At 44.1% G+C, this 57,474-nt stretch overlaps 1 protein-coding gene across 2 annotated transcripts; it reads left to right on the top strand.

Annotated features, from left to right (window-relative positions):
* The first annotated feature begins 16,941 nt into the window (after positions 1-16,941).
* Positions 16,942-39,134, top strand: FXN (frataxin). 2 transcript variants are annotated; one of them, XM_010860656.1, is made up of 5 exons: positions 16,942-17,131; positions 21,524-21,621; positions 26,406-26,526; positions 32,952-33,049; positions 38,145-39,134. In XM_010860656.1, exons 1-5 carry the CDS (start codon positions 16,964-16,966, stop codon positions 38,311-38,313), a joined length of 654 nt encoding a protein of 217 aa, XP_010858958.1. In that variant the 5' UTR covers positions 16,942-16,963; the 3' UTR covers positions 38,314-39,134. The 2 variants fall into 2 exon arrangements, with proteins under 2 accessions (XP_010858958.1, XP_010858957.1); XM_010860655.1 differs by lacking the exon at positions 38,145-39,134 and adding an exon at positions 35,125-35,738.
* The last annotated feature ends 18,340 nt before the right edge of the window (positions 39,135-57,474 follow it).

Below are 57,474 nucleotides of genomic sequence, written 5' to 3'. Positions count from 1 at the left end.
AGGGGACGACAGAGGATGGGATGGCTGGATGGCATCACTGACTCGATGGACGTGAGTCTTGGTGAACTCCGGGAGTTGGTGATGGACAGGGAGGCCTGGCGTGCTGTGATTCATGGGGTCGCAAAGAGTCAGACACCACTGAGCGACTGAACTGAACTGAAACATAATAATATTGCGCTATAAGTTGACAATCTGGTAAGTATTATTACAATGAAACCATATTACAATATGTAAATGCATCAAAGTAACATGATTAAATTTATATAATGTTACATGTTAAATTTATCCAATTAAAAAAATGATACAATGATCTAGAATAGACTCAGGATTTCATAAAAGTATTTTGATCAGTATCATTATTTTACACCTTAACAAAATATACTTTATAGAATTAGAAAAAAAATTTTGAAGTACATAAATTTTAAATAAACTTGTGATAGGAATAACAAAATTATTCTGATCATGAGAGAATATGGATAAAAAGAAAGAAAAAGGAATGCTTTTACACTGGTGGTGTGAATATAAATTGCTATAGGTACTAGGGAAAACAGAATGAAGATTTTTCAAAAATTAAAAATAAAACTACTATATGATCCAGCCATTTCATTTCTGGGTTTTTATCCAAAGGAAACAAAATCACTATTTTGACAAGATATCTGTACTGTTGTATTCATTGCATCATCATTGTAAGATATGGAAACAACCTACGTATCCACTGATGGATAAATGGGTACAGGAAATGTGGTACACACACACACAGAACATTATTCAGCCATGAAAAAGGAAACCCTGCCATTTGCAACAACATGGATGAAATCTGAGAGCATTATGCTAAGTGAAATAAGTCAGACACAGAAACACAAATAACTGTATGAGCTCACCTTATGTGGTATTTTAACAAATCATAGATAAGGAAGATTGGTGGTTGCTAGAGGATGGGGAAAAGAGGGGTGAGGGCAGGCTATTGGTGAAATGGGTAGAGGGTGTCAAATGGTATAAACTTCCTGTTATAAGACAAAAACTATCACACTATCTGAGGATGTAATGTGCAGCATGGTGACTGCAGTTTACAATACTATACAGTACATTTGAAAGTTGCAAAGAAATAAGATTTAAAACTTCTATCAAAAGGGAAAAAATGGTAACTCTGTGAGTGATAGGTATCTAATCAACATATAGTGGTAATTATTTCACAATATTAATATATATCAAACTATGTTGGATACCTAAAACAAAAATGCTACATGTTAATTACATCTCAATAAAAAATAAAAAATTTTAAAACGCATATTGTTTTTTCTGCTTGCTTTAGGTTTAATGTGCTCTTCTTTTGGTTTCTTAAGGTAGAAACTAAGGTCCTTGATTTGAAATTTTTTCTAATATAGACTCTTAGTACTATAAATTTTTTTCTAGATATTGCTTTAATAGCATCCCATAAATTTTGATATGGAGTGATTTCATTTTAATTCATTTCAAAATATTTTCTGTTCCCTTTTGATTTCTTCTTTGATCCATAATTTAAAATGTATTATTTAGTTTGCATATGTTTGAGGACTTTCAGAATTTTCCTGTAGTTGAATTCTAATTTAATTCCACTGTGATCAGAGAATATACTTTGTATAACATGAATTCTTTCAAATTTACTGGGACTCGTTTCATGGCCCAGAATATGGTCCATCTTGGTGGATGTTCCCTGTGCACTTGAGAATGTTTATTCTGCTGTTGTTGGGTAGAATGTTCTACAAATGTCAATTTGGTCTGGCTGGTTGATAGTATTGTTCAGGGCTTCAATATTCTTATTTTCTATATATTCTATGAATTATTAAAAAACATACAATAGAAATTTATGAGAAGTCAGTGTGTAAGTTATGGGCCCTTCAGGACTCCCTCAGGCCACCATGTCAGAACACCCACCAAAAGAGAGTCCTGACTGTCCGCCCCTCTCAATTCCTTACAACAGATTGTATCCCCCATCACAAATGCCTAGCTAGAGACATATGCATTTACCCTCCCGATTTCTCTTCATCCTGCCCTTAAGTTTGATGGTCAGTTCTGTGTACCTGCGGTTCTGATTTTACACCTTGGCTACATCACTTTGAGCTACTACAAGTAAACACAACACCCTTTCACCCAGCCCTGCAGGCTGGAACCAAACAAAATAAAGAGGAATTCCCAATTGCTTGACTCCAAGTAGAGGGTTTCTACCATTAACTGTGAATTCTTCTTAGTTAATTCAGCAAATGGTTAAGCAAGTGTATACTGTGTGCAACGCTTATGTTTTAATTGTGGGCCAATGAATGGGGATTTACCACATATACAGAGAGGGTCTGATTGGAAGGGAGGTGAAGGACGAAAGACCTAGTGTTGATAACAAGAGGAGCCCAACTTCCACAAAAGGGAAACCCAAATTCCCTCAAGAACAACATAGCAAGGGTATTTAGCTGTCCCAGAGCCAGCACAGAATAATTATACTCTTGGACTTCCCTGTTGGTGCAGTGGTTAAGAATCCACCTGCAGGGAATGAGGGTTTGATCCCTGGTCAGGGAACTAAGATCCTATACGCCAAGAGGCAACCCAGCCTGTGTGCCACAACTACTGAGCCTGTGCTCTAGAGCCTACATACCACAATGAAAGATGCTGCAAGCTGTGACTGCTGAAGCCCATGTGCTCCTCAACAAAAGAAGCCACTGCAGTGAGACGCCTGCGTGCCACAACTAGAGACAGTCTGTGCACAGCAATGGAGACCCAGCGCAGCCACAGATTAATTAAAGTTTTTAAAAGGATAATTACACTTTTTACTTCTCTCCACTTTCCTTCCGCTTCTCATGATCTCAGGAAGCAAAGGAGTTCTTAGCATGCCTAGGGGAATGGGGATCCCTCTGCATTCTCAGAATTCCTTTCGTTAGATTGAAAAAGATCCGAGAAGCAGGCCACAGTGTGTCCAGAATGTCCTGCGTGGAGCTCAGTGAAGAGGTAAGAACTGCCCTGCCTCGTGTGCCCAGCTGACGACAATCAACACAAGCTTTCGCTCCCAAAATTGCTTACCAGCCATCACACCAGCTGACGCTCCTCTTTACAGCTGATGTAGCTGTTTCCAAATGGTCGACGGTATAAGAAGGTTGTAGCAATCAAACCTAACGTCCCCTCTATCTGTAAAATATTTTATGAGAACAAAAAATTACCCCAGAATTCAAACAGAAAAAAACTTGCCAATGTCTTTCTCCCTAAGATATGTTCATGTAATACTGCATGTTCTGGTCCAAAGAGAGATACTTATCTACTTGGATTTTGACAAACAAGTTCTAGTTTATTTCCAGCAACCCACTCCAGTATTCTTGCCTGGAGAATCCCGGGAACAAGGGAGCCTGGTGGGCTGCCGTCTATGGGGTCGCACAGAGTCGGGCACGACTGAAGCGACTTAGCAGCAGCAGCAGCAGAATGAAGATCTTTGAACACTGGTTTCTATGTCAGATTTATAAGCAGCAAGGATATCTATAAAATGTTGATTTAAAAATTGGCATGGGCCCTGTTACACAAAAAAGATGTATTTGGGGAGTCAGGAAGTTAGAAGAGGGAGAAAGTTTACTGACAGTAACTTAACAAATACTACATTTTGTAACAAAAATGTTGGCAATCATCCATCCATTGATACTATTGATTTTGCTCTATTTATGGAAATGGGCTGATAATTGACATTATAACGTTGGTCTATAGCAAGGGAGCAGTCCTAGGAGGCCCTGCTTACTTGTTTACCTTACAGTATTTCTTCTGTTAGAAAAGAAACTTGCCAGTGGTAACTTCTGGGGAATAGCACTAGGAATTTATGAAAATGTGGATTCGAAGAAAGGAAATTTTTACTTTTCATTTTATTAACTTCTGAACTGTTTAAATTAACGTTAACCATGAATTACTTGTTAAAATAGATATTAGAGCTGTAAGTTTTAAAATGGTAAAGGTCTGTAAATTAAGTGAAGGCAGTACATCATATCAGAGAAGGCAATGGCACCCCACTCCAGAACTCTTGCCTGGAGAATCCCATGGATGGAGGAGCCTGGAAGGCTGCAGTCCATGGGGTTGCTGAGGGTCAGGCACGACTGAGCGACTTCACTTTGACTTTTCACTTTCATACATTGGAGCAGGAAATGGCAACCCACTCCAGTACTCTTGCCTGGAGAATCCCAGGGACAGGGGAGCCTGGTGGGCTTCCGTCTATGGGGTCACACAGAGTCGGACATGACTGAAGTGACTTAGCAGCAGCAGTACATCATATTCATTTTAAAATAGTTATATTATTGTGTATATACATGTAAGTTTACAGATAAATTTACAATCGCTAAATGTACCAAAAAAATCTATAAAGAGACACCATAAATTGATAGTACTTACCTCTGGGGGTGAGAGTAAGGTAAGAAGTAAGGTATTATTCTATACTCTTCATTATTTGGTTTTTCACAAATGCATTTGCTTACTTGCTACCTGCATAATGTTTAAATCAATAAGATGAAGACGATTTTTATAAAATCCTTTTTCTGCTCCTTGGAAGTTCTTCCCCTTCTAGTAACAGCACCCAGCCTGTTTTGTCTGATTCTGGTGGGTTTTCAACCACAGGGGTTAAAGTCAGGGGTGTCACATGACCAAAGAAACACCAATCAGTTCATCTTGCTCAGGAATCTGAATCTGAGCAGAAACACATGTGTACTGGAGGTGGCTGTGAATGAGTCATCCAAAGGCAGCTTCTTGAAAGGCTGTCCATGTGTATCTGAGGCTCTGAATCCACAAGTGTCCTGGGCTCCTCTCCTTAGTTCTGGTTTATCAGGTCTTCTCTTGTGTGTCCTTTCAGTAAATTCCTTTAGAAAAAAGCAAATGGAGAGAGAAAGAGTAACACATTTATTGAAAATAATAATAAATTCAGGATCGATCACCTTGAGTCCACAGTTCCTATAAGACATTCAGGTGAAACCGTCTAATAGACTGTTGAAATAAGGGCTTGGAACTCAGCAAAGACTAAGAATTGCTGGCACAGATTTAAGAGGTATGAGAGTGCAAGCCAAAGTGTGTGATCCAAGAGAGATGAGACAACAGAGTCAAGGATGTGACTGTGAGAACTACCACCACCCGAGAATGGGGAAGGAATATCAGACACTGCTATTTGCCCACCGTGGTTAACACCACTATCAGGCCATGGTACCTGGGGAGACCTGCTGTAGTCAGTCTTAAGACCTTGAAGATGATTTTGTGTGTATACCTACCCAAAGGGCATTGTCACATAGTTGCAAGGTGACGGAAGGTACATGATGTCTAGTCATTAACATATAACATAGAGACAATGTGGCCAGGTGACTGAATAAGAAATTGCACCCGTGAGACTTCTCCAGTAGTCCAGGAGTTAAGATGCTGCCTTCCAGTTCAGGAGGCAGTTGGATCCCTGGTCTGGGAACTAAGATCCCACATGCTACACAGTGTGGCCAAAAGAAAAAGAGCAAACAAAAAGAAAGCAATTCTATCTAGGTGTGTGTGTGTGCGTGTGTTAGACACTCAGTCATATTTGACTCTTTGTGACTCCATGGGCTGTAGCCCACAGGCTCCTCTGTCCATGGAATTCTCCAGGCAAGAATACTGAGTGGAGTGGGTTGCCATTCCCTTCTCCAGGGGACCTTCCCAAACCAGGAATTGAACCTGGATCTCAGTTGCAGGTGGATTCTTTACTGTCTGAGCCACCAGGGAAGCCCTTGTATCCAGGACAAGATGCTAAATCAGATAGTGTGCGCCATGAAACAAGCCTTTGCTACCATTTAAGGTGAAACAACATGTGAGTTTCTCAGGAACTGCCATCACCATGAAAACCCACATTTCATGACAGAGTTGGAGACCTCAAGAGAAACAGACAGGGAGAGCACTTGATGTCTTCCTTTGGCGGCCTCACCCAGGGTACCTGACACCTGGTGACCTGGCACCCCTGCCAATTAACATCAGAAAAAGCCCGGGTAGAGTAGAGAACCCACAGCTCCTGCTGAAACAGGCCCTTAGAAACCAGAGGTCACAGACCGATGGTCATCAGGCCTGGTAGCTCTGTCTTAACTGCACTTTGAAATCACCTGGGGCATTTTAAAACATACTGATGACTCATCCTGCCTCCCAAGAGGCTGACTTAATTGACTCAAGAGTGTGATTTGGTATCAGCACTTTTAAAGGCTCCCCACATGATCCTAATGTACAGCCAAGGTTTAAGACCCCAAATGAGCCCACAGATGTTTTGTTTGACTTGCACTATACCGGCCTGAAAAGTATTTTTTAATTATTTTTCAATAGTAAAAGATCAGTCAATTTTCATAGAAAACAAACCTGTGATTATCAAAGGAGAAAGGGCAGTGGGGATACATTAGGAGTATGGGATTAACAGATACACACTACTATACATAAACAACAAGGATTTACTGTATAGCACAGGGAACCATATTCAATATCTTGTAATAACCTATAATGGAAAACAATCTGAAAAACTACATATATAATTGAATCACTTTGCGGTACACCTGAAACTAACAACACAATATTGTAAATCAGCAATACTTCAAAACACAAGAAAGATAGTCAATTTCATACACCCAAATCACCCAGACTGCTGTCGTCTGTTGGAATATCTGTGCACAGTAGACCTGCACTCCATGGGACACTATTCAGTAGTTCTGAGTTGCAGCCATACCTCTTGCAAGCATTTTCTCAGCATTCCACAGCCCTCCCTGGCCCACCCCACTATCACCAAGGCACAGAGCCCATGACTGTTGCTGCTTATCATCCTGCTTGTATTGTGGGACTTTCACATCAGTGTTGAAAGACGTGAAATAGCGCTTATCTTTGTGTCTCCAGCAAAACAGGAAATAGAAAGGCAGTCCAAGTGGGCTGTGCGCTCCACGGGGCCTGCTGCTCGTTTCCAGTGACTGCCTGGCTCTTAACGGCATTTGGGTATGTGTCCTAGATTGAAATCTGTTTTCCCAACAGGAAGACCAATATGCCCCATAACCTGTGGATCAAAGACCTGAGACGTGAGAGATCCCACCTCTCGTTATCTTAATAATTAGTTACATCTCATACAAAAGAAAACTACATAAAAACAGTAAGAAATAAGAGGCAACCAATGGCACCAGAGATCGAGTTCCAGAATTAAGGCAATGCTGGAAGTTTGTGGGCTTCCCTGGTGGTTCAGCAGTAAAAGAATCTGCCTGTCAATGCAAGAGATTTGGTTTGATCCCTGGGTTGGGAAGACCCTCTGGAGAAGGAAATGGCAACCCACTCTAGTATTCTTGCTTGGGAAATCCACGGACAGAAGAGCCTGGTGGGCTACAGTCCACAGGGTCGCAAAACAATTGTACACGACTTAGAAATTAAACAACACAAAACAAGAAGTTTGTATCCTTTGTAGGGGACAAAGGAGGCTAGAGACAAACCTGACCTGTAAGGTGGAAGTGGGGAGTCACTATTCAACAGGTATATAGTGCCAGCTAAGCAAGATAAATAAGTTCTAGAGACCTGCTGTGATTGTAATTAACAATATTGTATCCTGCACTTCCCTGGTAGCTCAGTTGGTAAAGAATATGCCTGTACTTGAGGAGACCCGGGTTTGATCCCTGGGTTAGGAAAATCCTCTGGAGAAGGAAATGGCAACCCACTCCAGTATTCTTGCCTAGAAAATCCCAGGGACAGAGGAACCTTGCAGACTACAGTCCATGGAGTCCCAAGAGTCGGACACAACTTAGCGACTAAACCACCACCATCATGTACTTAAACTTTGTCAAGAGGGTACATCTCCAGTTAAATGTTCTTACAAGATTCCAGAACCATGAACCTGGAGTGGGATAGACTATCATCCTTGTGAATATTGGAGCTGCCTTTTATATTCCAGAGGTGAAATAGAGGGACAAGTATGGCCTGGGGATCACAGAGCTCAATAAATGTCAATATTTAGGAATGACTTGGAGGACAAGGGAGGGGAAAGTGCATCAGTGTTACATCACAAGCCTTGTCTGAAAAGAGCAAAGGAGGGGAGGGATATCATGGCAGCTTAGAGGCCCAAGTGTGAGTCCCAGCTCAAACATGTCTTAGCTGAAGGATTTGTGCACTAATGAATTAGCCTCTGAGCCTTGATCTGTAAAATGGATGTAATAATAGCATACCACATAAGCTGTTAGGAGAATTAGGTGTGATAATTATAAGTGCTAACAAAGCACTTAGCACAGGCCCTAGTGATGGTAGCCATGCAGAAAATACATCCTCAACTCCAGAACACTGAAGACAAGGCTTCCTCCAAGCTCTGGTTCAGAGTCTCTCATGAGGTTGCAGTCTGTTGGCAAGCCCCTTTCCTCACCAGCTTCTGACGGGGTACCTCAGCTCCTTACATGTGGACCTCATCATAGGCTGCCTGACTATCCCCACAGTATGGCAACCAGCTTCCCCTAGAGAGAGAGACCAGAAAGCAAGCCCAAGAAGGAAGCTACCATCTTCTAAAACCTAATCTCAGACATGACATTCCATCACCTTTACCATATCCTATTGGTCACACAGACTAATCCCTGGACAATGCGGTACACTGTGGAGGGAACCACACAAGAGTATGAATGCCTGAGGGGATTCTTGCGGGGCCTTTGGGCCTGGCCACTACATTTCCCCTCCTTCTTCCTTGCTTTATTTTTCTCCATACCACCTATCACCAACTAACACATCATTACCTTATCTCGCTTATCATCAGTCTCAACACAACAGAATACAAGATGATAGAGACTTCTGCTTGTTTTGCTCGCTGTTGTATCATCAGCCCCTAGAACAGTGCTGGCATACATTCAATGGTGAATAGTGGGGCTTCATTCAATGGTGTATAGTGGGCCACCCAGCTGCACCGTTTTTACAAGAAATGAGCCTGAATCCCCTGCTAGAAAATCACTGCTCATGTGGATTTTCACTTTTTTTATTTTTTATGGTATAGATGATTTTATTTGCAAAGCAGAAGTAGAGACACAGATGTAGAGAACAAATGTATGGATAGCAAAAGGGGAAGGGCAAGGTGGAGGGAATCGGGAGGTTCGGATGGACACATATACACTATAGATATGTATAAAATAGGTAACTAATGAGAACCTACTGTGTAATACAGGGAACTCTACTCAGAGCTCTGTGGTGACCCAACTTGGAAGAAAATCCAAAAAAGAGGGGAGATATATATATATCTAGCCAATTCACTTTGCTATACAGCAGAAACTAACACAACACTGTAAAGCAACTGCTGCTGCCATTTAGTAACGAAGTCACGTCCAACTCTTTGCGAGCCATGGACTGCCGCCCACCAGGCTCTTCTGTCCTTAGGATTTCCCAGGCAAGAATACTGGAGTGGGTGGCTATTTCCTACTCCCCACTCTCACTCCTTAAAAAAACATTCTAGTACATGATTCTTACCATTTTACTTGTGAGGAAAATGAAATCCAGGAAGATTAAGGGTCTTCTTGCCTGGGGTCAGCAAATGGTGCCATGGATCAAGGACTGGTCACTGTGCCCTTGACCTGCACACTTCATCTTCCAGGGCCTCCCTACAGACCTGTGCAGCATATAACCTTACGGATAAGTCAGTCCACACAGGGTGCTTCACTCATAATTCACAATACTTCCTATAATTAACAGCCTGTTTACATTATTAATAGTTTGTATGGCTTTCACCCAGGCAGCCAAGCATTGCGGAATGAAAGATGGAGCTGAAGGGCCTGGAGGAAAGGCACCACCCAAACACTCTGACTCAATTCTCCTTTCCTGGAGAGGCTGTTTCATTTCACTCCAAAGAGAGCCTCAGGCCCAGGCTGCCCCTGCTGGTGCTTCATACTCAGGTAATGGGGAGCAGTTGTCCCCACAGATGGGACACTTCAGGATGAACCAGTTCTGAAGCACTATCCCCTCCCCCACCAAAAAAATATTACCAAGCATTTAGCAGCTTGAAAAAGAAAAAAGAAACCCCATTGTAACCCCAGTCCCAGGGCTCCGAGCTCCCTGTGCTGGACAACAGAGTCCTAAGGTGTCCTGTAGAAGGAAATGGCAACCCACTCCAGTACTCTTGCCTGGAGAATGCCATGGACAGAGGAGCCTGGTGGGCTACAGTCCACGGGGTTGCAAAGAGTCAGACATGACTGAGTGACTGAGCACACAGCGTCCCACGGAGGGATCTGGGCTAATCTTAGAATGGCTTCCTAGGTAATCCTCTGTCTCTTCCTTCAGGCCTGGGACCATAAAAGCCCCTTTCCCCTCAACTCCTACCAAAGTATTAAAATATGTTAACAATACATACATATGCATGTGGGACTGGAAGACTGGGATTGACATGTATATGCCACTATATATAAAATAGATAACTAATAAGACCAACTATATAACACAGGGAACTCTACTTAATACTCCTTAATGGCCTAAATGGGAAAATAATCTAAAAAAGAGTGGATATATGTATAACTGATTTACTTTGCTATATGCCAGAAACACAACACTATAAATTAACTAGACTCCAATAAAAATTTTTAAAAATTAAAAAAAAAAACAACACACCAATACACACACATACGTTCAATTCAGTTGATCAACCACCTCACCTCTGAAAACCAATGGAAGGACAGCAACAAAGATGCCAGTTACAGGTCCATATGGAATTCCTACCCCCTACTCTAGTGAAAGTGAAAGTCACTCAATTGTGTCCGACTCTTTGCAACCCCATGGACTATACAGTCCATGGAACTCTCCAGGCCAGATTACTGGAGTGGGTAGCCTTTCCCTTCTCCAGGGGATCTTCCCAACCCAGGGATCGAACCCAGGTCTCCCACATTGCAGGCAGAATCTTTACCAGCTGAGTCACAAGGGAAACCCACGAATACTGGAGTGGGTAGCCTTTCCCTTCTCCAGGGGATCTTCCCAACCCAGGAATTGAACCAGGGTCTCCTGCATTGCAGACAAAATCTTTACCAACTGAGCTATGTACTCTTGACTGAAAAGGCAGAGGAGAGAGAGGAGTACAGCAGAGCTGAAGTCCTCACGGAAAGCAGTGAGGGGTTGACAACAGCATCGGGTTAGAGGGCAAACAGAGGGCAATATCATGATGGCCAAGGGTAAAGAAGGGTGGGTAGCCAGCTGCTCCCTGCCCCTCTCCAGCTAAGTCTTGTCAAGACCACCCACTCCTGGGGCCTCCCTGGTGGCTCAGCAGTAAAGAATCCATCTGCAGATGCGGGAGATACGGGTTTGATCCCTGATCCAGGAGGATCGCATGTGCTGCAGAGCAACTAAGCCTGTGCAGCAAAACTACTGAGCCTGTGCTTTAGAGCCCAGGAGATACAACTACTGAAGCCTACATGCCCGAGAGCCTGTGCCCCACAAGAGAAACCGCCACAGTGAGAAGCCTGTGCACCGCAACTAGAGAGTAGCCCCCCATAGCAACAAAGACCCAGCACAGCCAAAAATAAGTAAAATTATATAAAAAAAAAAAGAAAAAGAAAAGACAGCCCACTCCTCTGCCCTGCCTGCAGTTGTGAGGGGAGGCACCCAGATCAGCTGCTGGGCCCTGGTACTCTCATGGTCACTGATCATCTCTTTCACCCTCTTTGAAACCAGCTTTGCCTTCCTGCATGTTCTCTCTTATATTTCTCTAGGACTGCCATAACAGACCATACACTGGGTACTTAAATGACAGAAATTTATTTTCTCACAGTTCTAGAGGCCAGAAGTCCAAGATCACGGTGCCAGTGGGGTGGTTTCCTCCATGCCTTGTAGACAACAGTCCTCTTGCCACCTAACATGGTCTTTTCTCTGTGTGTATGTACCCCTGGTATTCCTTTCTCTTCTTATAAAGACATCAGTTATATTGCATTAGGACCCCACCTCTCTAATTAATCTTTAACAGATACTCAGCATATATTTGTATGAGAATTATGACTTTAGCTTTTTTTTAAATTATTCTTTGAAAACGTATCTAAGTCCACAGTTTACATGTTTCTACTATATTAGGAGTAGCCTTTAAGGGCTGTTGTTGCATGCATGCTCAATCGCTCAGTTGTGTCCGACTCTTTGTGACCCTGTAACTGTAGCCTGCCAGGGATGTAGCTCTGTCCATGGGATTCTCCAGGCAAGAATACTGAAGTAGGTTGCCCCTCTGCAGGGGATCCTCCTGACCCAGGGATCGAACCTCCATCTCCTGTGCCTCCTGCATTGCAGGCAGATTCTTTACCCATTGAGCTGCTTGGGAAGCCCTAACACAAATTCAACAAGAACAACTGTCTCAGAGTGATATTTCAGATCTATTCTATGCTTCTCTCCTCTCATCCTCTCAACCAGACTCCCTTAGGAATTTTTTGTAGAGTGAGAGTCCTCTGCCTGAGGCTTTCCACATGTCAGATCAAGGACCAAACACTATCACACTTGTCCCCGAGGGATCCTGCAGGGACTCTTCCTCAGCAAATAGATCCAACCTCTTTTGTTCTGTCCACTGGAAGTTTCACTATTTACCATATTACTTAAATAATTCCCATGTTTTGTGTTTATTGTCAAAAACACTTTAGAATTACTGATTGATATATTTGCTGAGTATCTTATGAACTCAATCTACATAATATACAAAGTCACGTATTAGATTGCATTCCAGACCTGGGATTAGGATTCTGACCCCATAATCAGTCTCCTGGGACAAACTGCTATTTCACATCCACCCACACACCCTACTTACATGAAACTTTGCTCCTGGCAAATGTCAAAGAAGAACATCCTCAGTAATTTCTCTTATCAATCGATCCAAGCAAACACAATGGGCTTGCTTTTCCCCAGAGCTGAAGTCACCTCCTAGCCAGAAGTTAAGTGTTAGGCTCTGGATCAGGGCACTGAGCTGAAACCAAAGGCCCAGCAAGAATGAGTGAGAATGTGGAGATATCAGTTTTTATCACCTGTGTGAACTGGGACAGCACTCATTTTTGGAAGGATAGAGATAGGTCTGCAAATCAGAAGAAACGCTGTCCCCAGGCAGGTGGGGCCCCTGGATGTTTTTTCCACCTGTGCTGCTCCCCTCCCCCCAGCCCCTCTCAAGGCCCTCTGGGCAGAAGGCTCTGCTGGAAGTCAGCCAACTCCTCCAGTTCTGTTGTGCTCTCAGAGGGGATAACTTCAGATCCTGTGCTGTAGCTAGCAAATTCACTTTCAAACATGCCCAGTTGGAGGAGATCTGCCAAACCATCAGGGAAAGCCAGTCCTCATCCCCTCCTCCAGGCAAAACCTAGCCAGGTAATTCCAGTTCCTAAGTGACACAGGATATCAGAGAAAGTGTTTAGACCATCAGACATCTTGGAATGTAAGTCCCAGGAGAGCAGGGATTTATATTTTGCTTATCACCATATTTCCAGCACTAGAACAGTGTGTAGGCACTCAACAAACTCTGACAGCCCAAGAGGTTCTGTGATTAGCTCAAGTTTGCCCAAGCAGGGTCAGAGTTAAGCCTAGAACTCAGAAACAAAGAAAGAAAAGAATAATTGTTGAGTCTTACTATGTGCAGATAACCATTTCTTTAAATGTATTCCTTACTTCATCTCTTACCACACATTATGTGGTGGCTACCACTGTCATCCTCATTCTACAGAAAGCTTATCCAACAGGTCACAGAGCAGCAGTGTTCATCCATCCATTTGGCAAACAGTTACTAAGTGTCTGCTATTTACCTGGCCCCATATCCAGCACAGGGGATACAGTAGTGAACAGGAGAGACATGGAGCTGATATTCTAGGGTGGGCGACATCCAATCAGCCAGCAAGACCCAGACTGACAATGTACTCGCCAGTTAGAATACATTCTACAAAGGAAGTCAATGGAGGGAGATGACAGAGAGAGACGGGGTAGAGGGAAAGGTCTCCGTTGGGTACAGTGGTCTGAGAAGGGCTTTTTAAGAAGGGAACATGTAGACTGAGGATTGAAGAATGAGAAGGGTACCCCTGCGATGAGCCTGAGGAATAGCATTCAGAAAGAAGAGCAAGTGCAAAGGCCTGAGGGACAGAAGGGCATGGCGAGTGGAAGGACCAGGAAGGGAGCAGACAGAATGGTGAAGAGGGGGCCTGGGCTGAGTTCCAGGGACAGCCAAAGGTCAGCTCCCTTTCCCCAGGAAAACCTAGGGATGCTTTCCCTCTCCCAACACTTTCTTAGGATGTTTCTGGAGCTTGTTCTCTATCCAAACAAGGAAATAACCCCAGAGAAAGGAAGGCATGGAATTCAGATGGGGAATTTCAGGATGGAATTGTGTGCCCCAGCCCCTTAAGCCTAAAGAGAATCATTCCAGGTTGAAGCAGGAGGGAGGAACCTCCCTGAGAGGGGTTTCTAGGAGACAGAATGTTCCAGGGATTTCACACAATGCTGGGGAAGCTGAGGAAGGGACGAATACAGTCAAAGCAGACAACACAAGTGAAGGGGAGGCAGTTAAAACTCCATGAAAAAACACACTTAACTCTCCATGAAATACAATGTATCAAATATAAAAACTGGTTGTGGGACTTGCCCTGTGGTAAAGTGGTTGAGAATCTACCTTGCGAAGTAGGAGATGTGGGCTCGATCCCTGATCAGGGAACTAAGCTCCCACATGCTACAGGGCAACTAAGTCCTTGTGCCACAAGTACTGAGCCTGTGCAGTCCGGAGCCTGGCCACCACGACCTAGAAAGTTGGTGTGCCCCCAGGAAAAGCTCCCACGTGACGTAACAAAGATCCAGTGTACTGCAACTGAGAGCTGATGCAGCCACACAAATAAGACAATGTAAACCTTAAAAAAAAAAAAAGATTGTGCCATGGATAATATTTGCATAGTAATAATTTATTCAACAAATATTTATTGAGGACCTTTTCTATGCCAGACCCTTATCTGGCTCTGGGGACATATCAGGGAACAAAGGCAAGCTGCTTCCTCTCATGTAACTCATGTTCTAGTTGGGAAGACTTGTGTATTTAAAAAAGAATGAGGTTAGTTTCATCTTGCATCCTTGTTCTACAGACCAAATAAATACACCTACTGCGTTGTCTGGAAGAATGCTCACTACAGGTTTACTGTGGTTATTCCAAGGGGTGATTTCTTGCTCTCTTTTGAGTGTATTTTTTCAAATCTCCTAACATTTTATAAAGTATATAGTATTTGTGCAAAACATTAAATCACTGCTTTGTAAAGAGAAATCACACTGCTTTCTGTGTAAAGCAGAAAGCACTAGCTGGGGTGGGAGCTTAAGTCATGTTTATGACTTAAACATGAAAATCATCTCTAACCTGGTGTGCCCAATTCTCTTTTACCACCTCCCAGGACCTGGAGAAGGACAAATTTCTGGGAGACCTTAGTATTTTCTGTTCTGCTATGCTGAGTCTGTTTCCTTGACTCAAAAGATAGGGCAGGGATACCAGCTTTGTTGGGAGTTGGAGCAGGCACCCTTCTATGCCGGAACACGCTAAGCACACTGGTTGATAAGGCTGCAGCTCTCTAAGTGTATAACTGCATTCTGAGTGTGTGAGGAAGGGCCTCACTGTCAGTGCAGCAGGGTCAGGGCAAAGGTCACCAACCAACACAATTCCCTTTGCCTCAAATGGATTCTTCCAGTGTGGCTTCATGAGTGCTTCTCAGATTTAGCATCACTGCCATTTTGGACTGGATGATTCTGCGTTGTGGGTGGCCTTCCTGTTCATAATAGGATGTCTAACAGCATTCCCCGACATATATGTAGCAGGTACTCTATAAATGGCTGCTTAGAATTAACTGAATGCAGGAGAACATCTCTCATCCAGAAAAACGCCCTGTCAGATAGCCAGTCAGATCCCATCTCCTCTACCCTATTTTTCCAGGTCCTGTGCAAATGCCACTTCCTCCACGAAGACTTCCTTGATTGCCCCCACTTCTAGTTATAAATACTCTCCCATGCAACTCTGCCACTCTTTAACATTTGTCATTGTCCTAAGTATTTATATATGTGTCTTATCCCCACTATTCACAAAGTACCAAGGTGGCCACTATCTTACCCATAAAAATGATATTCTCTAGCATGCATATTTGACATTTTCTGAAGCATATACAAAATTGAAAGAACTTTCACAATTTGTATTCCTTTGAAATATACTACCAAAGTAAAATTTTATTTTAAAATGTATTAACAATATTTCTTGTAGACTTAACAGGATCCAGGGCCTGTCCGAGAAAAAACTTTCCAGATTAACTCATTTTATCCTTACAACAACCCTGTGAAGTAGAAACATTTCTACCCCCATAGAGAAGGCACAGAGAGGTTAATTAACTTCCCGGCTGGCTCAACGGTAAAGAATTCGCTTGCAATGAAGGAGACCCAGCTTCAATCCCTGGGTGGGAAAGATCCCCTAGAGAAGGGAATGACAGCCCACTCCAGTATTCTTGCCCGAAGAATCCCATGGACAGAGAAACCTGGAGGGCTACACTCCAGCAGATCGCAAAGAGTCGGACATGAATGAAGCGACTTAGCACTCACTGGTCTATGAAGTGGGCAGAGGTCAGATTTTTAAACCAGGGAGGCAGTCTCCTGTCTGTACTCTCCTAGCTGCTTTAATCTATACTGGCTTTCAAGCAACCTCAAGACCTGTATCCCACTCAGTTCACAGCAGAACTGCAGCTCCCAAAGCCTTTCTGTATAGAATTCTCCACCAACGGGTCACTAAGCTGAAGTCTCCGATGTCAGGGACCTGGGTTATGCATTCACTACGTTGCCCAAGGGTTAAGCCTCGTGCTTTGCATTAAACAAGCTTTCTATTTCTGTTAAAAGCAGAGATAGAGCAATGCAGGGAAGTTCTTCCTAAAGTCTAACTTCTAGTCATTTCCCAAGCCAACAGAAAAGGGGAATCTGCGGCTGCAATCCGTGACCACCAGGTGGCGCTCGCCATTTCCCGAGCAGGAGGGCGGAGCCGCCGCAGATCACAAAGAGCATGTGGACGCTCGGGCGCCGCTCTGTTGCCAGTTTCCTGCCCCGCTCCGCGCTCCCGGGCTTTGCCCCTACCCGTGCCGGGGCCCCGCGGCCGGCGAAGGACCTCTCGCTCTCCGGCCTCCAGGGCCTGCGAATCGGAACCGCCAAGGCCCCGGCGCGTAGCCAGTCCGTAAGTATCCGCGCCGGCAGCTGCGCAGGCCGCACGCCGGGAGGGAGGCCGCGCACGCCGAGGACGCGCCGGACAAGCGCACTCGCCCCAGCTCCGGCGGGGCCGCGCTTGGGCGGGGAAAGTGCGGCGGCGCGCGGCCGAGCAGTGCCCAGTCTCCGTTTCTCCCGGTTATTTTTGCACTGTTTTCCGCTTTCTTGAGAAAAAGGGCTATTTTATCCTGCGGTGCAATTGCGGGAAAAGCAGGAAAGGTGGGCGGGGACTGACTCTTAGGGGCCAGTGATGGTTCTAAGCTTGTCACTGCTCTTTTCGAGAACTTAAATTTAAGTAATAATATATGCTAGGTACTATAATATACATATAAGTATTCTATGTATAATATTAGCATGCTATGAATATAGAACTACTTAAGTCAAATAGTGTATATATCAATATAATGATATAAATGTGTACTATCAGAGCGATGCTTTCAAGCATGGGCTTTTATGAACGAAATGCTTTCATCTAGCGAGGTGAAGATGTCAGAGTTGCGGAGCACTGCAGCTAGAGCAGCAGGGCTTTTTGGATCGGGCCTGGGTTCCAAATTCTGGCTCCTGGACTCAGCAGAGGTACCTCGAGGGATGGCGGAACCCCTCTGAGGCCTGGCTTGTTTTTCTGGGAAGAGATTACCGCTGGCATAGGTTTAATTGACATATATAAAGTCTTAAGCACTTAATTTCACTTCTCTCCCCCGGGTTACAAAGAAATGCCTGACCCAGTTACTCCACGACTTGGAAGCCCAAAGGACTATGGGATTAAGGAGGTTACACGGGAGGATAGAGGTGATGTTTAATCAGGGTCTGCAGATAGCAGGAGGCGGTGAGCGGCCTTCAGGAGAGAACTGAATGGGCAAAGGCGGGAAGGCAGGCAGGCAGAGATCAGCTCTGAGTGGCTGGTCCACTGGATGGACTGTGGGTAGTGAAAGGGCAGGTGAAATCCAATTCAAATTGTTCATGGAGCTCTGGAAGTTGACTTTAGGCTTAACCCTTCCACTGAGGTGTGCTATTTGACTGTGTTGGAGATATCCCTGGGATTGGTTGCCTACGCTCAAAGTTGGAATCACTGACTTCTCTTCTCAGGAAAACCAGGCAGTCAGGACCACGCTGGTCACAGGTGCCCCTTCTACAGAATGCACATGTTCATCACCCTGTTCCTTCTGTGCTGCTCTTGCCTGGCATGGTGCTGCAGTGGGCGTTTCTGTGTGTGTGAACAGAGTCTTGTCTTGGGTGAAGTCCTCAGGCTGGCCTTGCTGAGTGAGGAGCCAGCAGATACTCAACTCATTTGATGCCAAGAGTGGTTGTGCCCGTGTGTCCTCCCAGAAGCGGATGAGAACTGACTCACTCTTCAAGCTTTCGGTTTGCCATAGCCCAGGGTGACAAGGGGACCCTGGGCTGGCCTCCCTGCTGGCCATCAGGCCAAGCCTCACCAGAGTGGCCTAGGTTGGGTCATGTCCAGGGTCTGAGCTGGAGCCTGTGGAACTACCTAGTATTTCCTGCAGCGTCTCCCCTTAGCCGGCCTTGTACCGAGCTCACGAAGTCACTGAGCCCTGGACACTCGAGTGGGCAGACCTGCCACAGACACACAGTCCAGGGGCTCCAGGTAACCTTGGCAGCAAGAGGGTTGGCCTCGGGGGGCCTAAGGGGGCGCTCTTATAACAGAGCCCTGCCCACCCTGAAGTCCATCTGCAGCCCACAATCAGAGTGGGGCAGCTTCTTCCTTAGCAAAGGCCAGATTTCCCCCCTGAGGTCCTCTCTCTCCACACTGTCCTGACATGCTTCAAAACAAACTGATTGATCACCATCAGGCCCCAAGTTTGGGGTATTGCAGTCCATGACTGCTGCCTTCAGAGGAGGAAGTAGAGGTCTAAAAGGTTAAGCAGTTATCCAGGGAATGTCGGGCTTCCCTGATCGCTCATTCGGTAAAGAATCTGCAATGCAGGAGACCCGGGTTTGATCCCTGGGTCGGGAAGAACCCTTGGAGAAGGAAATGGCTACCTCCTCCAGTATTCTTGCCTGGAAAATCCCATGGACAGAGGAGCCTGGCGGACTATTGGACACAAATTAGTGACTACACCACCACCACCACAGAGAATGTTAGATTAGGGAGAAGCAGGTAGGAGATGATGGAGGGGGTCTTTGGCAACTGTTCCCTTGTGATTACAATCAGCTGAATAGGGACTTCCCTGGTGGTCCATTGGTTAAGAATCCGCCTTGCAATGGAGGGGACATGGGTTCAATCCTTGGTGACGGACTAAGATCCCACATGCTGTGGAGCAACTGAGCCTACTTGCCACAACTAGAGAGCCCGCGTGCTACAACGAAAGATCTTGTGTGACACAACACGAAGGTTCCACATGCTGCAACTAAGACCTGACATCGCCAAATTTTAATTCATTCATTTAAAAAAAAAAGAAACTTGAAAAAAAAACAGCTGAATAAAGTCTTCTATTCTGGCTGTGAATGAGTACCTTGCTTGAGACTAGCTCTCCAATCAGAACCATCGAAGATATACAATTAAAGGACAAAAGAGAAACACTGTGTGTGAAGGTAGCAGACGGACTAAGACAGCTAGGATTTGAGAGGCCGAGATCCACGAGAGAAGGGAAAACTGACTGACGTGAGCCCCGAGTTCTCAAAGCCCTCCCCTCTGTGTCTGGAGCCCTGTATCATTCCCAGGATGCGATTCTTGCCTTTGGGGCCAGGACCTTGGGGCCAGACAGCATGGGTTCAGATCCCAGCTCCCCTGCTTTGTATCTGTGTGTTTGTGTGACTTAGGCAAGTGACCCTGCAGTGCCTCAGAAAGCCTGAGTCACCCGCACTCTCATGACCCTGGCTGAGGTCACAGCAGGCCCTGCCCTCTTGTTTCAGCTCCCACACTGGAAACGAGGGTCTTTTGCACAGTCTGTCTGGGGCACGTTCTTCATGGTTTAGTATTGTGACACAGTTTTGTGCTTTTTTTTTTTCCTGGTTGATTTCACTGTTTAAAGTGGCCCCAAGCATAGTGCTGTCTGGTTGCTCTGTGCAGGAAGGCTGTGAGGGACCTTAGGGAGGAAACAGGCGGGCTGGGTAAGCTTTGTTCAAAACTTGAGTTTTAGTGCTGTTGGCTGTGAGTCCAGGGTTAGTGAATCGACAACATATATGATAGAGGTGTCTTTAAACAGAAACACGTGTAAAACCAGGTTGTGCCTTGATCATTTGGTGAAAACGAGACCAGAGGCTCACAGGAACCTCTCCGTATTTCCCTCAGGAGCAACTCGCTTATCCACCAACTTTACAGGGCATCTCTATCATGAATGACGACTGTCACAGTACACTTCCCTCCTAGGCGGGCAATGAGGACTAAATGAGCCCCTTCTCTAAAGTCTGGGATCACCACCCAGTTGATGGTGAACACTCCAGAACATGCTGTGGGACACTGTGCTTTTCACAGCCACTCTCTCACTTCTTCAGAGCCAATGGTTTTAAATGGCCATCTGTGTCCTACACCCCCATTTCCTCCTCCTCCTCCCCTCACTTCTCAGCCTTAGTCTTTCCCAGCTTGCCCAGGGCCCCGATGGCCCAAGAGAGTAACCACAGCCTCTGTCCCCTCCTCTTGGTGGCAGCCACGGTGCCCTTTGGAGAAGGTGAACCTTGCCGCCAAGCTCTGCAGGCCCCTCGGCGTCTTCCCCAGATGAAGCCCTGCAGCCCGCCTCTCCATCACTCCCCTGCCGCCTCTCCATTCTGCTGGACCACTTCTCTCTCCTTTCGGGCCTTCATCCCCTCTGACAGCTCTCTGGCTGGTCATAGCTCAGACCCCACTGCTCAGAGGGAGTAGTTAGGTATTGAAAGAAATCAGTGTGTCACAGTGTCCCCTGCAGATGGTGTTATTAAGATCTGTCAGGCAGCAGTCTGCAGCCGCATCCTGGCCATCCAGCCATTTGTGCTTGCTCCTTTTAGTCACATTCTAAGACTTTGCTGACACTCCTAACCCCGTCTTTGTTCACCACCCCATCCCAGCCAGCAGCACTTCCGGTGATGGTAGGTATGTCCTGAGTCTGTGCCACACGACACCCGACAGGTAGCTAATGAGACCGGGGAATTGACTTTGCAATTTTGATCTTACTTCAGTAAATTTACATTTGAATAGGTGCATGTAGTGAGTGGCTACTGCGTTGGGGAGCACAGCCTGCGTTGGGGAGAGAGCCTGGGCTAGTGCAGTGTATTGCACCAAAAGAAGACAAAAAAATTGCCGAGGAAGAAATAGTCTGAAAAACTTTAACCTGGTTACTCCTGAGTGTACCCGTAATAATATTTAAACTGTGCATTAATGGACTGTAATGTATTGGAAAATGGTAATGTTCTTCACTTTGGCTTTTAGAGTTTGAGCCTCCGCTGCCTCAACCAGACCCTGGATGTCAAAAAGCAAAGTGTCTGCTGGATAAATTTGAGGACAGCGGGAACTTTGGGTGATGCTGGGTAAGACAAAGCATCTTGCATGTCAGAGATCACTTCTTCCTTCCACCACCCCCCCATGTATAACATATGCACACACACATATACTTGTCTTTTTCTTTCCTTTCACTTTTTTTTAACAACAAAAACCTCAAAACCCATCCCACAGAAAACCTGTCTTCTCCCTAAGAAGTAGCGCTCATAAGCATCTTCCCACATCACTAACTATCCACTGTACTATGTTTAGTGAAATAGTTCTAAGTTGTATGGATGTGCCATGATTCATTTAACGCATTCCCTATTGCTGGACATTGAGGTTGTTCCCAGAGTTTTGTTGTTATTCTCTTTGATATCTTAGTCTTTAGGGCCGGCCAAGTTTCGGTAACAAGTAGACCCCAAATTGAAATGGCTCCAAGCAGGCCCCCTTCTCTGTGGGAGCAGGGTGGCCGTACCTCTGTGAAATGGTTCAGAGAGCCGGACTCTTTCCACCTTCCTGTCTCCTGTCTGCACCATCTGCCCTCTGCAGGTCAAGCCTGGGTCATCCCGTCCACAGCACACTCCACAGAAATGGACGAGAGCATGGCAGGCCCAGCAGTGGTGTTTGTCCCTCGCTCACATTTTAGTGGGAAGGACTTGGTCCCAGGGCCCCAGCTAAGAGGAGGGGAGGCCAGTAAGGTAGTCTAGTGGGTGTCCTGGAGGGAGGAGGTGATGGGTTCTGGGGGAAAGCTGCTGGGCGCTGCTGCAGCCCAGCCCTCTATGAATCTGCGTGACAGCACTGCCCGCCCCAACCCCTGCAACCTTCTACACACATCCTGGGGCCGCAACCACAGGCCCACAGTCCCTCATCTGCCTCAAAGGCTGAGATGCCCAGATGACATGCAGTCCTGTCTCCAGGTCTAGGAATGGCTTCTCCGACCTACACACAAACACACACGGAGAGGGGCAAGATAACCAGTACATCAGTAGCTCGTGTTCAAGTAAAAGATGACATTTTATTTGAAGAGGGCAGCAATGGAGCCCCCTGGGCTGCCCTGGGACAAGCTCTACCCTGGTTGTGGGGGACATCCCTCTAAGAAACCCCAGTTCTGCCCCCAGAAGGCTCCTCACTGGCTGTCCCTCCCCATGGCCTCAGGGGACACAGGCAGTGGAACGTGTCCCTCCTGGGGGTGAGCAGTCTTCACAGCCCTCTCCCTGCTGATAGTAACAGTTTCTGCAGGCTGTCGTAAGGCTCCAGTCGGCCAGACTGATTTTTCTTTGATAACAGGATTTTCTCAGAAACCTAGTAGGCATCTGATCTCTTAAGACGTAGTCAGTCTCACATACCAGCCACCTGGAGCCTCCTGTATGTGCTAAGTCACTTCAGTCATGTCTGACTCTGCGACGCTATGGACTGTAGCCCACCAGGCTCCTCTGTCCATGGATTCTCCAGGCAAGAATACTGGAGTGGGTTGCCATGCCCTCCTCCTCCAGGGGATCTTCCCGACCCAGGGATTGAACCTGCGTCTCTTACGTCTCCTGCATTGGCAGGCGGGTCCTTTTCCACTAGTCCCACCTGGAATGGGAGTCTCCAACTGACTTATTTTTGGCATCCTCACTCCCACAGCCACCTGTCTCAACCTAAGAGCATTTTCCTTGAGGTTGTAACACTAAAGACTACTCTTAACCTGCTTTTTGCAACAGAATTAGATCCCCTTTTTTGGCTTAATGAGAGGCTTTAGCTTCTCCCTTTGGCTCATCCATCTCGGTACTGCTTCCAGCTCCCCAGCGTAGACCGGCTGGTCTTCTCCTGGCTCACCATTTCTGTGTTCATCAGCTAATGGCAGCAGGGAGCCACCCACATGCAGGAACGTCCTAACTGTCGCCAAAGCTCCAGCTCTGCAGGACAGTATGGGCCTTCCAGGTTATCACAGGCAGCAGCTGACAGGGGACCTCCAGGCTCCGGGCTCCCATGTCTGTGTCGTTGGCCCCTCCCCGCAGCCTCTGAACAAGTGCTACGTCTGCATGGGTTAGGTTTTCGCCTCGGGGGCACCATTTCCAGCCCCTCCTTGCACAGACTCTCTGCTACTGTCCCCCCATCCCTCCAGACAGCCCTCTGAGGTTGGGTGGGACCTTGGCAGACGCTCCATGCCTAGCTCCCTTCTTCAGGGTCTACTTCTGGCCTCTGGGAAGCGTACCTTGACCTGCCATGTGTAGGGCAGCCCGCTTTTGCCATGACCCACCTGCCACTGCCAGATAACACCTGCTAAGCTCTTGACTTTGGGTTTTATGCCTGAGTCAGGTGTGTCTTTATGTTCCCCAAGCTCCTCCGGGCACCTATCAGTCTGTCCTGCTTCTCTTCAGATGTCTCTTGATCAGCGTTAACTGAGGAGAGGGAGAGGGAAATACCCAACACCCGCCCCCCAGGCCCACCACTCAGCCCCGTAGCCTTCCCCACATTGTGCCCTTGAGGCGGGTGAAACAGACACACACAGGAATGACATGTTGAGTTAGGGGATTTCACCTATATGCACAGGCTTCCCCGGTGGCTCAGACAGTAAAGGATCTGACTGCAATGTGGAAGACCCGGGTCCAATTCCTGGGTTGGGAAGATCCCCTGGAGAAGGGAATGACAACCCACTCCAGTATTCTTGCCTGGAGAATCCCATGGACAGAGGAGCTTGATGGGCTACAGTCCATGGAATGTCTTACTTTGGGCCTCCTAGAAACTCTCCAATGATGGAGTTTTCCAAGACACCTCTTGTAACCTATACATACATTCTATACAGGGAGGTTTCTGGCAGTTTTCATTGTCATAATTTACATACCATAAAATTCACCATTTAAAAATGTACCACTGGGACTTCCCTTATAGTCCAGTAGTTAAGACTCTCTGTGCCCAATGCAGAGAGCTCAGATTTGATCCCTGGTCAAGGAACTAGAATCCCACCACGCCACAACTAAGCCCGCACGAGGCGATGAAGATCCCCCTTGTGATGCAGCTAAGACCTGGTACAGCCAGAAACAAAACAAAAACCCAGCCAACCAATATATATATAAAGCAAAATGTACCGTTCAGTGGTTTTTAGTATTCTCACAAAATTATGCAATTTTTACCACTATCTAATTCCAGAACAATTTCATCACTCCAAAAAGAGACTCCATAGCCATTAGTAATCACTCCTCATTCCTCCTTGCCCCAGACAACCACTTTCTGTGTCTATAGATTTATAGCATTTTTTTAATTAAAAAATAATATCTATATAGAATATCTCCAAGTATTCAGCTTGATAAATTTTTAAAAACTGAACATACCATGTACTCAAGAACTAGCTCAAGAAATAGAATGTTACCAACCCCTTGAGAGCAGGCCTTCTGCTCACTTCTAATTATTAACCCCTCTTTGTCCCAGAGTAGCTACCATTCTGGTTTCAAATAACATGGATTAGTTTTGCCTGCCTTTTAAATTTATATAAATGGTATTAAGAATAAGTATGTCTGTGTGTGGCTTCTTTCAGTCACCGTTTATTGTGGGATTCATCCATATTGTTATTTTTGTAGACAATTCTGTCTTGCACTGTAGTGTTTCATGGTTTGAAGGTATCACAGTTTATTTATCTACTGTATTATGTCTGGATACTTGGGCAGCCTCTAATTTGGGCTAATGGATAGTTCTGTGAACATTCTAGCGTGGTGCGTGTCTCTTGATGAACCTGGGTATGCATTTCTGTTGAGTATATACCCAAGAGTGGAATTGATGGTCACAGCACCTGAATGTATTCAACTCTTGTAGAAGTATCAATAGTTTTCCAAAATGCTTGTCTAATTTATTTGCCTATCAGCAGTATCTGAACGCTCTGGTTACTGCACTTCCTGACCGACTCTTCATATTCTCTCTTTCGTTTTAACCTTTCTGGTGATATCTCATTGTGGTTTTTTAATTTTCATTTTCCTGAAGATTAGCAAGGTTGAGCACCTTTGCATATGTTCATTGACCATTTGGATATCTTTTTTTTTTTTAATGAAACCTGTTCAAATATTTTGCGTATTTTCCTGTTGGGTTTTCTTATTGATTTGTAAGAGTTCTTTACATGTCCTGGAAATAAGTCCTTTTTCAGATATATGGAATGCAAGTATTTTCTCCCACTTTGTGATTTGCCCAACAAATGTTAATAACAAAAGCAATGGAAACAATCTCAATGGCCAGTTGAAAGGGACAAGCTGAATGAATAACATAAGATAAAATACTGTGAAAACCCATACGTGCTAATATGGAACAATGTCTAAGACATATGAAATGAAAACTGCAAGGTGCTTCATTTGTATATTAAAAAATATATAAAAATTCTAGAAGGATACAGAAGAGCTTGCTCATACACAGATTGCCTGTCTGGGAAGAAAGGCTTACTTTTTTCATGCTTTTTAAATTTTTACTCTGTATACGTTGGGCTTCCCTGGTGACTCAGATGGTAAAGAATTGGTGTGCAGTGCAGGAGTTCAATCCCTGGGTCAGAGAGATCCCCTGGAGAAGAGAATGGCAACCCACTACCGTACTCTTGCCTGGAGAATTCCATGTACAGTGGAGCCTGGTGGGCTACAGTCTAGGGGGTGACTAAAAGGATACAGAAGATTGCTCATCATAGTTTAGCCTGTTTGGGAAGAAAGACTTACTTCTCTAAATTCTTTCATGCTCTTTAAATTTTTACTCTGTATATGTTAGATATTTTCCATCTATTTAAAAAATTTAAGTAAAAAATAAATATCAATTGATGCTAATAAAATGCAGCAGTTTGGTGATCGCATGATTGGCGTTGTTTCTCTTCCCCCTGCAGCACTTTGGACGATACCACCTACGAAAGACTGGCCGAGGAGACACTGGACTCCTTAGCAGAGTTTTTTGAAGATCTTGCAGACAAACCATACACGTTTGAAGACTATGATGTCTCCTTTGGGGTACCTCTTTTCTTCTCTTCATTCTTCTGTATCCTCCCTAAGAATTTTAGCTCACTGAGATAGAGAATTCCTTTCCAGTAGCATGCAGTTATGGCTGCGGCCAAAAGACTGGAGTTCTGGTTTCAGCTGCACCAGTCTTGTGACCTCAGGCAAGTCACTCAGCCTCTCTGAGCCCTCATTTTTCCTGAAAATACAGACTTTGAACCTTCACTCAATACCTATGAAGGTAAATCAGGAAGGAAGCCAGGCATATGTGTTTGTGTAGCAAGACAGCCCTCCTCATGCAGGCACGGAGAACACTGAGCTAGACTGCTAGTTCTTAAGCCGGGTGAGAGATTGCCTAAGATGCATTCAGACTAGACATGTGCCTCACTTCCTGGAAATTCAGGCTGCAGTCCTAGGAAGCCTGTTTTTGAAAAGCTCACCTGAGATTCTAAAGAGCACCTTTGGGTCCCACCTCTAGGAATATTTGATTGGTCTAGGCTATAGCCCAAGCCAGGCATTGAGGTTTTTGAAGTTTTTAGAGTAACTCCCCAGATGCTTCATCCAGGGCTGGATGAAACTTAAACAGATCCTAGAAGCCCAGGTAGTGCTGGTGTGAATCAGCTGGCCACCAGGTGGCAGACTTGAGTTAGGGTCAGCCTTTGGATTTATGGAGAATTATTGCCTAGGCCGTAGGGAGCAGCTCTTTTTGGCCAGTGGGAGCAAATCCCCTGCAGAAGTTAATCCTCTTGACAGCAATTAATTAATACCAGGAAATGTCATGAAGTGTGCATTTGGGATTAAATCATGGGATTATTTAGGACAACCAGCTGTCAGGCTAAAGTGATAGAAATGGTATTGGATATTACTGTTGGGGGTACTGGATAGAAAAAGGACTCCATCAAATGGAGCAGGTGTCAAGCCTGGTTGTAAGGACAGTAAGGGACTTGGTGGTAATGGGGCAGGGCAGGAAAGGATTAAATGCCTTCCAGGTGGATTCGTTGGAAGCTGTCAGCACCAGAAAATGCAGCAGTGCTCAGGCTGGGCTGTGGACGTGCTTATGCAGGCAGCCTCAGAAGGGAGAGATACCAGGGAACCCTTACAGACTGGTCCCTCCAACCTGCCCATCTGTGGGATGATTAGAGCTAGGGGAAGCTACAGGTCTCATCTCCCCCAGCCTCCTTCCTAGGTGCGGTAACTATAGGGAAACCAAGTGTCAGGCTAAGTTCTGCCACACTTGGAGACACCACAGAAGCAGCTGCCCCACCTATTCCTATAGGATTAGTGAAGCATGTCCCTGCTTGACTCAAATACTTTGACAGTTTCATTAGAAGCGAAGGTGCCAGTATTCTAGCAGCTGGATTCTGCTTCCCTCACGAGGCAGGCAACAAAAGCTTGTGCTCAGTGCGGGGTCAGGGCCTTCCCTATCTTCACAGGGTCTCTCTGAAGAGTGCTCAGCTGCTGCACTTGCCCATTCGTGCAAGGGAAGAGGCACCTGAGTTTTTCCACCCGATCCATACACTGCGTCTTGAGTATCATTCTCCTCACTAGGGAAGAAGTATATCTAGTAAATCATGTGCTAATTAGGAAAATCTCTAGTGTAGATGCACTCTATACTAGAGATTTAGTAGCTCCCTCTGTTGTTGGGCTACCTCAGGTGTGAATTTCTGATCAGAGTCCTCCAGGTGCTAACTTATGTATTTCACATATAAGATAAGTTAGTTGACATTACATTATAGACGGTAGAGCACCTGTAACACCATTAGTTGGTTGGAGCACAGCCTTTCCCTGCCCTGAGTCAGATGTCACCTCCTCTGCAGGCCTCGTAGATGCTCCAGGCAGACACCACCAGCCCTCCTTGCCCAGCACTCTTGAGTTTGATACTGACACCCTCTGCTGTAACTGTCTCTTTACACACCAGCTCCCATGGCTACAGTGAGCTCCTTGGCAGCTGGGACACTGTCCACTCCTGGTCTCCCAATGCCTAGAACATTGCCAGGTACATAGCAGGGACTTAAGAAATGTCGATTCACTGTATAAATGAAATGAGACTCACCTACTTTTACATACTTTCAGTGATGGCACTCAGCACATAGAACTGTTTTATCAACTTGCTATTGGCCAAATAGGCAAATGAAAGCAATACTCTAGATAAACCCGTTCCCTTCTGTTCCCTTCTGTGGACTGGGAGACACGGGCAGCTTCGTGGCTCTTGTGTTGTCCCGGTGGGGCAGGTCATGTGGTTGTCAGTATCTGGGTCCAGGCCTCATCCTTTACTGGTTATGGTTATCAGAGGGAACTGCCTGCAGGAGCCAAAGCCCCACCCATGGCTAGGTAACCATGGAGTCGCTGCACTTGACCCTGGAAACTGTGACAAGCACCATGCTATTTAGAGTTACCTCCAAGCTGCCTTTGTTTTCTTTCCAGGTGGAGCCCTAGCTTCTTAGTCACTTTAAATAGAATTTACCGGTTGCCATGCCCTTCATTCACTGAGTTTTCTGCATATTATTGCCATAGACAGAGGCTTCTTAACCATTAGGGGATCAGGACACCCTGTGAGAATCTGACTGCTCTGGATCCTCTCCTGAGAAAAACTTCTGTGTATGCCTAGGAGTTTCTGCTTCCAGGGCTGTGCTGTTTGCAGAGCCTTGAAGACCACCTCTGGGTCCTAGGTCATGCACCCCTGCTCGGAGGTAGCACTTTATTGGATATGGTGACAGAGGGCCTGGCCTAGCATCCTGCATTTGTACTTTTTTCTAGAATGCTTAAGTGAATTATCTACCCATGAGGACAGGTCCTTTAGCTGTAAAGTGAGTAACAGTAACCTCCTCTTCTCCAGGTGTATTTTAGGATTAAGTGAAACAATGTAGGTAAAAGCGCTGTATATTCATTATTCTTATTCCTTAAGGGGAAGTCAGTGTACATTTTAGGAGTGGGGGAAGTCACACGCATATAGGTGTGTGTTAGTCGTTCAGTCATGTCCATCTCTCTGCGACCCCATGGGCTGTAGCCTGCCAGGCTCCTCTGTCCATGGGATTCTCCAGGCAAGCCTACTGGAGGGGGTTGCCGTTCCCTTCTCCCAGGTATCAAACCCGGGTCTCCCACATGGCAGTCAGATTCTTTACTGCTTCCCTGAGCCACCACGGAAGCCTATTCATATAGATGAAATCCCCTAATGCAACATGCCATTCCCATATGTGTCTGTTTCTACAAATGAGCTTATAACAACGGAAATGATTATTTTTGCTTCCACTGATGCTGCCAGTCGGAATCAAGCCTCACCTCCTATGACTGGGGGCTGCTTCCACTGGTCAGTGTCTGGATGTCAGGAGCTAAATACTGCCTCTCTCCCCCACTGCCCCATATTGATATCTGCCCATTCTCCCTAAGTAGACACTCAGATTGCTCCTTAAGGAATAACATTAATGTACAAAAAAAGCTCTCTTTTATCTGGGTTACTTGCAGACGGTTCCAAAAGCATTAAGAATTCCTGGGGAACCAGTAATGCATCTAGTTTCCTTTGGAAATGGAAGAAGTTATAACAAATCTGGTCAGCGTATTAAAAAGCAAAGACATCACTTTGCTAATAAAGGTCCATCTAGTCAAAGCTATGGTTTTTCCGGTAGTCACATATGGATGTGAGAGTTGGACCATAAAGAAGGTTAAGTGCCAAAGAATTGATGCTTTCCAACTGTGGTGTTGGAGAAGACTCTTAACAGTCCCTTGGACTGCAAGGAGATCGAACCAGTTAATCCTAAAGGAACTCAACCCTGAATATTTATTGAAAGAACTGATGCTGAAGCTCCAATACTTTGGCCAACTGATGCAAAGAGCCAACTCTTTGGAAAAAGACCCTGATGATGGGAAAGATTGAGGGCAAGAGGAGAAAGAGGCGACAGAGGATGAGATCGTTGGATGGCATCACCAACTGGATGGACATGAGTTTGAGCAAGCTCTGGGAGATAGTGAAGGACAAGGAAGCCTGGCGTGCTGTAGTTCATGGGGTTGCAAAGAGTCAGACACGACTTAGCAACTCAACAACCTCAGTAGAAAACTCTAATTGCGCACAATGAACAGGAGGGGGCGTAGTTGAGCGTTGCCTTGTGTGACCTTGCCCTTCACGTTCCAGGGGTTATCACAGTGCCTGATTATCATCCACTTGGTTCTCTCATTGGGTTTTTAAAAATCCATCAGTTTTTTGCACAGATATTGAAAATGCTAGGATGAAAAGACAAATCTGCTCTCAGGGGGCTTAAAGTAGTGGAGGGAAGGAGCAGGTGAGGAGCAAGCTGGCAGCTCAGATACAGTGAGGAAAACACACAGGCCATAGTCCCAGCTGAGGGGTGCCAGGGTAACCTTCCCAGAATCGCCTCAGTTCTCCCATCAGCCCCCGCTCCGCGAACTGTCTCTGAAGGGGGCGGAGCAGCTGTTGTCCTAAGGAAGCTGGTGAGACTGTGCACTCCTAGACCCAGCCCCTGCCTTTCCTGCTGTATCATGTACCGCCTGGGTGTAGGGTCACAACAGGGCATTTAAGGGCCGCAAATAGGTAAAATCAGGAGAAATTATGTCTTGATTCCTTGAGTCTATTATATGGAAAAATAAGCCATAAACTATATATATGGACGGGGAAATGAGTGACTCTGATGGGTACAGACCTTCTTTTTGAGGTGATAGAAATAGCCTGGAATTACATAGTGAGGATGTTTGCACACTTTATGAAAACACTCTGTGACATGCTAAAAACTACCAAATTATACAGTTGTAAGAAACTGAAATATAAGTGAAAGATAGTCCGAACAAAATAACACAGATAGGTTTCAAAGGAAAAAAAAGAAAATTTAAAGCAAACTTGCGTGATCATAGCCCTGCATTTTAAAACCAGCAGCTGAACACCACCCTGGTGGCCCACCGGTCGGCACTTTGCATTCCCAGTGCAGGAGCCTGGTTTGATCCCTGGTCAGGGAACTAGACCCTGCATGCCATAACGAAGACCTAGTACAGCTAAATTAAAAACAAACAAAAGAACTGGCAGCAGATACCTGAGCTGATATCGCTGATTAACAGGACTGAGAGAGCACTTCGTGTTGTGGGAAGAACAGCATCTTCTGGGCTGGAGCAGACCTGGATTTGAGATCAGCTTTCCCAGTTTCTAAGTTTCCTTTGTTACCCTTTCCCTTTGTTGTCCTCATCTGTAAAACTGGGATAATGATTTCCACCTCCCGATGGTTATGATCGTGATCGTAGAGGAAACAGTTTTACACAGAGTGCCCAGCAGTGCCTGGTGCAGAGCAGGTACTGAAAAATAATAGATGCTATTTTTGTGGATGTCTTCATTTTGTTTATAACATTTATATTTCCAACGTCTCCATAATTTTGCTTATTTCTTTTTCATTGGAAAAAGATCATTAAAAATATAACCCACTAGTGTCCTCCCCATCCCCTGCCTATCAGTTATATTATTATTGGCACTCTCTCCACCTTTTCAATAGCGCTTTGTGTTTGCAAACCAAACACAAAACATTCTAAGAACCACTGGGGACCCGTTGGTGGACAGGGACTCTGAAAGGCTGCCTGTCTGAGGGCCTTGCAGGGGTTGGGGAGCAGAAAGGCTTAGCCGTGGAGCTGTTTCTTGAATATCCTGTGCAGTCTAGAGAGATCTCAGGCCTGAGGAGTAAGAGGCTCCTTTGTTGAAAGAGGGTTTTCAAATTTAAATGAGCATTTATTGGGCAAAGATAAGACCAACCGGCCTTTTGAAGAACTCAAGGCTCCAGAGAGGAATATAAAGCTGGAGAGGGGCATCTGAGAAACTTGTGAGCTGCTTTGGTGGGGCGTGAGGGGGGTGGGGGCAGTGGATAAGAGCCCTGGTGTGCAGAGGGTCTGCCTTCTGCCAGCGGAGCTCAGGCTGCTGCTCTGAGACCAGCAAAGCTGGTGGCTGGATGGCTTCCTTCTCTCTTGCCTTTTCTTCCTTTCTTCGGTCATGAACTTGGTCTTCCCGATGTTTGTGCTGACTGGGACTGCAGTAGAGTTGGTGCCTATGTCTTTTAATGTCTCTAATATGTTCTGGCCCGTCGTTGAGAAACTAAGGCAGCAGTCAGGATGCTGATCCTTTCATTTGTCGGCTGCAGTAGAGCCACTGAACACTCCTGTCTTCTTACCTCAGGAGGGGAATAAGGATATTCTTTGCCTTGTCCACCTCAAAGGGAATGAGGGAAAACACTCTGACATATGTGTCGTTGTGATTAATCATCATCTGATTCCAAGAGCAGTGCTCTTTCTGCGTGATCTAATTCCAAAAACTAAATTAAAGACAGTTCCTTTTTGGTGTATGTTGTGCCCTGGTATAAATGCAGAATTGAGATATAACAAAAGAGGAGGCAACTATGACACAGTGATAACCCTGTCTTGTTTTACTTCCTCATGCTTTTTTCCACCTGATGCACCAGAGTGGTGTTCTAACAGTTAAACTGGGTGGAGATCTAGGAACCTACGTGATCAACAAGCAGACTCCAAACAAGCAAATCTGGTTATCTTCACCATCCAGGTAAGTCCGGAAGTCAAAGTCTCTCAGGGTTTAGCTTGTTTGAAACATGACCTGGTAGACTGTTTAAGAAGGGTCACCCTCGTGTATTAGCACCTATGTAAGGCAACCTTTCCTGAGGTTTTTCAGCATGTCTCAGGCTCAGTAGGAAGGTTTACTCTGATGATTATGTGGCTGCTATAAGCAGGTATCAGGATATTAACAAGATTGGAAGTGAAGAATTTTCGGAACCCACCTTGCCATTTTTTCTCCATGAAAAAGCCACCTTTGCTATTACAGCATGTGAACAAGTTGCAATTTGTCTTCAAAGCACGTTAAAGTTTGACCTCTGGTCTGTTTTGAGCACCTCAATTAAAAGTTAGTTGAATTCCACTTGCAGAACTGGGCTGTGTGCTCTGTGGAGGTTGGAGAGTGTTTTAAACTGTACTTCCAGGGCATTCCATGCCTCCTACCTTTTTCATTGATGTGCTTTCAATCTAGCAGAATAAAAGATTGTTTTGGAGACCTTCTGTGCTGCGTTTCAAGGCCTGAGAATGTGCAGGGAGAGAGGGTCCCTCATCCCTCTAGCTGCTGTTGAAGTGGTTGTAAGAAAGTGAAGGGAGAGATGCCCACAAAGAGCTCTCAGAACAACCTTCCTGGTCCTTCCTTCATTAGCACTTCCAAAGAGAACACTCAGACTGTGAATTGGGAAAGGCCCAGATACAACTAGCCTGGAATTCTTTGAAAGCCACACAGTGTTTCCATTTTTTTGAAGAAAAGTGTTTAACTCTTTCCCTGCCTCAGCATTGACATCACTTTTAGGTAGTTAATATTATACTGTTTATGGTGCTGTAATGTGTGATTCTTTGTTCAAACTAAATCAAGCATTAGGCTTCCTTCATCCCAGCCTCATCTAGGAAGAATGTTATCATTCAAGAAAAACCAATTCCAAGGAATCACTCATTTCTAGCCAGGTGCTTATTCACAGACTGTCTTGCTTTTAGATCTAACTTAGTTGAAGTTGAGGGAGATTTTACCCTGTGTGGGCCAATTAGCCTGTTCTCTTTGGTCTCAAACAGCCACCTCGACCCTTCCTGTGGCCATGCATGAGGGCTGCAGCCTTATCCTTCATCTCCAGAGGAATCAGGATGAGAAACTGGGTGGACCACAAATCCAGCCATCAGATTTGGGGATCAGTGGCTTTGAAAATAGCAGGCAGAGCACCAGAACCAACTGTGCTGGCTCCACTAAAAGAATTCCCTCTTGTTGTATCTTGAGACTGAAAAGTCCTTATCGTATTTGGACACACCTACCAACAACAGGATCCTACCTCAGGCATGTTTAGAAAAATATACTTCTGGATGATAACAAATTTTGAGAAATCCTAAGTTGTTTTTTTGTTGTATTTTTTTTTTTAAATTCACGATGAGAATCTGGAAAGAAAATATGCCACATAGCCTTTTACTATCATGAAAATACTGTGTTCCTCAAAAAAAAAAAGTTATTTTCCACTCAATTTTTCACATTGGCCCAAAATAACCTTTCCTAGGGCTGCTGTTCTGATATTATAGGGCTTTTTATTTTATTTTATGGCATGGGGGATCTTAGTTACCCGACCAGGGATCAAACCCATGCCCCCTGCATTAGAAGCACAGAGTCTTAACCCCTGAACTGCCAGGGAAGTCCTGGGGCTTTTTAACTGACAACGTTTCAGGTCAGAAGAAACACTGGCTTTGCCTCAGTACCTTGCTTGAAGACATTAAAGGATGGAATAAAGGAGAGGTCTGGGTGGACAGCTGGGTGTCCCTGGCTGAGCACAGAGCCCTGGGCAGTGTGGAGGGGCCTGGGCGTTCTCATGCTTGCCTGGTATCCTGGCAGCAAATCAGAGTCCAGAGCCAAGGAAACGCTCTCTGGCTTTGGTCCAGGTTATTATGCCTCTGTGTGTTTGGCTGTTTGTACATGGTAAAAGCCCAGTGCTTTTGGTTTGTCCCTTTTATCCCATTAAGAAAGTGCCTTTGGTTGATAATACAGAAATCCTTGATGTTTTCGTAACCTTCAAAACATACTTCCCTTCTGAACTTTCCTCCTCCCTGGCAAAGCTGTCCCAATCCTGCACTTTGGAGAAGCTCCCGTGAGCGCAGCTGGACTTGGCAGCCCCTTGCTTCCTGTGGGCTTGCAGTGTCCTCTGCTCCTTCCTCCATCAAGGTGTCACCCTGCAGTGCCATCAGTTGCGGGCACGTCCCCTCCTCCACTAGACCCGGAGGAAGTGGAATTAATGGGCACAGGTTGTGTTGGTCCGGAATAATCAGACACTGCGAAACCTAGTCACACGGGCCACTCGGACACAGTGTTCCCAGCGTGAAGTGCATGTGCTGTTCTTGTTCACTAGATGAGCTTGAGACGGATGAACTAGCCCATCAGACTCTCACCTTCATGGATTTCAAATTGAATTAAGCAAATTGTTTTTGCTTAAAAATACCAGTAGAGACGGTTACCAGGAGCTGGGAAGAGGAGTGAATAGGGAGTAACTGCTTAATGGATGTGGAATTTCCTTTGGGTGATGAAAATGTTTTGAAACTAGATAGAGATAGTGGATGCCCAATGTTATGAAATGTACTGAAATGATGATAATAACATAGGTAAGGGGCAGATCATGCCAGTAGTGCATGAATGGCCATCATCCAAAAGACACCGCCCTGATATTTCACATGGACATCACCAGACTATACACATGGAGTCGACACCGAAATCAGATTGATTATATCCTCTGCAGCCAAAGACGGAGAAGCTCTATACAGTCAGCAAAAACAAGACCAGAAGCTGACTGTGGCTCAGATCATGAACTCCTTATTGCCAAATTCAGATTGAAATTGAAGAAAGTGGAGAAAACCACTAGACCATTCAGGTATGACCTAAATCAAATCCCTAATGACTATACAGTGGAAGTGAGAAATAGATTTAAGAGACTAGATCTGATAGACAGAATGCCTGATGAACTATGGATAGAGGTTCGTGACATTGTATAGCAGACAGGAATCAAGACCATCCCCAAGAAAAAGAAATGCAAAAAAGCAAAATGGCTGCCTGAGGAGGCCTTACAGATAGCTGTGAAAAGACTGGGAAGTGAAAAGCAAAGGAGAAAAGGAAAGATACACTCATTTGAATGCAGAGTTCCAAAGAATAGCAAGGAGAGATAAGAAAGCCTTCCTCAGCGATCAATGCAAAGAAATCGAGGAAAACAATAGAATGGGAAAGACTAGAGATACCAAGGGAACATTTCATGCAAAGATGCACTCAATAAAGGACAGAAATGGTATGGACCTAACAGAAGCAGAAGATATTAAGAAGAGGTGACAAGAATACACAGAAGAACCGTACAAAGAAGATCTTCATGACCCAGATAATCACGATGGTGTGATCACTCACCTAGAGCCAGACATCCTGGAACGTGAAGTCAAGTGGGCCTTAGGAAGCATCACTACGAACAAAGCTAGTGGAGGTGATGGAATTCCAGTTAAGCTATTTCAGATCCTGAAAGATGACACTGTGAAAGTGCTGCACTCAATATGCCAGCAAATATGGAAAACTCAGCAGTGGCCACAGGACTGGAAAAGGTCAGTTGTTAGTCCAGTCCCAAAGAAAGGCAATGCCAAAGAATGCTCAAACTACCACACAATTGCACTCATCTCACATGCTAGTAAAGTAATGCTTAAAATTCTCCAAGCCAGGCTTCAGCAATTTGTGAACCGTGAACTTCCAGATGTTCAAGCTGGTTTTAGAAAAGGCAGAAGAACCAGAGATCAGATTGCCAACATCCAATGTCTCACCAAAAAAGCAAGAGAGTTCCAGAAAAACATCTATTTCTGCTTTATTGACTATGTCAAAGCCTTTGACTGTGTGGATCACAATAAACTGAGGAAAATTCTGAAAGAGATGGGAATACCAGACCACCTCACCTGCCTCCTGAGAAACCTGTATGCAGGTCAGGAAGCAACAGTTAGAACTGGACATGGAACAACAGACTGGTTCCAAACAGGAAAAGGAGTACGTCAAGGCTGTATATTGTCACCCTGCGTATTTAACTTATATGCAGAGTACATCATGAGAAATGCTGGGCTGCAGGAAGCACAAGCTGGAATCAGGATTGCTGGGAGAAATATCAATAACCTCAGATATGCAGATGACACCACCCTTATGGCAGAAAGCAAAGAGGAACTAAAGAGCCTCTTGATGAAAGTGAAAGAGGAGAGTGAAAAAGTTGGTTTAAAGCTCAACATTCAGAGAACTCAGATCCGGTCCCATCATTTCATGGCAGATAGATGTGGAAACAGTGGCTCACTTTATTTTTCTGGGCTCCAAAATCACTACAGATGGTGATTGCAGCCGTGAAATTAAAAGACGCTTCCTCCTTGGAAGGAAAGTTATGACCAACCTAGACAGCATATTAAAAAGCAGAGACATTACTTTGCCAACAAAGGTCCGTCTAGTCAAGGCTATGGTTTTCCATAGCCATGTATGGATGTGAGAGGTGGACTATAAAGAAAGCTGAGTGCCGAAGAATTGATGCTTTTGAACTGTGGTGTTGGAGAAGGGGACGACAGAGAATGAGATGGTTGGATGGCATCATTGACTTGATGGACATGGGTTTGGGTGGACTCCGGGAGTTGGTGTTGGACAGGGAGGCCTGGCATGCTGCAGTTCATGGGGTCGTCGGACACAACTGAGCGACTGAACTGTCGAACTGTCTGTGACATTTCAGGTTATCATATGTGATATCATAGGATATCATATCATAGGAAAAGCAAAAGATCAGAATATGATAAACGGAGACTCGTCAATAGGGTTGAAATGTTTTCAGGTCTTGAGCATTGTTCTATGAATTGTTCTTGAGGATAATGATGTAATTCTGCTTTTTTTAAAATTAGAGTTGGTTTCACAATGTTGTGTTCATTTCAGGTGTACGGCAAAATGACTCAGATATATTAAATCAAGCCTAAGACAAGAAGTCAAATACATGTCTTGTTTATTACTTTTTAGTTCTTCGCTACAGTCAGTTTCTTGGTGACAGTTTCTTTGGAAGCGCAGTTGCCATGAACTTACTCTGTGTTTCGTCTTGTAGCGGCCCCAAGCGTTACGACTGGACTGGGAGAAACTGGGTATATTCCCACGATGGTGTGTCCCTCCACGAGTTGCTGGCCACAGAGCTGACTCAAGCCTTAAAGACCAAGCTGGACTTATCTGCTCTGGCCTACTCTGGAAAAGACACTTGCTGCCCAGCCCAGTGCTAAAGACGTGAAAAGCTCTAAAGCCAAGACCCCAGCCTTGTTCTGCAGCTGAATGGCTAGCTTTTTCCATTCCTGCATTTGAGGACAGTTGCATTGTATGTAACAGCTCTGTGAAAAGACTGTGTTGCCTTCCACCCTGCCCCCTGAGTTTAGATTTTTAATTTCCATGGAGTTTTTTTGAATGTTTTGTCTGATTTCCTGCCTCACGTGATAGCCTTATGTTTCATAATGTCTGTATGCCCATACCTTTATATATAACCTCACAACTAAGAAAAACAGGAAGGATAAATTCTAGGAGAAATAAATGGGCTTGACCATTCATTCTTTGAAGGACTTACCACAAAAACTGCATGAAGAATATTTGGCCAACCTCATCATACTATCTCAAAATGAGACTTATTAAAGGGAAGCCGAAAATGTTCCTCCTCCTCTTGAAAGTGTAAACACATCTAAGCCCTTTAGTACTGAAGCATCAGTGGCAACTCGGGAACTGTCAAATGAAGACTATTTTCTCTTTGTGCTTTGTGACCCAGGGTGTGATGGGGCAACACACGAAGTGTCTTCCATATGCGCATATAGATGTACATACACATTTACATGTGTGTATACATATTTTTTAAGGATCGGTATAGAATAAGCTATTGAAACATAGGTCTGAGTATGCAAAAAGTCTCCCAAAGACCAGGGGGCAGGGAACATCTCCCTAATCTCCTGGATATAGTATAATAAACAAGGTCAATGGAGCTAAGGAGGTGCTTGGCAAACTGTGAAAGCCCACACAAATGAAAAGATGTTGGTGTAGCAAAATAAAACTTAACTCTCAACTTTTAGGTTGTCAATAATTTTTAATTCCACACCCTTGTCCTATTTCCCCATTTCTATTCCCCTCCTACCTTAAAAGAACCTAATTGTAAGAATGTGATCATTAAGCAAATGAAAATAACTCCTGAGTTTTGCTCTCCTGAATGTACACCATGCTTTGTCTAACCTGTTGATTCTTTTCTTAGATAAAAAGAAGTCAGACTAACTCTCTACACCCAAAAGTTCCCCCAAAGCAATCCTGCAGGCAGATCACTCAGACAAGATAACTCTGACAAGAAAGCCAGGCAGTCTGCACTGAGTGGAGATGCAGAGCCTCCTGCCTCGGTGATTCACTGAGCTGCTTCCCCCTCCATTTTTCCCATTAAAACTGTCCTGGCTGAGCAGAATCTTGGGACTTGATCTCTGGACACAGATCTACTAATTAAATGCCAGCTCTTCTAATTAAAGCACCTTTCTTTTCTTTAAAAACAAACAAACAAAAATATCTTGGTGTTAATGAAAGGAACCCTGGTCCTACACCTTGTTTAGTTGCTGAGACTTGGCTCAGCCCCAAAAGAGGTTGTCTGTCTCTGGGCAAGTTTCTCAAACTCTCTGGACCTCTGTGTCCCCGCCTTAACAGAGAGGATGAAACTGGATAGAACAGAGTTGATTTCCAAGTCAGACACGCAGTAGTCCCATCAGGCAGCTTTCCAGGCTAGCTTTAATTCCCTCTAGCAGAAGAGATGACAGTGGACACTTTTTATAAGCTGCAGAGTGAGTATATGGTTCTGGGTTTAGGTCCACTTGAATTTCAGTTGAATTCATGTTCAGATAATGATCTTTTATTGTGCCATTAGTGGCTAAGCCTATGCTGAAGGCAGCATGTTTAGGTGTTGATCCTGACCCCCAATCACAGGCCTCATGAATGAGATTAGTGCTCTTTTACAAGAGACCAAGGAGCTGCCTTGTCCCTTGCAACATGTGCAGACACAGGGAGAAGACAGCTGTCTGTGAACCAGGAAGCAGGCCTTCAGCTGCCACCCAGTCTGCTCTTGATCATGGACTTCCTGGCAGCCAGAACTATGAAATAAATGTTCATAAGCCATAGAGTCTCTGGTATTATTGCCCAGCCTTAGTGGACTCAGACAGCCTGCTACACCATCTGAATGTTACAGCCTTGCATTTTACACATGCAGAAACCAGGGCATGGGAACATTAAAACTCAAAGTTAGGCTCTTGTTCTGCTACTCCCTTACTAAAGACAGACTTATTAGTGACTGGTTTATGCAAATATGTAGCAAAGACTTTTTGCACAGGGAAAACGAAAAACATTCTTTGTGGGGGGAAAAAAGAACTCAACAATAGAACAATACAGACAAATGCTAAATGAGTATTTAAAATACAGTCATTCTTTAAAAATCAGTTATTTTTTAGTCCAGTGAAAATTTTTAAGTCGGGTAAGTCAGTGCCAGTGAAAAAATAAATGAAATCGTGTGTCTCTGTGTGTCTGTGTATACACTTGTATCTGTTTCTTGCTTCTAATGAAAGTTTCATTGTCCTTCACTTACCTGGAACTCAGTTAAGTTGTGCCCTCTCCTACCTGGGAAACAATATAAAATTTAAAGATGTATTTAATTGGGCTGAGGTAACAGGAAAATAGAAATTGAGGACTGTGCTCTTAATGCTTTTCCTTGCACATCGTTTCAGGCCTATTTACTTTTACTTTATGTACAATTCTACCTGGTTTAATTATTTAGATCCTAAGACTCTTGCAGATTGCCATTTAAGGCAGTGAAAAGACGGCAAGCACAAGAACAGAATGGGGACAGGAATAAAAATCACTCTGACCAGCAAACTGGAAAAGCACCAGGACATGGGGCCAGTGCCCCTCATACCTCAGACCCTGGGAGCACCATCTCATCTATTGCATCACCCATACTAAAGACGGATTCTGGACTTCCCTGGTGGCCCAGTGGTTAAGAATCTTCCTGCCAATGTAGGAAGATCTGTGGCTATGGAAGATTCCATATGCCTCAGGGCAACTAAACCCACAAGGCAGAATTCCTAAAGCTCAAGCTCCCTAGGGCAAGTGCTCCACAAGAGTCGTCATTCAGTTGCTCAGTCGTGTCTGACTCTTTGCGGCCCCATGGACTGCAGCACGCCAGGCATCCCTGTCCTTCACCATCTCCCTGAGTTTGCTCAAACTCATGTCCACTGAGTAGGTGATGCCATCCAACCATCTCATCCTCTGTCGTTCTCTTTTCCTCCTGCCTTCAGTCTTTCCCAGCATCAGGGTCTTTTCTAGTGAGTCAGCTCTTCGCATCAAGAGAGGCTACCACAATGAGAAGCCCATGCACCGTAGCTAGAGCGACCCCTGATCTTTGCTACTAGAGAAAGCCCACGTGCAGCAACCAAGACCCAGCACAACCAAAAATAAATAGATAATAAAAATGTTTAAAAAAATTAAGGATGGATTCTCAGGAACACATTGTAAATGTTCAGTATAAGTTCAAGGCGGGGGGGAAGAAAATATAGTACATAATTTTAGAAAGCTTTCTCTTATGTCTCTCTTCCTGAGTGAAGAGACCCTTTGCCACCGGAAAATAAAACTATCCAGAATGATTTATTTACCTCTTTCTGAAGATACAGAGATGCATGCGGGTATGTAAAAGAAATTTTTTTTAATCAAAGTTTAAAAAATTTTATCCAAAGTCTGCCACTTATTAGTTTGTTGACACAAGCCTCAGTTTTCTGGTCTGTAAAATGGGGACTCGAACCTGTGACACCTGGACCACATGCAAAGCAAACACATGACAAACATATGACGCAACAGAATTGTATATGTAAATGTGAGCTTGTCCCAGACTTCCCTGGTGGCCCAGTGGCTAAGACTCTGCACTTCCACTGCAGAGGGCCTGCAGTGTGATCCCCGATCAGGGAAACAGGCCCCCTATGCTGCAACTGAGCATTTAAATGCCGCAACAAAAAATCCTGCATGTTGCAACCAAAGATTTTACATGCCACTATGAAGACTGAATATTCCACATGTGGCAACTAAGACCCAGTTCAGCCAAATTAATTAACTCATTTTTTAAAATAATAAAAATTCCAGAAATAAAAATTAAAAGATAATAAATTTGAGATTTTTCTCCAAAGTCCTCCTCTCAACCTCAGTTAAAACACTTATTTTGGTTATGTTGGTGATGGATTCTGAATTGCCTGGAACAGTTTTTCTTGACCCCTATGGGACTTATATTTCACTCCGTCTTCTGCATAGCTTCTAAAACCAATAAGCCATCCTATGTCTGATAGTTTGTATTAAATAATAGGTTTACAATATGTTTCTCAAGCTACACTTGACCCCATGTTCTAAAAAGCCTCATTGCTGTTTCTTATGATAGAACCTTGTTCATGAATGTAAAGTTTGTACGGTTTGGCTCTACAAGGTTGCCAAAGAAAGCATACCTTCTGGTACACACCGAGATTAAAGTAATTTTAGGTCTTATCCAGTTGAATTCTTGGCATGGATTTATCTTTTGAAAATGAAAATAGCTACATACCAGAAGAGGAAGGAGAGGCACAGGTATGAAATTTCATATAAATTCTCCTTGCTATTCAAAACTATGACTTCATGACTGTCTTTCAGCATATAGCTACTGTTAAAGTAAGAAATGGCTTCAAATTTTTGGTTTTACCTAGTCATGACATTTTAAAGATCCCAACTAATGGCCCCTCGGGAAGTTGAAAAACTGACCTCATGTATATCCTGATGTTTGCTCCAGAAACAATCTGAGCTCACATGATCCATTTCCTCTGGATATATTAAGATAAAATGTTTTAACTTTCAACAAACTGGGGGTAGGGTAAATGTACCTCAACATAATAAAGGCCATATATGACAAGCCCACAGCTAACATACGCATGAGAGCTTTTCCTTAAGATAAGGATCAAGGGAAGGATGCCCACTCTCACCACTTTAATTAAACATAGTATTAGAAGTCCTAGTCAAAACAATTAGGCAAGAAAAAACAAAAGGCACCTGAATCAGAAAAGAAGAAGTAAAACTGTCACTATTTGCAGATGGCTTGATATTATATACACAAAACCCTAAAGACTCCACCAAAAAACTGTTGGAACTAATATACCATTTCATTAAAGCTGCAGGGTACAAAGTCAATATAAAAAAATCAAGACAATTAAATATCAGAAAGGGAAATTAGGAAAGTAAGCCCATTTATAATTGTGCCAAATAAATAAATAAATTAAATGCTTAGGAATAAACTGAACTAAGGTGAAAAATCTGAAACTGAAAACTATAAGACACAGATGAAACAAATTGAAGAAGATACACATACATGAAAACTTATTTTATGTTCATGGATTGGATGAATTCAGCTCAGTCATATCCGACTCTTTGCAACCCCATGGACTGCACCACGCCAGGCCTCCCAGAGTACTCAAACTCATGTCCATTGAGTCGGCGATGCCATCCAACCATCTCATCCTCCGTTGTCCCCTTCTCCTCCTGCCTTCAATCTTTCCCAGCATCCAGGTCTTTCCAATGAGTCAGTTCTTCACATCAGGTGGACAAAGTATTGGAGTTTCAGCTTCAGCATCAATCCTTCCAATGAATATTCAGGACTGATTTCCTTTAGGATGGAATGGTTGGGTCTCTTTGCAGTCCAAGGGACTCTCAAGAGTCTTCTCCAACACCACAGTTCAAAAGCATCAATTCTTTGGATGAATTAATACAATTAAAATGTCCATAATACTCAAAGTGACCTACAGGTTCAATGCAATCCCTATCAAAATTCCAATGGCATTTTCACACAAATAGAACAAACAAGTCTTAAATTTGTATGGAACCACAAAAGACCCTGAGTAGCCAAAGCAATCTTGAGTAAAAAGAACAAAGCAAGAGGCATAACACTTCCTAATTTCAAACTATATTAAAAAGCAATGAAAATAGTATAGTATGGATAAAACATAGACACATAGATGAATGGAAAAGGATTGAGAGCCCAGAAATAAACCAGCACTTACAAGGTCAACTAATTTACAAGAAAAGACTCAAGAACATATAATAGGAAAAGGAGAGTCTCTTCAATAAATGGTATTGGAGAAAATGGACAATGACATGCAGAAGAACAAAAGTGTACCACTGTCTTACACCATACACAAAAACAACTCGAAATGGATTAAACAGAAACTAAGACTTCAAAATATAAGACTCCTAGAAGAAAAACATAGGCAGTAAACTCCTTGACATTAATCTTGGTGATGATTTTTTGGATTTGACACTAAAAGAAAGGTAACAAAAGTAAAACTAAGCAAGTGGGCCGAAACCTTCACCTTAAATACCATCTTCAGCTTAAGACACAAAGGATGTTGGGGGTAGTGTTTCGGGACTTCGAAGGGCAGGAAAGCAATTCACGTGGAAATGATAGAAAAGCCAGTATTTTAAGGGCCAAACACAGACAATGGGACAAAGACAGGATTTCAACATGGACTGCTAGGTTCCTCCCTGTCTACCACACCTGGTTCTTATAAAACTACAGTAATTTATAGTGATAGTTTCATTCCTGGAACAGGCTCTCTATAAATTATTTTAGGCAGTTAGGAATTCTTCCTGAGGTTTTCGGCCAAAGAGACACATTTGGGGTGACAAATTTTGCCCCCTTACATCTTCAAATTTCCTATCTGTTCTTCTAAGTGTCCATTCATCTTCTCTAAAAATCATTTACTTTTCTCTAAACTGGCTTCTTTCTCTAAACCACTTTCTCTAAACTGGCTCAGCTGGTAAAGAATCCGCCTGCAATGTGGGGGACCTGGGTTCGATCCCTGGGTTGGGAAGATTCCCTGGTGAAGGGAACAGCTACCCACTCCAGTATTCTGGCATGGAGAATTCCGTTGACTGCATAGTCCCTGGGGTTGCAAAGAGTCGGACATGACTGAGTGACTTTCACCTCACTTTCTCTAAAGAGCCTATATCCTTCCCCCCTGCCCAATAAAGTTGTTTTATAAACTCTCAAATAGCACTGCTTTGAGGGTATTCATTTCTTCCTGTGATGCCTCTGTGCACATGATGCTAAAAATTAATAAACTTGTACACCTTTTCTCTGTTTATCTGTCTGTCGTCAGTTTTCATAGACCCAGCCCTTGAACCTAGGATGACACAAGGCAAGTCTTTCCTCACCTATATCAGTTGCATACAGGGTAGTTGTTGTCATGGTCCGGGCACAGGTTGGAAAAGCATTTCCAGACATGAGACAGAATGAGAGAGAAATAAAGTTTATTAGAGTGGGAGATGCTGTTAGAACAGTGAACCAGCTCAAGGGAGAACTGATGTTGAACAGGGGTCCTTATTCCACTTTTATGCCCAGGGTACAAGGAGTGGGATGAGGGTCTTGCGGGTCATTTGCTGATTGGATGAGGCACATGTACTGGGTGGTGGGGGAAGAGTAGGGCAAATACCTTCTCCCTATGGGGTAGGAGGGGAGACAGGTTATACTGTTCCATTAATAGTTACGACATGGGAGAGGGAAGGACGATAAGGGTCTGGTTTTTCTGTTCCTGCATTCCAAGACCCTCCTTGGTTTTATCTGCTCTTTCATCCTTAGGTCACCACAGTTATGAAACCTTTTACCTCAGACTGAGTCTTGAACCCATGTGGCCAGGACTTGAACTCTCCCAAAACCCTGCTAGGGACTCAGCCAAAACCCATGGTCTTCCAACTGAGATCACAGACCCAGTTTTAGGATCTAATGAACCTCTGGATCTTGACGTCTCATCACAGAAAGAATTCAGTGAGAGATAAAGTGATAGGTAAGAAGGAGATTTATTTAAAGACAAACACACTCCACAGAGTGTGGGCTATTGTAGGTTGTGAGTGTGACCTTGAAGTGTGCTACAGTTAGCTTTTACGGGCTGGACAATTTCATACGCTAATGAGTGGGAGGATTATTCTAACTATTTTGGGGAAAGAGTGAAGATTTCCAGGACTTCAGTCACTGCCTACTTAAAATTCTTAAAGATAGGAATCCTAGACCACCTTATGTGCCTCCTTAGAAAACTGTATGCCGGACAAGAAGCAACAGTTAGAAGCAGACATGGAACAACAGATTGGTTCAAAATTGGGAAATGAGTATGTCAAGGCTATATATCGTCATTCTGGTTATTTATGCAGAGTACATCATGCAAAATGCTGGGCTGGATGAAGCACAAGCTGGAACCAAGATTGCTGGGAAAAACAGCAACAACCTCAGACATGCAGATGATACCACTTTAATGGTAGAAAGTGAAGAGAAACCAAAGAGCCTCTTGATGAGGGTGAAAGAGGATAGTGAAAAAGCTGGCTTAAAACTCAGCCTTCAAAAATGAAGATCATGGCATCTGATCCCATCGCTTCATGGCAAATAGATGGGGGAAAGTGGGAATAGTGACAGATTTCATTTTCTTGGCCTCCAAAATCACTGCAGATGGTGACTACAGCCATAAAATTAACAGACATTTTCTCCTTGGAAGAAAAGCTATGACAAACCTAGACAGCTTTTTAAAAAGCAGTGGCATCACTTTATCTACAAAGGTCTGTATAGACAAAGCTACGGTTTTTCCAGTAGTCAGGTACAGATGTGAGAGTTGGACCGTAAAGAAGGCTGAGTGCTGAAGAATTGATGCTGTGTTAGAGAAAACTCTTGAGAGTCCCTCGGACTGCAAAGAGATCAAACCAGTCAATCCTAAAGGAAATCAGTCCTGAATATTTATTGGAAGGACTGATGCTGAAGCTGAAGCTCCAATACTTTGGCCACCTGATGCAAAGAGCTGACTCATTGGAAAAGACCTGATGCTGGGAAAGGCCAGGAGGAGAAGGGAGCAGCAGAGGATGAGATGGTTGGATGGCATCACCAACTAAATGGACATGAGTTTGAGTAAACTCTGGGAGATGCTGTGTGACTCAGTAGAAGAACTCCAGTTTTGGTCTGGCTGTTCTTTCCTCCCTTAGTATTTTCCACCCCTATTTACACAAGTTTTGCTCAGATCACCGCATGCTCAAGGTAAAAAGTGCAAGCCACACTACAAGGTAAAATCATCTGATTCCCAGGGACAGTTCTGTTCACCAAGCAAACTCCTGGAAAAACTCCAGGGGCAGAGCAGAGATATGCATGTTTGACTAACTCCACAGGGGGATTCTTGTGTAAACTGCAATCTGAGCACAGAAGAGGAGAAATTAAGGGCTTTAGAGATGCTAAGAGGGGTTATTTGGAAAACCTTAGAAGGGGGGAAGAAGGCAGCAGAAGATGAGATGGTTAGATATCATCACCAACTCAATGGACATGAATTCAAGCTAACTCCTGGAGACAGTGAAGAACAGGGTTGCATGCTACAGTCCATGGGGCCACAAAGAATCGGACAGGACTTAGCGACTGAACAAATGAAAAGAATGGGGGGATTCCAAAAAGGAGAAGAATCCAAACCTTTCCTTTCTTTCTGCTCCAAGAGGAGGCTGAAAAGGGCAGTTATTTCTTGGAGCGGTAGCCAACTCTGGTGGTAGGAAGGGGCAGGGCTGGGGAGGGAGAGAGGAGGTTGGAAGTGGGGATTATTAATGTCTTCTGCCTCACCCCTCGTCTCTTCCTCTCTTCCTATCTCCAAGACTGGTGCCTGGACCCAGAGAGGTGGCAGGATGTGCAAGGGGACATGTTTGCTGCCTGGCTCTAGGGGTGCCAGTGACAAGAAGCCAAGAAAGAAAAAGAATCCCAAGGGCAGCTTGAAAAGATAGAGGAGCTTCCTAGGGGTTGTAGGAAGCAAGTCAATATTGGGAAAGCAAAGACTGCCAGCAGAAAGCATTCAGGACTGCATTTGGCTGCAACCCTAGAAATACATTCTTCTCTCAGATCGGATACACAAGTCTAGAAGACTAGCCATTAAAAAAATAAACAGTATTAATGATATTAATAATCATGAGTGCCAGTAGTGTTGAAATGTTTCTGGAACCCTTTCCTAGTTGCCTAATGCATAGAGAAGGAAAATAACAGTGTTTAGTAGACATAAATTATAGGATCAGTGCATGTAGCTATCAGTGTGCAGAGATGATGAGCCAAGACTTGTAAGGTGGTTTTGTTTTGGTCTAATTAGATGCTTGTGGTGTGTGTGTGTATATGTGTGCGTGTTTAATTTCAAAACTTTTTTTTTTAATGCCTCCGACTCTTCCTGATTCACACACACCAAAAAAAAAAAAACAACAACTTTAAAATGGTAGGAAGTGACTTACATCTTGGATGGACCTGTGTTTATGTTACAATACTGGCTTAGTAAATTTAACTGAGAAAAGGAAACTGTTAAAGGCAGTGTTTCTGCCTGTATTTAATGATTGCTTTCTTCAACTGACTTTTATTGATTGCTTATTTGATCCAAGCCACGTGCTAGGATACAAAAGTCAATGAAGGAATTCCTTCCCCTCAAGGAAGTCATGGTCTCCTGGAAGAAATAGAAAAGTACATGAATAAAATGCATTGTGAAGAGTGTGTGCTTTAGGCACAGAAACCACCCTGTATTTATCCAAGCATATTTAAGACTGCTTTTTAAAATTATAAAAAGAAAAAATTTTTTTAATTAAATTATGAAAGATACCATACTGTACCAACTGTCCAGCACCTTGCTTTTTTCTCCTTTTGATTGATCCATTCTTTTAACTCAAGTACAGTTGATTTGAGGGTTTTGTGTGTGTATGCACAAGCACGCTTTGTTTTTTACTGTACAATATACCCTGGAGATCATTCTATGGTAAAGAAAAAAATGTTGCCTGCCAATAAGTCCTATAAGGATCAAGCCATTATCCACTGCAATGCACCTTGGGGCATTTCATAATTGAGAAAAAAAGGAAGCATTCCCTGCTTTGGATATGCCAGCCCCTAGATATTTAAGATAGATATCTAAGGAAATTATTTAATGAACCCAGATTCTTGCATGTTTCCATACACAGAAAAGCACCAAAAAAAAAGAATGAAATAATGTCATTTGCAGCAACCTGGATGCAACTAGAGAGTATTCTACTAAGTGAAGTAAGTCAAAACAGAAAAACAAATACCATATGATATCATTTATACGGGGTAGCTAAAATATGACACAAATGAACCTACCTACAAACAGAAACAGACATGTGGGTATAGAGAGTAGACTTGTGGTTGCCAAGGAGGAGGGGCCTGGGGGAAGGATAAGAGTGGCAGGCTGGGGCGAGCAGATGGAAGCTATTATATAAGGCGAAGTGAAGTGAAGTGAAAGTCGCTCAGTCATGTCCGACTCTTCGTGTCCTCATGGACAATACAGTCCATGGAATTCTCCAGGCCAGAATATTGGAGTGGGTGCCTTTCCCTTCTCCAGGGGATCCTTCCAACCCAGGAATCGAACCCAGGTCTCTCGCATTGCAGGTGGATTCTTTACCAGATGAGCCACAAGGGAAGCCCAAGAACACTGGAGTGGGTAGCCTATCCCTTTTCCAGCAGATCTTCCTGACCTAAGAATCGAATCAGGGTCTCCTGCATTGCAGGCAGATTCTTTACCAACTGAGCTATCAGGGAAGCCCAAGCTTTTATATAAGTGAAAGTGAAAGCCCCTCAGTCGTGTCCGACTCTTTGCAAGCCCATGGACTATACAGTCCATGGAATTCTCCAGGCTAGAATACTGGAGTGGGTAGCCTTTCCCTTTTCCAGGGCATCTTCCCAACCCTGGGATCAAACCCAGGTCTCCCGCATTGCAGGCCGATTCTTTATGCTATTCTTTATATGAACAGATAAAACCAAGCTCCTACTGTATAGCGCAGGGAATTATATTCAATATCTTGTGGCAAACCATAATGGAAAATTATATTTAAAAAGAATGAATATACATATGTATGTATGTGTATTAGTCACTCAATCATGTCTGACTATTTGTGACCCCAAGGACTGTAGCCCATGAGGCTCCTCTGTCCATGGAATTCCCCAGGCAAGAATACTACAGTGGGTTGCCATTCCCTTCTCCAGAGGATCTTTCCTATCCAGGGATCGAACCTGGGTCTCCTGCATTGCAGGCAGATTCTTTACCATCTGAGCCACCAGGGAAGTCCTATAAATCAACTATACTTCAAAAATAAATAATCACTTTTTTCTCCAATAGATAGAAAAAAAGCACTAAAGTAAGTAACTTGAGATGTCTGTTCTTGTGATTAGTAACAATACTCTCTGCTTGACTACACGTTTTTCTCAGCAAAAAAGTTCGTATATATCATATATATCCTGGTTTCTCCTTTACCTCTTCAGAACAGTTTCCCCAGGCTGCATACATTCTACTTATGCTATTCTGCAGTGCTTTTTTTTTTCTCCAAGAGAACATGATCTAGTGCATTTTAAACACATTTTCCGGCCCTAGACAAGTAGTAGGTAGGAGGACCTGGGGCAGTGGAGAGTGAACCAGGGAGAAGAGTTTAGGAACAGAAGCTGTTGTGGCATTTTCATGGTTTGATGCCTGGTTGGGAGTGGAAGGCATCCGGGTTGGTGCTCCATCTAATGGACATTTCACTCACCCTCCTGTATTACTTTATGGTTTCTCTAGTGGGAGAGGAAGATGGTATAACTGCTAGGACAAGACTGAGAAGCTATTTTATTTACAATGTAGACATGGTGGGCTAAGTGCTGTGCTATGCTCAATAATTATTGTTGTAAGTACAATTTACTGTAAGGCTTAAGATCTCCGTAAGTCCATAGGAGGATGTTAAGCATCTCTAATTTTGTCATGTGGTTCTTAGGGGAAAAAAATTGTCATGTCTTATGTTCAACTCTATAATTATATGTATCCATTAGGGAACAACTTTGATTTTGGTAGTTCAATAAATAAATAAGTAAATGCCACAAAAATAAACCATTGATTTTGAAGAGAACATAAAACTTGGGGAGAAGGCATCTCTTAACTTCAAATTTTTAAGTGCTTTGTCAATGTGATTCATAATGCTAGGGTTGTTACTATACAATTTATCTAGCAAAGGCTTGCATTTTCAACTGAAAGGATAACTTCTCAGATCCTCATCCCTGCCAATAACTGCTGCACAATCCCGTAAATTTGATGAACAGCTATAGGGAGAGCTTCAGGTAACCAATGCTATATTCACCATGCAAATAAAAGGCAGCAATGCTGGGGAACCAAACCTAGCATAGTAATGTGCTGGTGCATATTTCATGAGCAGTTCTCTAAGAAGGCAATGCTCTGATTTGTAAGATTTGCCAAGTTCTATCGGAGAAGGCAATGGCACCCCACTCCAGTACTCTTGCCTGGAAAATTCCATGGACGGAGGAGCCTGGTAGGCTGCAGTCCATGGGATCACTGAGAGTCAGACACGACTGAGTGACTTCACTTTCACTTTTCACTTTCATGCATTGGAGAAGGAAATGGCAACCTACTCCAGTGTTCTTGCCTGGAGAAGCCCAGGGACGGCAAAGCCTGGTGGCCTGCCGCCTATGGGGTTGCACAGAGTTGGACACGACTGAAGTGACTTAGCAGCAGCAGCAGCAGCAGCATGGTATAAATACTCCTCCCATGACTGATAGTTTAACTACTTTGGTCCAGTTTGCCTGAAACTTTCCCAGTTTTAGCATGGAATGTGCTGAACTCAGGACACCCTTAATTCCTCCAGAAACAAGGTGGTTGCTTACCAGAATGGCCCATTTCAAGCTAGCAATATGACATCACTGAATAGGAAGGAGATGTGTGCATGGCACAGGCCTTGTAAGGAACAGCCTCCAGCATGTCAGTGCTTGGCGGAAGGTGTGGATGGGGATCTTTGCCCATCAGAGGGGTGTTAACTTGGCCAGGTTGTTGTTCAAAACCCTCTCTCAATTTACCACCACCCTTGTATTTGTTTCCTGGAATTGCCAGGACAAAGTACCACAAAATGGGTGCCTCAAACACAGACGTTTATTGTCTTGTGGTTATAGAAGCCAGAAATCCAAAGACAAGGTATGGGCAAGACAATATTCTTTTCTTAAAAAGTTTTATTGAAGAATATTTGATTTACAATGTTGTGTTAATTTCTACTGTATAGCAAAGTTTTATATATATATATATATATGTATAGGCTTCCCTGATAGCTCAGTTGGTAAAGAATCTGCCTGCAATGCAGGAGACCTGGGTTTGATCCCTGAGTTGGGAAGACCCCCTGGAGAAGGAAAAGGCTACCCACCATAGTATTCTGGCCTAGAGAATTCCATGGAATATACAATCTATGGTGTCACAAGAGTAGGACATGACTGAGCGACTGATCTGATCTGATCTGATGCTTCCCTGGTGACTCAGTGGTAAAGAATCTGCCTGCAATGCAAGAGACACATGTTTGATCCCTGGGTCAGGAAGATCCCCTGGAGAAGGAAACAGCTACCCACTCCAGTATTCTTGCCTGGGAAATCCCATGGACGGAGGAGCTTGGTGGGGTACAGTTCATGGGGTTGCAAAGAGTCAAACATGACTTACTGACTCAACAACAACCACAAAATATATATATGTATATATTCTTTTTCAAAAGGGTTATACTCTTTTGAAGGCTCGAGGGAAGAATCTGTTCCATGCCTTTCAGTTTCTAACGCATTCCATGACTTGCAGCCGCATGAATACAATCTCTACCGCTACTGTCACATGACATTCTTCCCTCTATGTCTCTGGGTCTTCACATGGCCATTTTTTAAATAAGTACATTAGTCACAGTGGATTAGGTGCCCTCCCTACTACCCCATGGAGAAGGCAATGGCACCCCACTCCAGTACTCTTGCCTGGAAAATCCCATGGATGGAGGAGCCTGGTAGGCTGCAGTCCATGGGGTTGATAGGAGTGGGACACGACTGAGCGACTTCACTTTCACTTTTCACTTTCATGTATTGGAGAAGGAAATGGCAACCCACTCCAGTGTTCTTGCCTGGAGAATCCCAGGGACTGGGGAGCCTGGTGGGCTGCCGTCTCTGGGGTCGCACAGAGTCAGACGCAACTGAAGCGACTTAGCAGCAGCAGCTACTACCCAACCATGATCTATCTTAATTGTAATTACTTCTGCAATGACCTTCCTTCCAAACAAGTTTACATTCTGAGGTACTAGGGGTTAGGGCCTCAACATATTTTGTGGGGAGGACATACTTCAAGCTGTAACAACCCCTCCACCCATATCTGAACAACCCTAATTATTAAATCTCCAATGTTTCAGATATACAGGAGTTCAAAAACTTCAATCTGTTTTAAATATTTTGCCATATACATTTGTAATTGAAGCATTTAATAAAATTCTGCCAGTTGTAGAATCTTCTGGCTCAACTGAAAAATCCTTTGTTAGAATTACTTTTGGGTGATTAGAATTGGGGGTGAATTTTAATTTTCTTTACTTATACTTTCCTGTAATGCATTTTTTTTCAAATAGTCATATCATTTTTATATTTTGACAATGATAGACCTAGATTTTCAGAGAAATGAAGAAAACCATGTGACTCTGTTCACTCTGAGAGGATGATCACTGGGAAACGAGCTGATGAGACAAAATGAGACAAAGTAGGACTCATGCAAAACAAGCTAGAACATGCCCAGAGATGTCACAGTGAGGCCAGTCACGGGGAGGGTATCTAAGTTCTGAAAGGGAACTTAAGAGATTCTCCATTTTAGCACCTGCCCAAGTGTGTCTTAAGAGTTCTATGGGTATAAAAGAATTCAGTGGCTAAGGAAATCTGGGATATCCAGCACTATGCTTCCTCTTGAAAAGTTAAAATGCACGCATCTGAGAGGTCCTGCAGTACAGATGCATGTTCAGCCCAGAACTTCCCAGACATCTGGATTTAAAACCCTTTTGGGGAAAGCCTAGTCAAGTGGGCCTTAGAAAGCATCACTACAAACAAAGCTAGTGGAGGTGATGGAATTCCAGTTGATCTATTTCAAATCCTGAAAGATGACACTGTGAAAGTGCTGCACTCAATATGCCAGCAAATATGGAAAACTCAGCAGTGGCCACAGGACTGGAAAGGGTCAGTTTTCATTCCAGTCCCAAAGAAAGGCAATGCCAAAGAATGCTCAAACTACCACACAATTGAGCTCATCGCACACGCTAGTAAAGTAATGCTCAAAATTCTCCAAGCCAGGCTTCAACAATACGTGAACCGTGAACTTTTCCAGATGTTCAAGCTGGTTTTAGAAAAGGCAAAGGGAGAAAAAAAAAGAAAAGAAAAGGCAGAGGAACCAGAGATCAAATTGCCAACATCCGCTGGATCATGGAAAAAGAAGAGAGTTCCAGAAAAACATCTATTTCTGCTTTATTGACTATGTCAAAGCCTTTGACTGTGTGGATCACAATAAACTGTGGAAAATTCTGAAAGAGATGGGAATACCAGACCACCTGACCTGCCTCTTGAGAAACCTGTATGCAGGTCAGGAAGCAACAGTTAGAACTGGACATGGAAAAACAGACTGGTTCCAAATAGGAAAAAGAGTATATCAAAGCTGTATACTGTCACCCTGCTTATTTAACTTATATGCAGAGTACATTATGAATAACGCTGGGCTGGAAGAAGCACAAGCTGGAATCAAGATTGCTGGGAGAAATATCAATAACCTCAGATATGCAGATGACACCACCCTTATGGCAGAAAGTGTAGAGGAACTAAAGAGCCTCTTGATGAAAGTGAAAGAGGAGAGTGAAAAAGTTGGCTTAAAGCTCAACATTCAGAAAACTAAGATCATGGCATCAAGTCCCATCATTTTATGGCAAATAGATGGGGAAACAGTGGAAACATTGGCTGACTTTATTTTTGGGGGCTCCAAAATCACTGCAGATGGTGATTGAAGCCATGAAATTAAAAGACACTTATTCCTTGGAAGGAAAGTTATGACCAACCTAGATAGCATACTAAAAAGCAGAGACATTTCTTTGCCAACAAAGGTTCATCTAGTCAAGGTTATGGTGTTTCCAGTGGTCATGTATGGATGTGAGAGTTGTACTATGAAGAAAGGTGAGTGCTGAAGAATTGATGCTTTTGAACTGTGGTGCTGGAGAAGACTCTTGAGAGTCCCTTGGACTATAAGGAGATCCAATCAGTCCATCCTAAAGGATATCAGCCGTGGGTGTTCTTTGGAAGGAATGATGCTAAAGCTGAAACTCCAGTACTTTGGCCACCTCATGTTAAGAGTTGACTCATTGGAAAAGACTCTGATGTTGGGAGGGATTGGGGGCAGGAGGAGAAGGGGACAACAGAGGATGAGATGGCTGGATGGCATCACCGACTCGATGGACGTGAGTTTGAGTGAACTCTAGGAGTTGGTGATGGACAGGGAGGCCTGGTGTACTTCGATTCATGGGGTCGCAAAGAGTCAGACACAACTGAGTGACTGAACTGAACTGAACTACATCTATTGGGCTTCCTATGTGGTTTAGCAGTAAAGAATCCACCAGCCAATGCAAAAGGCACAGGAGATGTGGGTTCAGTTCCTGGGTCAGGAAGATCCCCTGGAGAAGGAAATGGCAACCTACTCCAGTATTCTTGCCTAGAGAATCCTATGGCTGAGGAACCTGGTTGGGTACAGTCCATATGGAGTTGCAAGAGTCAGAGACGACTGAGTGACTAAACCACCGCCATCACCGCCGTGCCCGTATTTCTTCCTGCTCGGGGTTGGTGAAGCTATGTCAGGAATCCTGTACAAGAGAAAGATGAGTAGGACATTTCCATCAGATTCAGGAAAGACAGAGTCAGGCTGGTGCTAGAGCAGTAGAAGTGTATTTGTCTGGAACAGTTGCTCTGTTGGTCTTACTTCACTTGTTTGCTCCATCTACTCTCTATCACAATTCTCAACTTAAAACTTAAAAAAAAAAAGTTTTATTCTCTTAGTTCACACTTCAGAAATCAGCCAAGTTTTGCCCATGAGATTTGCAGCTTGTACATTGAGTCTCCACTTTATTTCCCTCTAATCTCCCCTGGCCCCGGGTTGGACCCTCCTGTGAGAGAAACATTCATGGTGACCTGACAGACAATGGGGTTTCCCGAAGGTCAGCAGGGAGCTCTCCCTCCAGGCTGACTCAGAAGCAGAGCCTTAGCTTTCCACAGTTTCAGGATCAGCTTATCAGGAGCCCTGGTGTTCTTGTGATGACACACAAGTAAACATCTGCCCTGGAGACTCCCTCAGAAACTCCAACAGGTATCAGGGCTCAGTCAGCTGGACACAGACGTGACTGGCTCTTCTCTCTGCCAGTGAAGTCATGCCCGGCATGCCCATATTTGGGAATGACACAGCCACCAGCACCCACACCTGAAGCTGACAGACAAAAAAGTGTCTGACTGGAGAGGGCAATGTCCTGGAGGCACACGTGAGGAGAACTCAGTTCTCACAGATACGCTTTAAGCACCTGTTGTGTACACTGCCACACTCCTCTGCACCTTTCCAGTCTGGTCAGGAAGAGAGGCAGAGGCATGAAGGACTTCGATCCAACACCCACAGCAGTGCTTGACGCAGAGACTTAACACGCCATGTGAGACTGGGATTGACATATATACACTAAAATGTATAAAATAGATAATTAATGAGAACCTGATGTATAGCACAGGGAACTCAACTCAATGTTTTGTGGTGATCTAATGGGAAGGAAGTCCAAAAAAGAAGGAGTGTATGTATACGTTTAGCTAATTCACTTCAACGTATAGCAGAAACGAATACAACATTGTAAACCAACTATGATAAAATTTTTCTTAAAATTTTTTTTAAAAAGAGAATGCTTTCCTTATTAAAAAGTTATGCTGTTTTATTATTATTAGCCTGCTGCTAAGTCGCTTCAGTTGACTACTAGGAAGTCACTTCAGTTAAGAACACTGCCATTTCCTTCTCTAATGCATGAAAATTAAAAGTGAAAGTGAAGTCGCTCAGTCGTGTCCGACTCTTCGTGACCACATGGACTGCAGCCTACCAGGCTCCTCCATCCATGGGATTTCCAGGCAAGAGTACTGGAGTGTGTTGCTATTGCCTTCTCTGATTATTAGCCTAGGGGATAATATTTTTAAATACAATTTACAATGAGCTAGGCTTCAGCAGTACATGAACCAAGAACTTCCATATGTACAAGGTGGATTTAGAAAAGGCAGAGGAACCAGAGATCAAATTGCCAGCATCTGCTGGATCATAGAAAAAAGCAAGTGAATTCCAAACAAACATCTACTTCTGTTTCATTGACTATGCTAAAGCCTTTGACTGTGTGAATCACAATAAACTGTGCAAAATTTTAAAAGAGATGGGAATACCAGACCACCTTACCTGTCTCCTGAGAAACCTGTATGCAGGACAAGAAGCAACAGTTAGAACTGGACATGGAACAATGGACAGGTTCAA

This window comes from Bison bison, unplaced genomic scaffold (assembly GCF_000754665.1).
Source record: "Bison bison bison isolate TAMUID 2011002044 unplaced genomic scaffold, Bison_UMD1.0 scf7180017864469, whole genome shotgun sequence".
NCBI classification, from domain to species: Eukaryota; Metazoa; Chordata; class Mammalia; order Artiodactyla; family Bovidae; genus Bison; species Bison bison.
The sequence above is the reverse complement of the archived record's forward strand: the minus strand, read 5'-3'. Positions and strand labels throughout refer to the sequence as shown.

Excerpts from the sequence above, each read along its gene's own strand:
- FXN (XM_010860655.1), top strand. The coding sequence starts at position 16,964 with ATGTGGACGCTCGGGCGCCGCTCTGTTGCCAGTTTCCTGCCCCGCTCC. Across the intron at positions 21,622-26,405 it reads GGAACTTTGGGTGATGCTGG|CACTTTGGACGATACCACCT; the intron begins GTAAGACAAAGC and ends TTCCCCCTGCAG. Across the intron at positions 26,527-32,951 it reads ACTATGATGTCTCCTTTGGG|AGTGGTGTTCTAACAGTTAA; the intron begins GTACCTCTTTTC and ends CTGATGCACCAG.